At 43.6% G+C, this 68,815-nt stretch overlaps 2 protein-coding genes and 1 long non-coding RNA gene across 3 annotated transcripts; 1 reads left to right on the top strand and 2 right to left on the bottom strand.

Moving 5' to 3' along the window:
• The first annotated feature begins 7 nt into the window (after positions 1 to 7).
• Positions 8 to 956, top strand: LOC147006585 (uncharacterized). The gene is made up of 2 exons (XR_015054737.1): positions 8 to 54; positions 269 to 956. It is a non-coding gene; the product is annotated as an uncharacterized LOC147006585 (long non-coding RNA).
• Positions 957 to 10,181: 9,225 nt separating this feature from the next.
• Positions 10,182 to 33,415, bottom strand: LOC147006584 (uncharacterized). The gene is made up of 9 exons (XM_085868476.1): positions 33,342 to 33,415; positions 33,147 to 33,215; positions 32,120 to 32,163; positions 24,770 to 24,944; positions 23,682 to 23,811; positions 18,999 to 19,134; positions 17,155 to 17,296; positions 15,448 to 15,556; positions 10,182 to 10,621 (listed from the first exon to the last, which is right to left on the bottom strand). The coding sequence occupies exons 2-6, from the start codon at positions 33,209 to 33,211 to the stop codon at positions 19,000 to 19,002; spliced, it is 549 nt and encodes a 182-aa protein (XP_085724602.1). The 5' UTR covers positions 33,212 to 33,215; positions 33,342 to 33,415; the 3' UTR covers positions 10,182 to 10,621; positions 15,448 to 15,556; positions 17,155 to 17,296; position 18,999.
• On the bottom strand, positions 33,409 to 41,337 carry LOC147006583 (kinesin-like protein KIF27). Its single transcript, XM_085868475.1, has 3 exons — positions 41,024 to 41,337; positions 40,512 to 40,766; positions 33,409 to 33,609 (listed from the first exon to the last, which is right to left on the bottom strand). The coding sequence occupies exons 1-3, from the start codon at positions 41,228 to 41,230 to the stop codon at positions 33,415 to 33,417; spliced, it is 657 nt and encodes a 218-aa protein (XP_085724601.1). The 5' UTR covers positions 41,231 to 41,337; the 3' UTR covers positions 33,409 to 33,414.
• Positions 41,338 to 68,815: the final 27,478 nt, after the last annotated feature.

The raw sequence follows: 68,815 nt of genomic DNA, 5'->3' as shown, positions 1-68,815 counted from the left end.
GTTTCTGCAGGAATGACTTGATGGACAATGATACACAGAGTTTTCAAGGTTCCAGTAAGTACCTTCTCTTCCTGCTCACCACTGTGATGCTTTTCATTTTTGATGATGGAAGAAATTTCAAAGGAGGCATATTTAATGCTACAGTATGTTTAACAACAGCAGATGGACTGTGGTAAAATAAGGTAAATTTTGTAAAAGAGAGACAGGGACTGAAGAGTCTAACACTGAAACTTCCAACTGATCCCATTGTTAAAATTTGTATTCCCAGGCAGATCCTTTGCACATGGAACGTTTCCTCTTTGTGTCAATAAATTTTATTTTGGAGGTGATGCTCCAAAAGGGTTGTTGCTGCAAAAGTTGTCATGGCACAGAGCTAAAAGGAGATGTACCTTCATTGTTTGCTTCACTATGTTGGGAAATTAGCATCGTTTTTATATGAGTTGACCTTGTTATCAAATGTGTTAAAGATTGAGAGAGAGTGCGTAACATGGCAGTTTGTGTATGGAAAGTGATGGAAAGATACATTGCAAGACCATCCATCATGTTCTGTCATGTTAGTGATTGCTTTCTTTTCCACACACTACCTCATACTATTTTTTTCTTTTGAGAAAAAGGTTTGAGAAGGATTTTGCAAGTTAGGTCTGAGTGCCTTTGAAAGCTTGCCCACTCTTCACGGACACCGCAGGATGACCGTTTATAGCTGGGCCAAGATTCAACCCGAGAGAAGGCATCTCAGAGTGGAGTGTAAAACCAACAGACTGCACTGCCAGCCTAACCCATATAATATTGTTCCGGAAATGAGAATTTCGATATTTTGTTGTTACATGTTGCTTTCATTCATTTGAATGGTGATGTAATTATTGTTGGTTTGGATTTAAAATTTGGAGCACGCGTAATTTTGGCGAGGGTATTGCATTGGGCTCCATCTGTTACTTACAAAATTGAAGATTTTTCAAGTTTATTGGTCAGTCGATTTTGTTATTCTGTGTCTGTCTGCGTCTGTCTGTCTGTCTGTCTGTTTGTTTGTCGCCGACAGGTCACAATTTTAAACCGATCCTCACGAAACTTCACCACATGATAGAGTTTGTCACAAGAAAGAAGCCAATTGTTTTAGAGGTCAAAAGGTCAACATAGGGCAAAGGTCAACAACTTAGGTGAGATTTCAAAAATCCTCAATTTTCATCCGATCGACTTGAAATTTGAAGGATATATATATATATATATATATATATATATATATATATATATATATATATATATATATATATAAATATATACATATATATATACATACATATATATATATATATATATATATATATATATATATATATATATATATATATATATATATATAAATATATACATATATATATACATACATATATATATATATCAGGTCACTGAATTCAACCACCAATTATTTTGGAGGTCAACATTGGCCAAAAGGTCAACATGTGCCAAATTTCTAAAATTGTCAATTTTCATCTGATTCACTTGAAATTTGAAAAGGAATTTGGTCATTTAATTCAGCCGCCAATTCTTTTTGAGGTCAAATTTGTTTTATGGATTTTGCAAGTGTCATGCTCTGTATGATGTCTTCTTGTTATCGCGCCAAAACGAAGTTTTTGCAAGATATGTTAGTCAGCTTGTGTTTTTTTAATTTAATTTTATTTTTTGTTTGTTTGTTTGTTTGTATGTAATCACGTATAAAAAATTCTGCAGAGCACAGTTATCATTGGAAATTTTTATTACTTCGCATATCAGAGGCCTATAGAGGTCCCTTTCAGCGCACAAAATATTGAAGGTCAAGGTCAAAGGTCAAGGTCACTTTGTCGCAAATCAGGGGAGTCGACGAAACCCTTATTTTTTGAGTAATTTTGATCGGATCGTCTTCAAACTTCATGGGAATATAGTTCATGGTCTGGCGCTCAGCTGATTAATTTTTGGTGGCGATTGGCCTTGACCTTCATGGTTAGCACCTCAGGTCAAACATATTTGACCCCAAGGTCAAATTTTCAAGTTTTAGGAACCATATCGTGTAGTACCTCAAATTGAACACCTTGATGAGTGCTTTGTAGATATGTCAAGCTTGAGACATTATGAAGTCATTTGGTGACGTTATGAGGCAAAAGCATATTTTTCATGGTTACTCTGTTGAACGATTCTCATCGGAATCTCTCGTAGGCTGATATTCCTCAAGGAGTCGCTCCTGGTGGATAGCAGCTCTGTTCACCTCAGTGTGACCTGAAAGAAGTCACACGTGGTCACCTTTTGGCAAGATACGGGTCACCCTGCGGGTGACATTCGTTTATTAGAAATGTTCCCAGTTCGTTTCCGTCCTTTCTTGCATTGGTCCAGCATGGTTCGGATCTGAGTTTTGGCTGGGTTTCTATACCCGATAATCCGTTCATCCTCGCCGGCACGGCTTTGGCAGTTCTGCTCGACTGCACCCGATCCGGAGTTGGTAGTTGGTAGTTGGAACTCTACCGCAGTCAGAAGAGTGACCCAGTTCTAGCAAGATGTGCCGAGGGCGTGGTTCCCCAGTAGTCGACATCGCGTAGTTAATTTCGTAAATTGGTTCCAGACAAAAAGACCCTACGCTACGCGGTTGAGATGTTGGCGTTCCACGGTCGGTTCAGCGACCCCCCAACTCACGGAATTATCCGGAGCGACGGCCTACAATTCCGGAGAGTCCGGTGGGAATAGACGTAACTTTCCCCACATAGTGGTCGTTCTCGCCACCGGTCCCCGGCCCTCAACAATATAATTAAATTGAAATAAAATAAAGATTTTAACGGTCATAGGAAAAAGAAAATTCCAGAAGTTTACCACCGTTGATGCAGCATCTTTTACACCATCTTATTTAACACCAACAACAATTCAGTCTTGCATCTCATGAACGAACTTGGGATAATGTATTACCAATCACAATAGTTGTCTCACGGATGAAAAATTTGTCTTTATAAAGACAATTAGCAAAAGTACCCATCACTTTGCTGACGGATTTTATCGAAAGACAACATGTTGTACATCACAAATACTCTGCTCTATTCACTCTTGCCCGAGGTCATCTTCCATCTGGTTGGAAGTCAGCTGACATCACCATCATCAACCATTCTAACTGCTCATATACGGCATGAGCGAAAATCACTTCGGCTCTGCTGTGAAGTTCACTGTTGGATTCTTTGGTTTGAACCTCCGTTTAAAATGAGCGATATGAAACATTTTTTTTTTTTGTATACCTTGGTCGAGGCTCGTAAGAGAGCTAACACACAACTCACAGCAAGGAGGCATGAGACAAGAGGGGCGGGAGTGGAAGGGACAAAACAGTGGGGAACAGACACATTAGGTGAACTGTGGAAGGGAGAGGGATGGGGATGGGACGGGGAACATGGTGAAGAGAAGATGGACATTACAGGGACTTTCAGGAAGGAAAGCAGGGGAATTGAAGGAAGTGGGCTTTGGTGGATTATCGGGGGTAGAAAAGATCGAGGATTTGGATGGGGGAAGATAAGAGGTGGTGGTGAACAGCTGTTTTGAAAGCCTGGAGGGAAGAATGGTAAAGGATAGAGTGAGGAAGTATATTCCAAAGGCGGGAAAAAAGAGGAATGAAAGAGTGAAGATGAGCAGTGATTCGTGATTTTGGTAGTTTTACCAGAAGGGGGTTGTTGGCGGACCTTGAGCGCCCTGTGGAAATGTGGTGGGGACAAATCGCAGAGAGAGCAGGGGGGCCATGGCTGGAGAGGAGTCGGTAGAAGACAGAAAGACCACCGACCAACCTGCGGTGATTGAGTGAGAGGCCCAAAGACTCAGCTTCATTGCGGGAGATGCCGATGATCTTAAATGCCCTGGTTTCGACAGCGTGAAGCCGAGAAAGGTGGAAGGCAGGAGCACCAGCCCAGAGGGGAGAGCAGTACTCCATCAGGCTACGGACAAAAGCTTTGTAAGTGGTCAGGAGCTCAGGAGGGCCGAGGAAGGACTTTGCACGACGGAGGATTCCCAGTCGGCGACTGGCTTTTGAGGCGAGGTTGGAAATGTGACTTTCCCAGGAAAGGTCATGGCAGATAGTGAGACCCAGAAGCTTGAAAGAAAAGACTTCTTCCAGAGGATTGTTGAGAAAGTGGATGGGGGGGTTTTCTAAACGGTCCTTTCGAAGAGACATTGTGAGAGTGTGAGATTTGTCTGGATTGAAAGACATGTTCCACGTGTTGGACCAGTTTGTGATTTTATCCAGATCTGCAGTGAGCGAAGAAGCTGCTGCTTGCCGGTCTGAGGGATGACAGATGGTACGGCAGAGGGTGGAGTCATCGGCAAAGAGAAATCGAGGATTTTCCAGAGAGTCGGAGAGATCATTGATGAAAACCAGAAAAGAACAGGGCCCAGAACGCTACCTTGAGGAACTCCAGCCTGCACAGGAAGAGGGGATGAAAGAACTCCATTTAGGGCCACACGTTGACTGCGACAGGAGAGGAAGTCTGCGAGCCATGAGTGGAGATGGCCTTGAATACCATGGGAAGAGAGTTTGGTGAGTAGTGCAGGGTGCCAGACTGTGTCAAAAGCACGTGATATGTCCAGGGATACGGCTCGGATTTCCTGTCTGGCATTGAGGACCTCCATCCATTGATGGGAGAGCAGAAGCAGCATATCCAGGGTAGAGTGACCTTGTCTGAAACCAAATTGATGAGTGGAAATCAAGCCATTGGAGAAGAGGAAGGATTTCATGTCTGAAGCGATGATGGATTCCATAACCTTGCTGATGATTGGGAGAAGGCTGATTGGTCTGTAGTTACAGGGATCTGTTTTTGCACCTTTTTTATGCAGGGCAGTGATGTTAGCAGATTTCCAAGCGGATGGCAGATGACCTTGGGCAAATGAGAGGGTGAATAGAACAGAGAGAGGGTGAGCAAGAGCAGAAGAGCAGGCTTTGAGGACACGTGGGCTGATGCCGTCTGGACCGGTTGCAGAAACTGACTCGAGGTTTGAAAGCAAGCTCTTCACCTTGTCAGAAGAAAAGGATACAGAGTCCAGGGACAGTTGGGTGCGACTGGGTAAAGTGGGTAGAGATAGTGATGGGTTTCGGACACAAGATTTAGCTGCAAACACCGAGTTTAGACATTCAGCTTTATCACGTTGTGGTATCAGCAGTGCGGCCATTTTAGGTAAGGGAGGGGATGGAGGGGGAAAATACACCAGAAACAGATTTGATTAAACGCCACCAGGATTTTGAGGAGGGAGAGAGGTTTGAGAGTTCAGACTTGAGATGAGAAAGATGTTGTTTTCTGGCTCTCCTGAGGGTAGATACACACTTGTTCCGAGCTTTGTGGAAAGAACTGAGATTGCCCTCAGTTGGGTTTGCTTTCCATGAGGCAAAGGCAAGTTGTTTCAGGACAACTGCCTCGCTACAAGCTTCAGTAAACCAAGGGCGGGAGGAAGGGTAAGACAACTGAACACGAGAGGGGATAAATCTGTGCATGAGGGAGAGCAAGTTTCTTTGAAAGAATTCCCAGGATGAGTTGATGTTTGAGAAAGTAGTGATAGGAGACCAGTCTGTAAGTTTGATGGCTGCTCGGAGACCCTGCCAGTCGGCTGGAGTGAAATGCCAGATTCGACGGCGGTGAGGTGGTTCTCTGATAACAGCCAGATAGATGTCCACTATAACAAGGACGTGGTCAGAAGAACCAATTGGAGCGAAGGAAGAGCAGCAGATATTGTCAGGGAAATTTGTCAAAATCAGATCCAGAAGAGATGGAGTACCATTGGTTGAGATCTGGGTCGGGAAGTTGACCGATTGAGTCAGTCCCAATGAGTCGCAGAAAGCTTTTGCTGAGGTGCCATGGCAGGTGAGAGAGGTACCCACACCTAGCCAACTGGCGTGATGACAATTGAAGTCACCACATAAGAGGAAGAGAGAGTTTGGATGAGAAGATAGAAGATGGTCCATGTTTTCGGATAGTGAGGTGTAGATGGAGTCATCAATGTTCGGTGGATGGTGCAGTACACATATAAACATGAGGTGGGAGTGGAGGGAAGCCGAAGCCAGAGGTATTCCTGGGGGTGTGGGGGAGTGAGAGCAGTGCATGGAGAGTGAGGAAAGGGGTGGGGAGAGGGCTCACCTCACCAAACGTCGCTCTACACTCCGGGGGGGATGTTGGGAGAAAGGAGGATGGGGGAGAGAGGAGGGGAAGTGGTGAAGCGGAGGGGGGTTGGGAGGAGGTAAGCATGAGTGTAGGGGTTCTCAACTTGTGTTTGGAAGTGGGACTTGTGGAGAAGGGGGTGGTGGGGTAGTGCAGGATTGAAGGAAATGGGGGACTTAATAAGAGTAGGTTAATACAACATGTGGTAACTGCCAGGAGATGTCTATGGGGGTGGAGGGGGTAAGAGTGAAGGGATGTGGAGGGAAGGTAGCATAATCGGAAGGGAAGGGAAGGGAAGGCAGCACATTGGGAGGGAAGGCAGCGTGAGGTGAAGGAAATGGAAGGCGGCGTGAGGGGCACGGAAGGGAAGGAAATGTGAAGGGAGGGGATTGGAAAGGCGATAAAACGTGCTGAAACAGGAACATTTTCTTTTTAATTGCTGGGTTCCACATAAAACCAGGTGGGAGCATTTAAAACTCATGCTATCTATCTGGCAAAGGCCTGCCTGAATGCATGCTTGCTCACACATGCAGCGAACTTTGCACCCCTTCCGTCGGTTCCCTCTCAATCCGATTCGTACATGCTACCCTTTGGGGAAGCAGTTTTAAATTGAAAACTAAACCATCAGTCGTTAATAGAGGGGAGGATGGGGAGCAGCAGGAAAGAGGGAGAGAGAGGGATAGGGGTGGGAGAGAGAGGGATAGGGGTGGGATGATGTGACTATATGTCTATTACACATATCGTCACACCGTGTGACTATACAGTAAACTTTTCGTCCACTACCTGCGGGAAACGCAGGTGTTCTTGTAGGCCATGGGCCAGATATGGCCACAGTGCACACCTCCCAGCAAACCTATGTTTTTCTGAACCCCCTGGGTATACTGAACACAAATATGAATGTTAACATTGAAAATTTTGGGATGCACTACCTGTTTTGACCTTTTGAATAGGGGTACCCTAAAATTATACTTTTATCGATTTGCATCGAATTCAATTTACGGATGGAATCAAAATGGCATGCAGAAGGCCCAAATCATATCCAATATACATGTGTGATGCATCAAATTGAAGATAATTGCATTCTGATCACACTGAACAACAAAAATTTTTTACTGGAGATGTGTAAAGTGATTTCGACTAATTTGGGTACGCTGATTTCAAAAATCATAACTGTTTTGCTGTATCACGTCAGGATTTTCAGTAACAGAAATATTCCCATTGCCTAGAAGTCAGGATTTCAATGAAATTTACAAAAATTCATTTATTCATTTATTTCATCATGAATGCTTCAAAATTATAGAAATTACAGAAAAACTCCACTAGAATGTAATTAAAAATGCTTTAGGCATTTGGCTTTGCGTTTGTGCTGCTCTGTGTCAGTTTCACGATGCAGGAACCAGCAGAAATCGCCCATCATGTTCGGGTTGTGCCGCCCTTGGTAACGCGTCTCCATGAGTGAAATCTCTTGGTGGAATCGCTCGCCGTGCTCGTCCGAGACTGCTCCCAAGTTCTCAGGGAAGAAGTTCAGGTGCTGGTGTAGGAAATGGATTTTCAGGGACATCCTGGAGCCAAGTTTCCTGAAGGACTCCAGCAGCTGCTGCACTATTTCTTCATAGTTGTCCGCGCGCTCGTTCCCCAAGAAGTTGTCCGTCACAGCTTTGAAGCTCCTCCACGCTGCCAGCTCTTTGTGGTTTAGAGTTGTCGGAAAAGTTTCGTCCTTCATAATCTGTCGGATTTGCGGTCCAACAAAGACACCAGCCTTGATCTTGGCCTCCGACAAGGTGTTGCCAAACTTTTCCTTGAGGTATAAAAACCCACGCCCATTCAGATCCATTGCCCATACAAAACTTTTCATCAAGCCGAGCTTTATGTGGAGTGGTGGAAGGAAAACCTTGGCTGGGTCGACAAGGGCGACATGCTTCACGTTGTGTCGACCAGGTACATGCTCTTTTCGCTCTTCCCAATCTTTCTTCGTCCAGTGATTCTTGTCGTCTCTGCTATCCCAGAGACAAAGGAAGCACATGTATTTCGTGTAGCCTGACTGCAGCCCTAACAACAGCGCCACCACTTTCAAGTCTCCGCAGATGTGCCAGTTGAAGTCATTGTACTTGATGGAATCAAGCAGCTGCCGCATAGTCTCTCATGTCTCTGTGACGTGCTCTGAACAAGGATATCTTGGTGTTAGGTTCAAGTAGATTCCACTGCTGCAGCCTTGATCCAAGCAGCTCTGCCTTCGCCTTTGACAGCGAGAGATCTCTTACAAGATCATTTAAGTCTCCCTGGTTCAGAAGGTGTGATTCTTGAGTGTCGGGTTCAAAGGTTCATCATCACCATCCTCTTCACCACTGCTTACAGCTATGTTCTGATCAGCTGGAGGTGTTGGAACGGGGTTCTCGTCATCATGAGGCACAGGTTTACGAGCAGAGACGCAGTCAGCGTACTTGATGTGACCTTTATTCTTCTTGTTGAAGCCGGCGATGCTTGTGCAGCAGAAATAACAATCATCATGATGATTCTGCGGCTCACGCCATATCATGGGCACCGCAAATGGCATGCTCGCGCGCTTGCCCACCAACCACTGAGTCAAGGTTGTGTGACAGCTTGTGCAGCAGATGTGTGGTGCCCAGCTCTGTTCTTGGTCCCCCACCTTACACCCGAAGTAGTGAAAGTAGGCGGCCTTCATTTTCACTGCTGTAGATATACTTCGCTGTTGATCTTTTTTGGTATACCGACCACAGACATAACAGAAGTTGTCAGGATGATTGGTACAGGAACGCCTACTCATCTTTATCTGAAAGAAAGAAATATAACACAAGTTAACAACAATTGTACGAAATAGACATGTTAAAGACATATGTAAATTTCATTGAAATCCTGACTTCTAGGCAATGGGAATATTTCTGTTCCTGAAAATCCTGACGTGATACAGCAAAACGGTTATGATTTTTGAAATCAGCGTACCCAAATTAGTCTTAATCACTTTACACATCTCCAGTAAAAAATTTATTTTGAAATTTGTTGTTCAGTGTAATATTTTTGACAAAAGTGTCAATTTCACTATTTTATTGAATCAAGTATGGACAAAGAAGGTCCACAATTGTCCAGAATATTGAGCCCCAGCCACATTTCCTCGGGAAAATACTGCACCGAGAAGTTGCCATCAGGGCTCAAAATGGCACTTTTTAGCTCAACATGACGTTTGACCTCTCCGTATGAAATAACTGGCAGGATTTTAGAGTTAAACTTTTTACACGAGGTCAGGCATGTTATCAGTTATACGAATCCGTCAAATTGAGACATGGCAGCGAAATCCATTCTGAGTGTCTCAGGTTGTGGAATTTGGCGCCAACAAAGAGAGCATGTGGTGAGAAAGGGCTCATTTCACGGGAATCCAAACATCACACGATCTCCAAACACCGTCGCTCATGGACACTCACAATGTAGCTCCTTTACCGTTATCAATAATAAAAACCGAGGTTCAGTAACCGGTTTACCGCAATCCAAAGGGTTTAATAATCAAAATAATATTCCTAATCGTGCAAGAGCGACGTTCATCTCCAAGCACTTGAAGGCAATAATGTTAAATTAAATAAACCTGAAGTAAAGTAGTAAAACCTCGTTCGTTTTCACCACCAACTGTGTACCTCAAAAATAACGATTTCCTGCTTGGGGATGTCACGAGCATTCGACCACGACCACGACATGACCACGCCGACACGACCACGCCACGACACGACCACGCCCACGCCCCTGCCACGACACGACTACGCCGACACGACCACGCCCCCGAACACTCCCACTCCTGAATCGTGTGGGTGAAGTGAGAATGTGCACCCCATCTCGATCCCCCTCCTGAAAGAGGCTGAAAAGGGGGATGTCACCTCAAATTGAGGTGATTTATTTAATAACTCAGCCTCGTGAGCTTGCTAAAGCCTGAAGCATCGGCCCAGTGTCAGGTGTGCACATATCTTCTTTATTCTCGTTTTACTCGGCGTGCGTTACAAATGACGAGCAGCGAATTTCAACTTCCTGCACCTTGTTTATTGTTATTTTTAAAATGATTCCATACACCGCCATTGAGATTCGGTAGCAAGCCACCGTCTACATTTCCGAAAGAAGAGACGTAATGACTCTTGAATGGGAAATATTTTTGGAGATTTTTTTATCCTGAAAAAATAGAATGCAGTGAACACACAGTCGTGTGAAAAGATTGGCCTTGAAAACCCTTCTTAAATCGTGTTTTTTATGGGGAAAGACATCACACAAACAAATACACACACATTGTGTTTTTTTTTCTGAGATGACCAACTCACTTCTTCTTCCTCTTTTTTCCTTTCTTCTTCCGATGGAGCACTCGGCTGCAAGTAACACGATCGTTGACTGAGAGTGCGGCTGTGCCACTGATGAAATGCTCTCTGCTGGTTCGACCAGTAATTAATCATTCGTTCACGGCACCAGGATGACAGTTTGCCATGTTTGTAGATCTTGAAGAATCAGAATGAAAAGTTGAGTAATAGTAAAAGGATGAAATGCACGTTTAAATTAAATATTGTTACGAACCGCACGTGGTCTGGAAATTGATTGAACAAACATTTATTTAACTTCAGCAAACACTGAAAGCGACACTCACTGACACAGCACGAGCAGCATCCAAGTCACTGCAACAAACGTCAATGAACAAGCCTGCAAACCAACGTCTCCCTCCTCTTCTTCTTCTCTCTTTCCTTTCGACTCATTAATAATTATTCATGCAGCATTTCAGTATGATGAGTATATTGTTGCGGATTCGCGCTCGCCGGCGTGCAGACGTGACCCTCTCGGACTAACGCCGGGATCTAGTCACGGGTGGACCTTTCGGTCTCACCGCGATCGAGCCAATCGGCCCCCGCGTGGGATAGGGTTGCTCGCCAAATTCGACCTCCCTAAGTACCCACACGGAGGGGAGACCGGGCGATCGCACCTCGCCGCAAGTCGACTTCGGACACGGGCCACTTTAAGCGACCCGTTCCGTACTATCGGGATAACCGAGCGGTGTTATTCGTCGGCCTCGACGGTTTGATTAATTATCGGGCGTTTCAGCCCACGACCAACCCTTTACGTGAAGCAAGATGGAGATTCAATAAAAGAAAAGACGAAGCGAAGCGGGAAAACAGTTCAACATAAAGCACATTTATTCGCGATGAACGGAAAGCACACATATACATTTCCACCAAAAGCACATGTAAAAGAAGGAGACACACAATGCAATATCACACAAAAAGCAAATGTAAAAGAGAAGACACAATGCAGATATATCCGACTACCGGGCACACGGCAACACTTATACAATTTTACTTCACAGACGGCGCCGACAACACACACACTCAAAGCAAAGTAAAAGAAACCACCCTCAGGATGAGGCGGGCCTGGGGCCGAGACCGGGTCGGGCCTACCTGTCTGATGATGAGACGCGAAGTGGCGATGGTGCCTCAACTCCGCGGGCCTCGCGGACAGTGTCTGGTAGGGGGTGGGAAAAGGGGCCCCCTTTGTCGCACTATCTCAATGCGCGGGACACAGGAGGGGGATGCTGATGCTCGGGGGAAGGAGGATTTCACTCTGTCTCGGGTCCCGCGACGAGCGTCTCCACCTCGACCAGGTCGCGCCGTCGGCCTCCCGCCTTCAGCTCCCGGCACCGACGCGAGCACCCCCTCGTCCGTCTTCGCCGCCGCCACCTCTCCACAGCTCCGCCGACAACTCGTTCCAACGCACAGCTCGTTCCAACGCGCAACTTCCTTCCAGCTCCACCGACGACTCTCTTGAACCCCGAACTCCTTTTACTGACGAACGCAGCCGGTTTTATAAGCCCCGTGGCTTTGCTCTTTGACCCCCTGCCTTCGACCTTTCACCTCTCTAACTGGCTCCTCATTGGACCGAGGAAAAGTGGGCGTGAACGCTTTTTGATCCATGAATTTGCATATAGCGTCCTCACTCCAACGCCCTGGAGGCGAGGCCAAATCGCCCACGCTCTCCGATAGGACGGAACAAAAGTGGGCGTGAGTCGTTTTTGATCCGTTTTTCTGCAGGAAGTCTGTGATGTTTTTGTACACGCTGTTCGGTGCGCGCCCTGCACGAGTCTAGTATCGGTGCCCACAAGCGGCGCAGGAACGGTGGCGATGCGACGGTTGCGAGGTGTGACGGTAAAGGTCGTGGCTGTTGTGGTGAAGCGGCGTTGTGGTTGGTGGTTGTTGTGTGATGACTGTTGAGACGTGGTTGGTGGTGGTAGAAATGGTGGCTGGTCCAAAATAAAGATAGGAAAAGAAAAACGGCTATCCTGAAGAGTCGCAGCCCGAGTGAATGACATGTATTCCCACTAGACAACGGGTTTGGGCCTAACTACACATATACTTACGGAGATATCTCACCTAAGGGACCTGAATGGTGGTGTGCGAATTTCGTCAACCACAACAATATGTTTCACAGGTGTATGTCTGCAGGTGTGTAACTGATCATTTCATTGGTTGGAGTATCGTTTTGAATCTGACGGTGGCCATCTTCTTCTTCAAGCTTGGAATTTAGCATGCAGCCACAGCCACAACATCAAACCTGACCAATGCATCCCTGAACCGTAAAGTGTGATCCCCTGCCCGAAGGTCTTTATTTTAATAAAATTCGGACAATAAGGCGTTTTCTCTCACAATCACTGAACTCTGAAATTTATTGTGTGGCACTTGCTCAATATCGATCTATCTATAATTGTGATAATGAAAGGCAGAAATAATTAATATACAGTATATTGTGGTTTCTCACCACCCCAGCATGTGAGCGACCGCTTTTAACGAATCGCAGCCGCACGCCCACCGGACGTGGTAAACCGAGTCGCAGCTTTCGGATCAACGCCGAAATCCAGCTACGGATGTGTTTTTAATCACACCGTAAATCGGCCAACTATTCTGTCCACGCACGACAGGATCCGATCGCCGAATTGTCGATTTACATAAGTATGCGCGGAGACAGAAATGCCGGGGATTTACACCTCAACGGGACCTGCTTGGAAACGAGCCGCTTAAGCAGCTCGCTCCATTTGCGATTTGCCGAGCGGTGTATTATCGTGAGGCCCCGTTGGACCCGGTTATCTTATCAGCTATTTAAAAGCCAGCTCGTGTCCCGAACGCAATACGGCGGCTCAAGTGAGGGAAAGGACGCAACGAACAGGTCAACATTCACACAAGGACATTTATTTGTACACACGTAAGCAGTCATACACGCATGCAATCATGTAGTCAATAGAGCAATGCAGGAACGAGCAAGACAAAGAACTACAACCGTTCTATTATTATGTACACAATCACTTAACAGTTCATTACTTGACAGACAAGGCGCCACGACATTCATACAAAGTAAAACCCCAGGAAAGGAAAGGGGCAGAACTGGACCTCATGGGCCTTTAATAGTTCACGGAGATGTGGAGACCACAAGGGCTCCGAGAGGCCGTGCTGGTTACCTGCCACCCTCGTGGTGACTCGCTTGGGCGACCCACGACGTTTTGTCGACACGGCAGTTGGCGCCGTGCGACTTGGTTGGCCCAGGCCCCGACGTGCGGCCTGGTGGTTCGGGCCTAGCCGACGACACCTCAGAGGAACGAAGGGGCCTTTGCTCTTTCGAGTTGATGCTCTTTCTAAGAGCCCGCTCGTTCCTCCACATCTGCTCGGATTGTCCCGAGGCCCGATCACCTCGGACCGTTCTGTCGCTGGTTGGCGACCTCTCTCCGGCTTTCTCAAAACGACCCGTAGTTCTGCGTGGCACGGCATGCTGGCTGTGCCCCGAGCTCCGACTGCCCTCCGCTGGACTCGAATCCTGGCTCCAAGCTCCAGACTTCCACTCTCTGCAGCTCCGCGACAGACTGCCTGCTTGGCGTTCAGCGTGCCTTTATATGGGGTCCGTGAGTGAGTTTGATCTCTCACCTCTCACTGGCTCCGCCCCTTTTGCAATTCTGATCCGATCTCGTCGCGAAACGCGGAGAGAGCGGATGTGGTAGAAATCATCAGCCACGTGGACGTTGCAGGAATCATCAGCCATGGAAAGCTTATGTTGTGGAAATCATCAGCCCCCGCATCTGTCGGCGGATATTCCGCTCATCCGTGGGATTTGCCGTGGCTGGCGAAAAGATTGCGGCATAACGGAGATGAAGGTGAGGCGATGTTGTGGTTGCTTTGTGGTGGGGATGGCGTGGTTGAGAGGTGGTTGTTGTTGTTGAAGTAGCAGTTGTGGTTGTTGAAGTAGTGGTTGTGGTTGTTGAAGTAGTGGTTGTTCCAAAACAAAGATAGCAAAAGAATAATGGCTCAACTGATTTGTAGAACCACCTTCCAAACGCCATTCTTTCCCACTCTTTCCTCCAGGGCGTAAAGCATGCAGTGCACTGACGTCTCATATCATTCATCATCCTGACTCATGATCGTTATAACTCCCATTAACCCTTCCGAACCCAACCTCCTTTTTTGTTGGTTTCAGCGTTTCCTCCCCGCCTCACTTTCATATTTTTGCCTTCATTCATTCCTTTGCTGATTGCAAGCAAGAGTGGTCCCGTTACCCCACAGTTCAAGCTTGTTAAAGCTTACTCTTCCTTCAATCATCTTTTAAATAATGGAATTTCAGCAAAACAGCTAAATCGAAGAAAAAAAAAGATGTTTCTTTGATTAAATTCCTGACACAAAGCTGGGTGCCACGAGGAATCGAACCTCGTCCCAAAGCCTGGAAGTGCCACCACCAGCACCTTTTAGCTTTTGAGGAAAAGCAAAACCCAGAAAGATCGAAGAGATCTTCGATCTTTCTGGGGGAAAAAAAAAACCATTTGAACAACTGATTGCAGATTTGGGACTCAAGTCGACGTTTGCACACGAGTCGGGAATATCCACTTGTTGAGACAAATCCCATTGCCAAAAATATTAATTTGCAGGAGAAATAAGAGATCATGATGTTACATATGCCAACAATTTGGACAAGCGGTTAAATTAATAGTCATAGATGGTTGGGATTTTCATTGAAAAAAACTTCCTTGTTTGTTTTTTAGTGCAATTAGATTTTCTTGGGGTCATCACAAAAAGAGATGATAGCCAGCCAATCAAGAGGAAGAAGCCTGACTGGCTGGTTATATGATAGGAAATATAGAACAAAATCCTGTGTAACTTTGAACTAGTTGTCCATTTGCTTCGCATTGTGAAAGAAGATGTGATTACAACATTTTGTAGAGAAAAGTCAAAATGCACTCATGACACTAAAACGTGATTCAAAAGCACTCATCATAATCACCACATGACATATATGTGATACTTACCAGAACATGCTCACCAAGCTGTGTGATACCAAAGATCTCTGCATACTCACAAGATCTCAACAAAAGTTATGTGTAAACAAGTCCTGCACATGAGCAGTGGAACAATGCCCTGCAAAGGAAATCATGAAGAAATGGCAGCCATTAAAAGGGTAAACAAACATATTAAAATGAAATATGACTTTTGTGTTCCAATTTCAAATGTTAAGCAATGCTGGACTTCAGCAATTGTTGTTCCACCAATGTTTTTATGTTTTTTTTTAAACTGCGACGATATTGTAATCTGTCTCTCCATCTATCTCATCCGAAATGGTGACGTGAAAAATCACCAAATTTGATATTTATGATCACCACTTGGCAAGAAGGAGTGAGAGCAGTATCATTTTGTCCCTGCCCCGAGGCCCTGTGGTGGCGTCAAACACCAAATGTGGCAATTACGGGCACTTAAAAAAAAAAAACTTTCAATGAAACTTGGTGCAGCATGTCCAATCAACATTGGGGGATGCATGAAATAAGCAACGATTTTTTGATTTGACCCCCGGTTCATTTCAGGGGTCAAATCATAGGTCAAAACAGGTTTTTTTCAATCCCAAAATTTGATATTGGTCATTTCTGGGGGAAAATTTTGCATTCTTTCAACTTTGCTTTGATGGGAAGCAAAGGGATTTGTGATGGCATGCCATTGCCTTCGCTCTCATTTCTTTTTTTACTCATTAACCCGCATGCGCAAAGCAAAAAGCGGGGATAAGGAATTGGACATGCATTCACCGAAGTTGTTCAAACTTACCACACAGATAATGAATGATGGCGGACACAAACATGTCATTTCTTGATCCAAGATGGCCGGCTGGCGGCCATTTTAGTTGTGCAAAAAAACCCCCCGATGTTGAACACGTCTTCAACCATTTCTCGAACAAGCATTTACCAATGTTTTTCAAATTTGGCACACAGATAATGAATGATGGCTTTCTTAAGCACGTCATTTGTTTTTCACAATGAGATCCAAGATGGCCGACTGGTGGCCATTTTGTTACTTAAATGTGTCCCCAATCATTTCTCACACATGCATGGTCCGATTTTGTTCAAACTTGGCACAAGCACAGGACATGGCATACACATGCCCCTTACTTTATTTTGCGATCTGATCAAAGATGACCAACTGGCAGACTGGCGGCCATTTTAGTTGTCCGTAAATATGGGCTAGTCCTTTAACTCCATGCAACAAAATGACAAACAATGGGGGCTATGACATTTTATGTCTTTTTCCCTGTTTTTTAATACACCCGTGAAGACCATTACCCCGTTTGACTTGCAACTCCCATCATCAAGCTCTGGTGCAGCCGTGGACTCCGTTCCACAATTCCATGAGTCTCAAAACGCATGTTAAAAAAGACCAGAGAAATAATTTCCTTCCGAAGTGCATTCAGAAAACCTTGTGAGAGGCTTGATATTCAGATTTGTCTGTTCTGTTGAAAGCTTGACATTTACCTGTATTCATTATTTACTCGACATTATTCCAAACATTTATTTATGCTTTACATCTTTTCTCCCTCTCCTTCATACCTTGTCAGGTGCATTGATTTGGATAAAGAACATGAATTAGGAACACTTTTAACCAAACAATATGCATTCATTCGTGTGTGTTTGGGAAATTTCAAAGTCACAAGACCTTATGTGGTATAAGGAGAGCAAGTATCAAATAGTTTGAACCTCATATTGGCCTGAAGAACGTGCCAAATATCCAAGGGCTGACTCTAACATCGTTCTTCTTCTCCCTTCCACAGCATCTCGTACATCTTCTTCAATGCTCTACCTTTGTTTTCGGTGATCTTCAGAAACATGATCCATTTCCCTGAAGGAGAGAAAACACTTGGGAAGATGTACATTGATTATATTTAATCTTTCAGACAAGGCGAGATGAGACGAGTCTCAAACCAGTGGTTTGAACTTGAAAACAATTTCCATCATTCGAGAGAGACCTCCCCACACAAGAAACATCTACCCTTGTAATTATCCCACACTTCCATGAGATCTGCCCACGGTAATTATCCTACACAAGAGCTGTGATATTTCCATCCTGAATTACAACACTGCGTGTCAACAACTAACGGAACAGGAAGATTATCACTTCCTGCTCAGAAAATCAACTTCCGGCGTCACACAGAAAACGATTCAGCACAAAAAACATCGTTCTTCCGCATTAACCCCGCCCACAATTCACCCGGCAATCCCCGCCCACATCACACCCAACAATAAGTGTGACAGAAGACACAGGACAGAATAGCCAATTATATAACAGCGCGATGTCGCAGCGCTGTAAAAATTGCAAGGTGATGCAAATTAGTTTACTCTGTAACGGCCCCTCTCATCCTGAGATTTCCTCCTTAATGAACCACCACTCGAGTCTGTGTCTTCCCTCCGTCTACTGAGATTAAAATCCAGTGGAATCTCAAGTTGGATTCTCAAGTTCAGCACATGATTTCACGCTCCTCTGCCTCTCGATGCCTCCACGTGACCATGTCTTGGGACACAGTCATCACTCCCAGCAGTGATAAAATGGCAATTCTCGTTAACCTCCGCCATCGAAGATCGGAGGTTACTGTTTTCACCCCTTTCTGTTTGTTTGTTTGTGAACAGTATTACGGAAAAACTCCTCGACGGATTTCGACGAAACTTGGTGGGGGGATTAGGTATGGTCCAAGGATCATGCCATTAGATTTGGACTTGGTTCAAAGTCCAATATGGCCGCTATGGCAGCCATTTTGAAAAAATATTTGAATTTTTGTTTTTGCATTTCTACATGTTTTAAGTGATTTCCAACCAAAAAAAAAATACATTTGTTCGAGAAAAAAAAAAAAAATTTGCAACTTTTTAAAAAAAAAAATTCGATTATATTTGAAAAATATTTGAATTTTTTTTTGGCATTTCTACATGCGCGTCGATCTAGTTTAGTTTATTCAATCGTGGTTCAGTAGAGTCTGATCCGTTTTGACCTACAATGAATAGGATATCAGGTTCACTTGAGTGACCAAGCAGTATTGGCGGAGGAGATTTTGCATTCTACCGCGTGCTCCCCCTCTAGTTTTGTCTGTTATTGTTTCACACACCACCACACAAAACAAGTCCTGACGAGGGTCTGCAATCTCCGATTGCTCTTTCTTATTTTGAAGATCTGGACAAACTGTAATATAAGCAAAGGTAAAAAAAAACTCCATTGAGGAGGAAATAGCATGACGGATGGATGGACAGACAGAGCTGATTACAATATCCCCTGGTTTTTGTTCAAAAAGCGTGGGGATAATAAACGTAACAATGTAGATGGCAATGCGAAAACAAAAGACATGACACTCCTTCTCCTCCCTCCCACCCCTCCCTTCATCCCTACTCTAATTATAATTACCAATTCATATCTCGAGGTGATCACACACTTGTTGCCTGAAGAACATCAGAAACTATTTACCAAGTATTATGCATCCAATAACACATGCGAACAAAACTTCAGTGTAGTGAGAACGAATCAGGTGAAATTAAAGTTAATATCGAAGAGTTTGAACCTCATGTTAGCCTGAAGAGCGCGTCAAATATCCAACGACTGACTGGAGCATCGTTCTTCTTCTCTCTCTTCCGCAGTACTTTGTACATCTTTTCAATCCTCTTTCTGTGTTGTTGGTGATCTTCAAAAACATGATCCTGTTTCCCAAGGAGAGAAAAATAGTAACAGAACACTTTGTATGATATACAGATTTTGCATAATTTTAATGTTGGTATTGGAGGAGCTTGTGCAAATAATCACAATTCAGAACGAAGAGACTTGGACACAAATGATAAATTGTTGCCCCGACCAGCAGTGCAGATCATGTCGGTTCCCTTCAAGGAATTACAATTGAGGTAGGTTCTCTCATTGCTCCAAAGGACCAAAAACTAATTACACTGACAGTATTATGCCACATACGAGGGTCCTACCATCACACATCAAGGAACTTCTTATCTGGCAAGCCCAGAAACGCAACACAACACACACAAACCAAATGTCTCTGCACCATTCAGGTCAAGTCAGGTATGGGAGCATGTGCCAGAACAGCGAGTCGCTGCGTCCACTTTCCGCCGGTACTCCAGGGGCCTCCGTCTGGCCTTCCCCCAGGCAGATGCCAGGCCCATCCCCATCTCCTTGAGATGCTGGTAAACCTGCTGCAACCATGAGGAACGTGGTCGGCCCATTGGCCGCCTCCTCTCATGAGACTCCCTCGCTGAGAGAATCTGGTGAGCAGGATCAGTGTCAGGAAAACGAGCCACATGTCCATACAGCCGCGACTGACACTCACGGACCATGCATGTAATAAATCTCATCCGAGTCTCTCTCAGCAACCGCTCGTTGGACACAAAATCTGACCAGCGATAGCCAAGGATTCTCCGAAGAGACCTGGTACCAAAGGAATTAAGTCTCCGTCTCAGATCCTTGGTCAGAGTCCAAGTCTCGCATCCATAGCGCAAGACTGGAAGCACCAAGGACCTGAAGACTCAGATTCGTCCTCCTGCACAGGTACCGGCAGCGCCACACCCCATGATCCAGTGAATCCATGACTCCCCAGGCCCGACCCAGACGTCTATTGACCTCTGACTCACAGCCAGCAGAGACATGAATATCACTGCCAAGGTAAGTGAATCTCTCCACGACCTCAACATCCTCACCACAAACAGACACAGACAGGACAGCAGCATCCAAGATGTCATTGAAAGCCTGGATCTTAGTTTTGACCCAAGAAAGCTGTAATCCCAGCGGCTCCGACTCCTCATTCAGCACCTCGAGGGCCCCCAAAAGGATATCTAAAGTCTCCGCAAAGATGACTGCATCATCTGCGAAATCAAGGTCCAACATCTTGACATTCCCAAACGATGCACCGCAGCTTGATCTTTCCGACATCCTCCCTAAAATCCAGTCCATACAAGTGCTGAAAAGTGTGGGGGCCAGTATACACCCTTGACGAACTCCAGGAGCAACTGGAAATAAGTCAGAGATGGTACCACCACACTTCACAGCACTCTCAGCACCAGAGTAGAGTTCAGACATCAGATCGATCAGTTTTGGTGGCATCCCACGAAGACCAAGAATCCTCCAGAGGGCATCCCGATTCACTGAATCGAACGCTTTACAGAGATCAACATCGGCTGCAAGCAGTCCCTGCCATAAAACTCTCGTCTGCGTTCGGTGAGGACACGAAGAGCAAGGATACGGTCAATCGTTGACCTCTTTGGTGTAAAGCCTGACTGCTCTGGACGCTGGTGCTCAAGCAGGTGGTCGCGAACCCCATCAAGAATTATCCGAGCAAAGACCTTGCCCGGCACTGAGAGCAGCGTCACCCCTCGGTAGTTGTTGCAGTCTTGGCGATCACCCTTCCCATTCCAGAGAGGGACAACAAGGCCCCTCTTCCAATCAGTTGGGATGATGCCTGTGTTCCAGGCAGAGCACAAAACTGCATGCAATGACACGAGTGCAGCATTTCCACCAGCCTTGAGAAGTTCAGCATGGATGCCACAGATCCCTGGAACTTTACCCTGTTTCAACCGGTTCACCGCAGCCCGTATTTCCACATGCGAAGGTGGACCACAATTGATTGGAGGGTCAGCAACAGGGATTGTAACACCATTGACGTCCAACTCGACAATTGGGGGATCAGCCTGGTACAACCGCTCAAAGTAACCGGCCCAGCGGGCCTTCACTTCAGACTCCTCTGTTAAGAGCCTACCACTCGATGCTCTAACTGCAGTGCTCCGAGGGATGGGCTTGGATGAACGCAATGCGCGAATTCCCCTGTAAGCGGGACGAGAATCACCTGTCCACAGGTGATGCTCTACCCCTCACAGATTTCTCGCACATAGGCCTCCTTGTCCACCCTTAGTGCACATACAGTTTTACGCCTCAGCTCCCTGAACAGCTCATCTCTGCCATTCAGCCTGGCCCTGCGACTCTGGTCACTGGTATCTAATATCCCTTGAGATACAAAATTCTTCTTTGCCCTGCGGTGAGTTCCAAGACATCCACCGGCAACATCAAGGACTGTGGTCTTGAAGGTAATCCTGAACTCTTCAGGAACCCCCAAAGCACCCAGACACCCCAAATGTCCACTCAGCCTGTTCGCAAACTCCTCAGCTACTCTCTCATCCTTGAGCTTGCCAACATCCAGCCTCGGCTGGGATGGTACCATTCTCCAGGATTTAAGGTGCAGCTTTAGAGTTGCTACAACAAGCCAGTGGCCAGTATTGAGGAACTGAGCACTCCGGTAGACCCTGCAGTTCTGGATCATCCTCCAGTGACCGTCAACGAGGACATGGTCAATCTGCTTTGCCACACCGCCAGCGTTGGAATACCAAGTCCAGCGATGAGCTTGTGGGCGCTGAAACCATGAACCGGCCACCCGAAGTCCATGACTTCTTGCAAAGTCAAGGAACTTAGTGCTATTCTGATTCATAGTTCCTGACCCATGGGGACCAACACACGTCTCATAACCATCCCTATCAGTTCCAGTCGATGCATTGAAATCCCCCAAGACTGGAAGTGTATCTTGTCTCGGGCACTGATCAACCACAGACTGGAGCGTGGCGTAGAATGTGTCCTTCAGGGTGAGGTCACGCGCCTCAGTCGGAGCATAGACAGAGACCAGGGAAATGACACCGAAGGAGTGACGAATCCTTAGTCTCATAATACGCTCGTTGACCGGTGTTACCTCAATTATCATGGGAGTCAGCTTATTGGACACAGCTCCAGCAACCCCTTGGGCATTGCAACCATCAGAGCAACCAGTAAAATAGTAGATTTAACCACCCACAATGATCTGACCACTATCCGGTCTTCGGACCTCAGAGAGTGCTGCAATACCAATGTCCAAACACTGGAGCTGAGATGATAGCAGAGACAGGTGATCGTCCTCTCTTTGGGAAAGAACATTCCAGACACCCACCTGAAGGGACCGCCTCAGGTTAACCCAAGGAGACCCCCGTCTGGCGGACGACACCTCAGCACCATCCCGGCACACACCAACGCAATCTGACCCAGGAAGGTTACCCCATGCTTTTCATCCTATCATCAAAGAACGGGGGTCCCGAAGGCTTTGCCCCAATCCCGTTATCCGGTGAGCTCTCCTGCGAAGGGCAGCAGCACAGGAGGTACTCCCATGGAGTGGGTTTCAGTTTTCTTTGCGTTTTGCGGAATTAAGTGTTTTACAGTGGCCGGAGTGCAAATCCTGCCACCAACCTCCTTCAGAGAAGTACCCAACTGCAGGAGGATATGCACAGACACAGTTGGGAACAAGCTTTGGATGGCTGTTGGCTCACAAGGAGCTCCTCCGGCCTTTGACATGTTTTGCTTTTAATCCTGCTGGGTGTCCTTACATGCACCCTGCTCACCAGGAAGCCGGGTGGGGAAGCCGGTTTAGTCGCCGTAAACCCAACCATGAAACAGGTTAGTACAGGTTTACATGATATCTGTAGCAAGTCACAGATCTGATTTGGCCTGACCTGACAATAATCTGACAGAACATACGACAATCGAGAATGTCAAAGATCATTTGGACCATCTTTCTTGCATCACACACCACAAATCCAGAGTTCCATACCAGACTGGCACTGTGAATGACGACGACACATCTTGACACAAAGTGATGTGTTCAATGAGATGCAGATGTCACAAGGAAATTGAAGTTTGAAAAGCAATAAAAGTGAGGAAAGAATATATAGTGAGGACAACATTGAGTGCGAAGACCGGGTGAAGCGTTTTGTCTTTGTTTTGGATCGACGAGAGTGAGTAAAGGAAACGATGGAAAGAAAGTGGTTGGGGGTTGTCGTGGAGAGAATAGTGTGGGATGAGTAGTTGGTTGTCAGAAGCGATATGATTTCAGAAGCAACCATCAGCAGAGTAACTACCTACCTGTGTTTTATCCCATACTTTCTCCACTTTTCAAACCTCCATTCTCATTTGTCTCTTTGATAAGGAATTTCCAACTTCTGAAAGTCTTAGAGTGAAGAACATTCTGGACAATTACTCCAAACATATATTACTTGCTTCATATCTGTTCTCATTCCACTTCAAACTTCTCGAAATGCAATTGTTTTGCATAAAAAATGTGAAAAAAGCAATATTTTTTGCCAAGCATTCTGCTTACAATCATGTGTTTCTCAAATGTCAGTGCTGTGAGAACAAATGGGGTCAAATGAAGGGTGGTATCAAAGAGTCTGAACCTTACCTCGGCATGAAAGGCACTGCAGATATAAATCGACAAACTGGAATGGCATTCTGCTTCTCTTTTTGGCAGCATGTCATACATTTTCTTTATTGCACATTCTTTGTTGTCACTGAGTTCCAGAGACACGATCCTGTTTCATCCAAGGAGAAGGATAGTAACAACAATTGGGAAGGCGCACATAACTTAAATTTAATATCTGAGGCTAGTGGAGGAGACTGTACAAGTATCACTTCCATCAGAAGGACAAAGGGACAAACAAACAACACGGGCTTTGATTCTGTAGTCACAGCAGAGTTAAATGCGCCGACAAGAACGAAATGGTTTCCTCAGCAGGAAATGGTATTTTGGAGTGAAAAGTTTTTGAGAAATAAGCTTTGTGAAAAAGAAGAGGAAGACATGATGAAGAAGTAGAAGAAGAAGAATGCTTCGGTTATTCTTGAAGGAGTAGTCAGGAGAGAGCAATATTAAAATGCATTTTAAGCGTTTTAAAAATGTTACGAAGAGCTTTTAAAGGAAGAAACATTTCACTAAATTAAGATTCAGCATGGGGATGTTGAAAAGAAAAGGGATGGAGAATGAAGGAAGAACCAGGCATGGCAGATTGAGTTTGTGTTTGGGTTTTTTTTTGGAGTGAAGAAGAGCTTTTGTTCTTTGTAGTTTTTGGAGTGAGAATGGGGGAAAGATCAAACTGAGGGATCAGGAATGATAATACTTGGGAGAAAGGGATGAAAATGAAGCATTGGTGGGGGGGAATCGAAGCAGAAACAGAAGCAACATGCTCATAATCCAAGCCCCAGGTGAGTAGGCCCTACTTTAACAAGGACACAAATTGAACAATTCAATGCAACTTCATTTGGTTTGATATGGAAAATTGGACAATAACATGACCAGAAACGTTTAAAAGGAAATAAACAGTGTAATACGATGAATCTGGTCTGGGAAACTGCTTTAATGAGATGTCAGGATGAGTTCTCGAACCAGCATCACACATTAAGGCACCCGGAACCCATTATGGCATAATCAATGATCTCACATCCACAAAGTCCTGTTGTGATTTCAATGACAGGCTAATTATCTGTAAAACACACCTGTGATTCTTGTATTTTTTTTTCTTCTTGGTCTTTTGTTCTAAAATCTTGGAAATATGTCCCAGGATGGAACTCTTTCCACAACACTCGTTTCCTTCGTAAACAAGAACATTTTGGCTGGTGGATGTCTTTTTGAACTCCTTGAAGCTCTTTTTCAACATTTTCCACTCAGTCCCTGTGGAACATTGACACAATATATACATTAAGAATTGTCATGTTCATTAGATGTAAAAAAAAAAATTTTTAAATGGTGAAGATTATAAGGTGTGTGCAAAATTCGGAATGTGGAGGATGAAAATTGAAAATATCGACACCATCAATTCTTCACGTGCAGGGAAACTCATCTGATGGCACCCTACAGGCTCTCTCTCTCTCTCTCTCTCTCTCTCTCTCTCTCTCTCTCTCTCTCTCTCTCTCTCTCTCTCTCTCTCTCTCTCTCTCTCTCTGCAAAGCTTGGAACCATTGTATGGCTGTCATACCAAGAGCCAGGACCCAACATCAGGCAATCATGCTCATCTGTGATCCAAATTCTCCAGCCTCTCACGATCCACAAAAGGCTGGTAAGAGCCAGTCAGTGTCTGGTCCACATTCTAAGTTCATTCCCTCCTTTCCTTCTTCCTAAAGGAAGGAGTCCTGCTGGGCATTGCTCAATAACTATACGAGGTCCATCTGAAAAGTAATGGGACTGACTTCACAGAAATTTTATTCCAAAAAATATATTGAAATCACAGCTTGTCCCTTCAAAATAGTTTCCCTCCAGTCTCACACACTTGTCCATCCTCTTCTTCCATGCTTCGATACACCCCCGGAGGATTCTTCTGGAATCCTCCGGAGCTCCCTCGTCACGGCCCTTTTAATGACCTCCACATCAGCAAATTGGGTCACCTTCATCACCCCCTTGAGTTTGGGGAATAGGAAAAAATCACAAGGGGCAAAGTCTGGCAAATGGGGGGTTTGCTCCAGAATTGGCACGTTCCTCTCCACCAGAAACTCTTGGATGCTCAAGGCACTGTGAGCAGGGGCGTTGTCATGGTGGAGCACCCATGCGTTGTTTCCCACAGATCCCTCCTCTTGTCCCGGACTGATCTCATGAGGTGCCGGAGGTTCTCCTTGCACACGTATTGATTCATTGTTTGACCCTGTAGTAGAAACTTAAAGTGGACGATGCCCTTGAAATCAAAAAAAGCGATGAGCATGACCTTGACCTTCAACTTCGACATCCTTGCTTTCTTTGATCTTGGTGATGCCGGACTTTTCCACTGATGACTTTGCCGTTTGGTCTCGGGATCATATTTTAATATCCACGATTCATCGCCAGTAATGACTCTCCCGAGCAGGTCGAGATCGTCCTCAAGGCGCTCGATAATGTCTTGACAGACAGTAACTCTGCTGTTTCTGGTCCTCGGACAACAGCTTGGGGACCATCTTTCCGCACACCTTGCGCATTTCGAGATTTTCAGTGATGATGCTCCAGACAGTGTCTTTGTTGATGGAAAGTTCCTCAGCAATCATCCGCACTAGAAGTCGACGATCTGCACGCACCATCTGCTTCACACGCTCGATGATGTCCGCCGTTCTGCTCGTTGAAGGTCTTCCAGACCGTGGATCGTCTTCAACCTCCTTCCGTCTCTCTTTGAACCTCGTGTGCCATTCAAATGCCATGTACGTGACATCATTTCTTCCCCGTAGACTTGCTGCAGCATTGTAAAGGATTCGGAAGGTGTTTTGCCAAGCTTGGCAAGAAATTTCAGATTGGCTCTCTGCTTTCAACTCATAGCGCGACAACTCAGACGAGACAACGTGTAAAGCATGACTTGTACAAAATCACACGAGTGCAGTCAACCATCACCAATCATATATATTGCTGGAATGTTGCGAAAGACTGTGACGCAACTCGTTCATTCAAGTTGTGTAAGTGGAGCACACAGCAGGCTCAGTCCCGTTACTCTTAAGACGGACCTCTTATCTTCAATTAAAAGGCCAAAGTCCAAAATCCGTCCCTTCCTGTTCCCACCCATTCCTGATTATTCCTTTCAGCATGTGTACTTCTGCCCTGCCATTGTGGAGTGGTTTCCCAGCCAGCTCAAATTCCTTCTACAAATGGTCCTGATGGTATTAGTGCTTCATTCCTCGGGAAATGTGGTCCAGTCCTATCCAACACTCTTCTCTTTCACAGAGAGGCACATTCCTCTCACATAGGAATGTGGAGAGGCACATTCCTACCCACTGACAGAAGGTCAGTGGATTCTCAATTTAATGCAAGGTTACATCTGGCCTTGCTTTTACTGTACTGCCCTGTTCTACTTTTGTCCAACCCAAACCACCCAAGGTCTCATGCATTCCTTGAGAAACTCTCATCTTTTCAAGGTCACCTCACAACATTTCAATGCTTTTGAGTGAAGCCAGAATTCAAGAAGTAATCCCAGCAAAGTGACCTCATCACATTTAGAATCTTGTGTGCTCCTTCCTCTACCTCATGATATTGGAGCCTCTTTTGCCCCAATATACTTGGCACACACAGGAGACATACTCTCACATGTGAACCTTTCTTTCCTTTCCTCTGATATCTCCTTTGTACGATTGCACACTTTTCATGCCAGCATTCAAGTCATGCTCATGTCTTGTCAGGATATCCTCTCAAATGCTTTGACATGTCCTTGTTTGCCACTCCAGTTGTATCATTGACCAATATGGATCATTGTTTCCAACTATTTCATGGCCAGTTGCTATGTCACGTGCTGGCTGTACCTTTGGCCTTATATTCGCTTTTACTGTGATTATCAACCTCGATCATGTTTCTCTTCTGTTATCCTATATTATAAAAATGTAAAATAAATTCTATCACAAGACCATAACAAGAAAAAGAGGAATCAGATTTCAGACCCTCGCAGGATTTGTTTTGTGTGGTGTATTTTGTGTGGCGTTTGTGTGCTGGTGTGTTCCATAATTAGTAAGAGACAAAATGTTTACTGCCACTTTAGAACTGCTGGCAGTGATGACCAGGTACCAAGACGTCCCACTTTGACACAACCACGCTTTCATTGGATACCTTACCCTGACCCATGACGTTTATTATTTTTATTATTAAATTGAATTATGAATGCGATTAAAATTAAATTCAAATCAAATGGAAGAGCAAATAGGTACAGTCCTGCATTGGAGTCATCAGAAGGAACCCAAACAAGCAAAAAGCAAAAATGAAGTCATCAGGAGGAACCTGGATAGGATTCACATTTCAGCTGCCACTCTTCTCCCCTCAAACCTATTCAGGCACAACCAAGTGAGCCTTATTCAAAAAATCAAAATACAATTAAAAAGAACCCAGATCAGAAAAATTAAATAATTATGGCTGCCAGAACATGTGTCCGATCAAGTTGAAATTTAAACCTTTATTCCCCATGATGACGAGATCATAATTTTGAAGTTTCATATCGATTGTTTAAGCAGTTCCAGAGAAAACATTATTTCATATTTTTCTTCAATCCAATGTGGCTGCCAAACCATGTGACCTATCAATTATTCCTCAACAAACTTGTACACACAAGGCTTGGGGAATATTTGTGTGGTTTCCTCTCAATCTGTTCAGCTGTTCTGAAGAAGATTTTTATAGGTTTTAAGGTAAATCCAATATGGCTGCCAAACCATCTGACCTGTGATGTCATATGTGTAAACCTTTTGTTCCTCATGGATCGGCGGTTACACTTGAAAAGTTTTGCCCCGATCTGTTCAGCCACTTCAGAGAAGAAGATTTTTGAGGGTATTTATTAAAAAACTAGAGGGGGGGCACTCGGGAGAGTGCAAAACCTCCGCCGCCAATACTGCTGGGTCACTCACGTGAACCTTATATCTTATTCATTAAATATGATGTCAACAGTGCTGAGAGTTATAGTTCTTTTCTCCATTTTTTTTTGGGGGGGGGGGGTTGGAAATCACTCAAAACATGTAAAAATGGAAAAAAAATCGAAATTTTGTTGAAAAAGAAGTTGCAAAAAACATTTTTCTCCAACAATTTTTGGGGGGGGGTTGGAAATCACTGAAAACATGTAGAAATGCAAAAAAAATTTCTCTAACAATTTTTTTTGGGGGGGGGTAACAATTTTTTTGGGGGGGGGTTGGAAATCACTGAAAACATGAAGAAATGCAAAAAAATTCTCTTTTTTTTGGGGGGGGGGGGGGTTGGAAATCACTTAAAACATGTAGAAATGCAAAAAAAAATTCTCTAACAATTTTATTTTGGGGGGGTAACAATTTTTTTTTGGGGGGGGGTGGAAATCACTTAAAACATGTAGAAATGCAAAAAAAAAAATTTTTTTCTCCAACAATTTTTTTTTTGGAGGTGGGGGGGGGGGACCAAGTCCAAAATTTAATGGCATGATCCTTGGACCATACCTAACCCCCCCCCACCAAGTTTCGTCAAAATCCGTTGAGGAGTTTTTCCGTAATACTGTTCACAAACAAACAAACAAACAGAAAGGGGTGAAAACAGTAACCTCCATCCATCTTCGAAGATGGCGGAGGTTAACAATGTGGTTGCCAAATCACGTGACTGATGCCGTCATCAAATTTTTTTTCTGTGGACCATTTTATCCCTGGATGACCCTCAAAAATTCTCATGTTGATCAGATGTGGTGTTCTACATATGCAATTATGACATCATAATGAAGGCACCGCTGACGTCATAAAAATCACATTCCGCATGAGGAGTACTTGCCGTGTGCCAAGTTTCAATTTTTTTCTTTGGTGCAGTTTCAGAGATAGAGGTCCAAAGTTTTTCTATTTTTCAACATGCCTGCCATGCCACATGACCTCTGACATCATAATTCTCCAAACAACATTCTACATGAGTCGTCGTACCGATGTTGACAATTTCGTCTCAATCCGACAAGTGGTTGCGGAGAAAAACATGAAAGTTGTGTATGGATAAACAAACAAACAGACAAATAAACCAATGTCACCTGCAGGGTGACCCGTATCTTGCCAAAAGGTGACCATGTGTGACTTCTTTAAGGTCACACTGAGGTGAACTGAGCTGCTATCCACCAGGAGCGACTCCTTGAGGAATATCTGCCTACGAGAGATTCCGATGAGAATCGTTCTACAGAGTAACCATGAAAAATATGCTTTTGCCTCATAACGTCACCAAATGACGTCATAATGTCTCAAGCTTGACATATCTAGAAAGCACTCATCAAGGTGTTCAATTTGAGGTACTACACGATATGGTTCCTAAAACTTGAAAATTTGACCTTGGAGTCAAATATGTTTGACCTTAGGTGCTAACCATGAAGGTCAAGGCCAATCGCCACCAAAAATTAATCAGCTGAGCGCCAGACCATGAACTATATTCCCATGAAGTTTGAAGACGATCCGATCAAAATTACTCAAAAAATAAGGGTTTCGTCGACTTACCTGATTTGCGACAAAGTGACCTTGACCTTTGACCTTGACCTTCAATATTTTGTGCACTGAAAGGGACTTCTATAGGCCTCTGATATGCGAAGTAATAAAAATTTCCAATGATAACTGTGCTCTGCAGAATTTTTTATACGTGATTACATACAAACAAACAAACAAACAAAAAAATAAAATTAAATTAAAAAACACAAGCTGACTAACATATCTTGCAAAAACTTCGTTTTGGCAAGATAACAAGAAGACATCACACAAAGCATGACACTTGCAAAATCCATAAAACAAATTTGACCTCAAAAAGAATTGGCGGCTGAATTAAATGACCAAATTCCTTTTCAAATTTCAAGTGAATCAGATGAAAATTGACAATTTTAGAAATTTGGCACATGTTGACCTTTTGGCCAATGTTGACCTCCAAAATAATTGGTGGTTGAATTCAGTGACCTGATATATATATATACATATATATATATACATATATATATATATATATATACATATATAGATATATATATATATATATATATATATATATATATACACATATATATATATATATATATATATATATATATATATATATATATATATATATATATATATATATATATATATATATATATATATATATATATATATATATATATATATATATATATATATATATATATATATATATATATATATATATATATATATATATATATATATATATATATATATATATATATATATACACATATATATATATATATATATATATATATATATATATATATATATATATATATATATATATATATATATATATATATATATGAAAATTATGGATTTTTGAAATCTCACCGAAGTTGTTGACCTTTGCCCTATGTTGACCTTTTGACCTCTAAAACAATTGGCTTCTTTCTTGTGACAAACTCTATCATGTGGTGAAGTTTCGTGAAGATCGGTTTAAAATTGTGACCTGTCGGCGACAAACAAACAGACAGACAGACGCAGACAGACACAGAATAACAAAATCGACTGACCAATAAACTTGAAAAATCTTCAATTTTGTCAGTAACAGATGGAGCCCAATGCAATACCCTCGCCAAAATTACGCGTGCTCTAAATTTTAAATCCAAACCAACAATAATTACATCACCATTCAAATGAATGAAAGCAACATGTAACAACAAAATATCGAAATTCTCATTTCCGGAACAATATTATATGGTTTAGGCTGGCAGTGCAGTCTGTTGGTTTTACACTCCACTCTGAGCTGCCTTCTCTCGGGTTGAATCTTGGCCCAGCTATAAACGGTCATCCTGCGGTGTCCGTGAAGAGTGGGCAAGCTTTCAAAGGCACTCAGACCTAACTTGCAAAATCCTTCTCAAACCTTTTTCTCAAAAGAAAAAAATAGTATGAGGTAGTGTGTGGAAAAGAAAGCAATCACTAACATGACGGAACATGATGGATGGTCTTGCAATGTATCTTTCCATCACTTTCCATACACAAACTGCCATGTTACGCACTCTCTCTCAATCTTTAACACATTTGATAACAAGGTCAACTCATATAAAAACGATGCTAATTTCCCAACATAGTGAAGCAAACAATGAAGGTACATCTCCTTTTAGCTCTGTGCCATGACAACTTTTGCAGCAACAACCCTTTTGGAGCATCACCTCCAAAATAAAATTTATTGACACAAAGAGGAAACGTTCCATGTGCAAAGGATCTGCCTGGGAATACAAATTTTAACAATGGGATCAGTTGGAAGTTTCAGTGTTCGACTCTTCAGTCCCTGTCTCTCTTTTACAAAATTTACCTTATTTTACCACAGTCCATCTGCTGTTGTTAAACATACTGTAGCATTAAATATGCCTCCTTTGAAATTTCTTCCATCATCAAAAATGAAAAGCATCACAGTGGTGAGCAGGAAGAGAAGGTACTTACTGGAACCTTGAAAACTCTGTGTATCATTGTCCATCAAGTCATTCCTGCAGAAACATTAATAGGCATGAACTTGTATTTTCTCGAAATTATTTTCTCCAAACTAACTCGTTTACATATATTTCACATAACAGAAATGTTTCATTTTACAAAACCAACCTGGGCATTGTGTAGCCTGCTTCGCTTTTCCATAAGCCCGTAAACTCAAGATACCCTCTTTCCTTTAACTGAATGGATCAATGTGTAACCATCATCCATCCCAACTTTGTTCGTCATCTGTGGTAATTTCAACTGTTGCCATAACAGCTGGGTGGATGTAAGCTGTACAAAAACATACCAGAGAATTGCAGCAAAGGCCTTCTGTGACTCTGTGGGTCTGACTCCATCTGCAAACCTTCCAACCTGAATTTCTGCAACTCGTCTCCCTCCCTCCTGGAATGAATAATGATGATGTTTCCATCCAAAATCTCCTGTTCCTTTTCTGCCCTTTTTGGCTCTTCTGAAAGCCCATATATCTGGTTATTGGAAGGGAGCAACCTCAATGATGCAGAATATGGATATTTAAAGAGACCAATTGGCAGGGAATGCAATCTGCTCTCGAATAAAAGGGTTGGGCTACCATCGCCATATATCACCTGATATTGATTCCGCCTGGCAGTACTTTCACAAAAGCCTGCTTTCTCTATATAACGGTTTATCCCAACCAGCCTGCCGCTATCCTATCCTGTCGATCCTCTTTGAACTTGTACTATGCATTGTTGTGGTTTAAATCTTTGCAAACCAAGATTATTGCTTTGTTACACAAGTCGTATCTCACCAACTGTCACTGGTTCCCCTTCAGAGGTAAAGTCCCATTTGGCATTTCATTTTTCTCGGACATTTTTGCTCCCTTACAATGATGACATGACAAATAATAAAATGAAAAGAAAAATGTGATCGACACGTGATTGTTAACTTTCCTTCAAGACATTTTTTTTGTTTGTGTGTGTGTAATGTCACAACATCACGACAGTTCTTTGTTATTACGTACTTGGTCTGAGGATTTACAGGAGCGTCTTTTGTTTTTGGTTTCCCTTTGAACAGTCTTTTCCACATTTTGCTGAGTTGAAAAGAAGAAGAAAACAGCAGTTTGTTGAATATGATGAGGAAGATTTATCCAGAATAGTCAAAACCAAGATAAATGGAACAACTTTAGTTTAAAGAGAAGAAGAGAAAACATTATTACCTGAACCATTTAGAAAAGGAAGCTTTTTTAGTTTTAGTATTTGTTGTGAAGGGGCTCACTTCTGGGTTCTGTTCTAAAAAGTAACTTTCTTCATTTTCATCTGTGATTCTGGAGGGACCACATCCACCTTTTTAGCCGTGTCTCGCGTAGCGAACGCTGGCTCGAAGAGAGTTCCGCGTTGTTCTTCTTCTTCTTCTTCTTGTTGACTGGTGGAATGACGCAGCTCTTGGACACATTTGTCCTTGTTCTTCGAATGTGTATCACTTTGCTGAAAAAGAAAATAAATCGACAATATACTGCAAATGTGTGAAACATGTGATCTTTTTCAATGTCTTTCCTTTCAACAAATGTTCCACAACACAACCTCTGTTCACATGAACTAAAAGAAAAAAATGAACAAAGGTTCCAAAGAGAAAAAGAGTAAAAGCCAAAAAAAATTAAAACAAGCATTTACACATGGTTAACCTCACCTGCAGTGGTAAAGGAATTTGAATTTATTGTAATTATTTAAAATACATTGCAAGTTTGACATTTGTTGGCACACATTTGATTTCTAAAAAGAGACGAGTTAAAAGTTGCTGAACATGGGATGCATGGCCAACTGCTACAACACTGATGAATGAGTGGAAGAAGGTATGGTCAGAAAAGAGAAACCTGGATTAACTATGACCGATTTGGATTTGCACATCAACCAAGTGAGAAAAAGCAGCTATCATCACAAAAGCGAGCAAACCTCATTTGCTGAAATTATATTAAGAAGCGGTACCTTCTGGGTGACCTAAAAAGCTGAAATTTTTTGTGCCGATGGACATCGAAGCTGATACACCGGAAAAAATAACAGAATCGGCGAACAACATCCATAAATGAATAAATAAATAAATAAATAAATAAATAATCGAATGCAGTTGAGCGACCTGAGACAATGGGGAAGCATGGTTCGTATGCTTGCACAATGTGTAAGCACACCCCATTCTCAGCTCATTCTAACCACTAGCTCACTGATATTAAAGTTTGGTACTTTCCGGGTGACATAGAAAGCAAAAATTTCACAAGTCAACGGACATCGAAGCCGATACAGCCAGAAAAATCACAGAACCATTGGAAAGTGTCCGCAAATGATAATAAAAATAAATGAAAAAAATGATTCAAAGAAGTAAATGCAGGTGAGCGACCCGAGAGAATTGGGGAAGCAAGGTAATTTTGCATGCTGACAGACATCGAAGCCGATAAACGAGAAAGAAATTCCAGAACCATCGGAAAGCGTCTGTAAAAGAAAATATAAATATATGAAAAAAAAAATGATAATAAATAAATGAAAAAAAATGCATGTGAATGAACCCAGAAAATGGGGAAACAGTCCTTTGTTGCTTATAATGTGCAAGCGCACCCCGATATTATTTATATAAATAAATATATATTTATATATCTATACAAATACATATATATATATATATATATATATATATATATATATATATATATTTATATCTTCTTCTTTCAGCTGCTCCCGTTCGGGGTCGCCACAGCGGCACAGTGGTTAGGGCAGTGGCTTGGGATCCAAAAGGTCTTGAGTTCAAGCCCCGTTGGGCCACTGAATTAACACACCAGGGGCTTGACTCAGCCTGTCATCCTTCCGAGGTCGGCGAAATGAGTACCAGTGTCCTGGGCCCGGTGCATACCCCAGTTAAAATAGGTGTACAAGATCCCTGTGTCGCAAAAGGCGACCAGGGTTGCGTCAGCAAGGGCATCCGGTGTAAAACATGTGCCAAATCACAATGCGGATCATATGGATGATCCGCTGTGGCGACCCCGAACGGGAGCAGCCGGAAGAAGAAGAAGAAGAAGAAGAAGAAGAAGAAGAAGAAGAAGAAGAAGAAGAAGAAGAAGAAGAAGAAGAAGAAGAAGAAGAAGAAGAAGAAGAAGAAGAAGAAGAAGAAGAAGAAGAAGAAGAAGAAGAAGATATAAATATTGTTGTGTTTCTCCGCCACTCAGGCGTGCGGGCGACCGCTTTTAGCTAAATCACGGCCGCACGCGCCCACCGGACGTGGCAAACCTAGTCGCAGCTTTCAGATCAACGCCGAAATCCAGCTACGGGTGTGTTCTTAATCACACCGCAAATCAGCAAACTATTCTGTCCGCGCGCGACAGGGTAAAATCGCCGAATTGTCGATTTGCCGAAGTATGCGCGCAGACAGAAATGCCGGGAATTTACACCTCGACGGAGCCTGCACACAAACGAGCCGTTCTTAAGCATCTCGCTCCGTTTGCGATTTGCCGAGCGGTGTATTATCGCGAGGCCCCGTCGGACTTGATTATCTTATCAGCTATTTAAAAGCCAGCTAATAACCCAAATGTAATACAGCAGCTCAATCGAGGGAAAGTTCGCAACGAACAGGTCAACATTCACACAAGGCATTTATTTGTTACACATGAATGCAATCAAACATGAATGCAATCATGCACGTATGCAATCATGCAGGAATAAAGCAAGACGAAGAACTACAACGGTTCTATTTATTATGTGCACTTATTACAATTCTACTTAAGGAGATGGTGCCACGACATTCATACAAAGAAAAACCCCAGGAAAGGAAAGGGCAAGAACTGGACCTTGTGGGCCTTTAATAGTTCACGGAGGTGTGAAGACCGCAGGAGCTCCGAGAGGCCGCGCTGGTTACCTGCCACCTTCGTGGTGACTCGCTGGTTGACCCTCGACGTTTCCTCGACACGGCCGTTGGCGCTGCTCGACTTGGTTGGCCCAAGCCCCGCTGTGCGGCCTAGTGGTTCGGGCCGAGCCGACGACGCCTCCGAGGAACGAACGGGCCTTTGCTCTTTCGAGAGTTGATGCTCTTTTAAGAGCCCGTCCGTTCCTCAGCGTTGGCGATCTCTCTCCGGCTTTACCCACCGACTCGCAGTTCTGCGCGGCACGGCAGGATGGCTGCGCTCCAAGCTCCGACTGCCCTCCGCTGGACTCGAACCCTGGCTCCAAGCTCCAGACTTCCACTCTCTGCAGCTCCTCGACAGACTCCGAACCCCGACAGACTGCTTGCTTGGCGTTCAGCGTGCCTTTATATGGGGTCCGTGAGTGAGGTCTGATCTTTCACCTCTCACCCTTCACCACTCGCTGGCTCCGCCCCTTTTTGATCTTTGATCCGGTTTCGACGCAAAGCTCGGAGAGAGCGGACGTGGTAGAAATCATCAGCTCCCGCGTCTGTCGGCGGAGATGGCGCTCGTCCGTGGGATTCGCCGTGGGTGGCAAAAAGATGGTGGCGTTTGTGGAGATGAAGGTGAGGCGATGTTGTGGTTGCTCTGTGGTGGGATGGTGTGGTTGTTGAGGCGGTTGTGGTTGGCGCTGTGGTGGTTGTGTTTGTTGAAGTAGTGGTTGTTCCAAAATAAAGATAGGAAAAGAATAATGCGTGACTCAAAGATCACAGCCCGGTTACACGAAAAATTCCCTTTAGACCTCAGTGGGGAAATCTGATCTGAACACACTCTTATCGACATAACTTATCTCTGCGAAGCCTGAATGGTGTTCTGTGAATTTCCACAACCATAACAAAACATATATATATATATATATACAAAATATATATATGAACAAATACCACCCATCGCTTCACTGACAGGAATACCAAAAGGAGAGGGTGGAGAAGAAAATATGGGAGGGAGGGGTAGAGATAGAGAGACAGAGACAGAGAGAGGGGGTGGGGGAAAGAGAAGAGAGAGAGGAGGTGGGGGAAAGAGAAGAGAGGGAGTGAGAGAGAGAGTGAGAGAGTGAGAGAGTGAGAGAGTGAGAGAGTGAGAGAGTGAGAGAGTGAGAGAGTGAGAGAGTGAGAGAGTGAGAGAGTGAGAGAGTGAGAGAGTGAGAGAGTGAGAGAGTGAGAGAGAGAGAGAGAGAGAGAGAGAGAGAGAGAGAGAGAGAGAGAGAGGGAAAGAGAAGGGGGAGAGTGAGCAGTTTGAGGGGAAAAGAGAGAGGAGGGAGAGTGAGGTGGGGTGGGGGGAGGGAAGGCAGTGTCAGGTGAGAGGAAGGGAAGGCAGGTGTGCGGTGGAGCGTTAATTACGATTCATATATTGTCATCAAAATGATTCTGCATAGAATAACAGTGAAAATGGAAACAAAGTAATGCTTCAAATCCATTTTTTACCAGTCACACTATAAATACCGCTTGGAGATATACACAGCCCGGACAGGTCCAAAGACAAACACTGTCCGGCCATAATCACCACCCGACCATGTCCGGAGACAGAGATGTGCAGGAGGGTGCTGCACTGCATTGGGAGCGGGCAGAACGAGGATGGGACAGAGAGAGAAATGGGTGGGGGCAGGGGGGTTAGCAGAGGGAAAAGGTTATGCTCTATGAACAACACGCGCATGCACACGCACACACACGCACACACACACACACGCACACACACACACACGCACACACACACACACACACACGGACACGCACATGCACACACGTGCTTGGCCGATATCAGCAATTTTTCGGGCAAAAGCAGATTGGGGTCAGTGTGATTACCAAATACAGTACACACTGTATACAACCCAAAAACCTTGAGTAGCTTTCACTGTTGTTTTTGGGGGAATTTTAATTACAAAATAAAAAACAATGTTGCATTTATGCAGGCATTTCAAGGAGTTGGACATCAACATTAATCTTTATAAACATCTGCGTGGGACAGGTGGAAAAAATTGGCTCGGTAATTTGGAAAACACACGAATACGGCAAACGGCTCAGAAATCGGATGTTATCAAATACATTTTGGTTTGAAACTCACAAAGAGAAACCATACAGCTTTTGTGAAGCAGCCCTGATAACTAGTAGCTTTAGAAACAGTTGCGAGGACAAAGGAAAACCTGATGAAACCTCCATAACATACAGGATTAAACTTTGCCACCACAGCACCCGTAATAGGCATGGCATACCCACACACCTGTGGAGAGTCCCTCCAGATCCAAATCTACCCATATGTACTATGCCAGTGTGTGCTGCGTTGCTATCATGACCTTGTATATTAACAGTTGACTGTACATCCCGATCAGGACACAAAATGTACTGCGATCAAATGCCCGGTGCTCGTCAAGTGGCTTAAGCACTCCAATGGAACGCTCGGCTTAGCAAGCAATTACCATCGATAAACCAATGCACCCGGAAACGCCCGAGTAATATCCGAATTGGACTAATGAACACTTTTTAGCCGTGTGAGCTGCTGCGACGTTCGATTCTGCAGCTTAACTTTTGTAGTTCAGCTTAGTTTAAGAGATTATCGAGGTTATGTCATGTGTGGAAATGAAATAAAGCCTCAAACGCTGGTGACTCCAGGCGTTTAAAAGCAATGCAATGTCTCCAGTGATTCGTCAGTATCGATAATGAGTGAGGAGAGTGAAAAACAAAGGGAGGAAAATCTTTAAGAAATTGTTACAGCCTGCTACAAGTCAAGGCTTGGATGAGCAGGCCAAAAAACATGGCGGCTTCAGATCCCATCAAGGAAAACCAGGATAAGCCTTCAAAACCCCATGGAGAGCAAGGTAGCCAAGGATGTGACTGACAAAGGATGTAATTAAATAACACCATTAATTATATTCAAAGGGGGTGTTTTAATTAACCCAAACGCCCAATTTTCACTCTTGCATTTCCTTAGAGTTCTCTGAGGATGCCTGCAAAGATTCGGACTGGTAGGTTTCATAGTTTTGGAGTTATGGAGGAGACACACACACGTATTAGGAAAGATATCAATATGAAGACGTATCTGAAAGATGAGGATTATGAGGTCTGGAAGATGAACAAAATGAGGATGAACAGTTTAAGGATTTTAAAATCCTTAATGGAGTTTGAATTTGGTTGTGAATGCTTGTTTTAGTGGTATAACGCATACGAGCCTTTCCACAGTAATGGGTAACCATTGTGTTACATACATAGTCCACATAAAGTTTGTCCAGTTTATCTTGCAAATGAGGGGAAATAAAAGACTGACCCCTCCACTACTGGAATCCAACAGTAAGAGGATAATCTAACCCAGCACAATTTATTGATGGGGTGTTCTGTCTTCATTAACAGAAATGTAACAAATGTTACATTGACATTCAAGTTGTTGGCATTACCACCTTAGTTATTTTTTTCTAATCAACTGAATATTAATTTTAGGTTGTGGTCAAGAAATGCTATCCTTCCTTATGTGTGTGTGTACACATATATATATATATATATATATATATATATATATATATATATATATATATATATATATATATATATATATATATATATATATATATATATATATATATATATATACATATATACATATAGCGTAGGCTCTCGAAAAGCATAGGCTCTCATAGTGATGATAATTATTTAACGACCTCTGACTGGCTCAAAGCCTTCTGTAGCCAGATTTTTGTACAGCTTTTATGGAGATATGCACTTACCACTAATGCTATCCTTTGTTACACATTTGTCATTTGGGTTAAGTTATGTTATCATAAAAATAACAAGACCGTATTTTTAAAGGTTGTACAACTTGAGAATTTTGTTTCTTCATGACGAATTGACCAAGAGCATAACGTTTGTTACTCTGTTTTCAACCCCCCAGCATTCAAATTAAAGTATATTTTTGGCAAATTCAGCGTGTGGGATATCATAAGTAAAGTCATTTTACACATATAATCTAAAACAGTCTCAATCAAAAATGTATGTGCTCATATAAAACTCTTGGTAAATCCATTTAGTTTTCAATATAACACTTAAGACAAAGATTTATTCCCATCACAGTGAATAAAATTTTATCTGCACGCTTTAATTTTAGGACAATAGCGGTTTTGCTATTAATAGGATATATCTACATTTATATATACTTAAAAACATGTCAGTGGTATAATATGGATACTTTAGGAATTCTATGATAGCTCCTGAAGATAAGACCCTTAAGTGGAGCATATTACTGTGGAACAGCCCATATATTCTTGCTCTCTCACACTATTCACTAAAATAATTTACTCACAACGTATCAAGTGGACAACACTTGGCATGAACAATTCGATATTTCAGTGAGAATGTCAACTACACCTTTCAATGATCACCTCACATGAAAGAAAAATCACACAGCGTTTCTCAATTACAGAGTTAAAGGTCTGTTGGAACATTTGTGTACATAATAGTGCTTTACCTCATGATGAATCTGCAGTATTGAGGTGTGTTGTAATTCTTTGTCAACACTTTTTATGCTGCAATCAAAAACGGATTTCTTCATCCGGAGAATCCAGATATCGTTGCACTCTATTTGCTCTGGTTTCAGGTTGTCGCTGTTTGTCAGATCGACGAACAGGTCAAACGCCTCATGTGTGCTCCTCTCAAGGTGTTTAAATTTTCGCTGCATGTTCAACATCCTCTCCTCCAAATTTGCAAAATCATTCTGCAACGGCTTCTCCCACAACACAAACACACATCCATCCTTGCTTTTCACACAAACAATTCTCAATTTACAGAGAAAATGAGGTCAAATGCAAAATATAGTCAAAATCTAATCACTGCACTTTACACAAAGAACAACACATCACAAAGTTCCTCAAGCTCAGATCAATACACGTTGCTGTCAGTCACATCATACCGAAAGAGGACACATGCCCGAATGCATCGGACCCACACAAACAGTCAGTGAAATCAAACCAAAAAACAAACCTCAGTTGGTGAGCTTCTCTGTGGAGAAGACACATGCTGACTTTTCTGCAGATCTGGTTGAAGAGCCTCTTTCTCGTGTTGTAGTTCCTGCTTATCGCCGTGATTCACAATCGGCTTATTTTTGATGTCCCTTGCCAGCTTTGCGTATTTCAACGATATCAATGTATCTTTGCAATCTTCCAAGGCAGTGCTGATACACACCATCATTACTGTCCTGGCATTCCCTTCCAAAGAATCTTTCAAAATCCTCGTCAATTTGGAATGTCGAAAAGGGATGTGGGAATTGCTTTTTTTGTTTTGTTTTTGGGCTGTGAGAGAACTGATGACGTTTGCAAGTATTGTCAAGAGTGTCATAAATTTACCCTGTTGTGTTAAGTTAAATTTTTTATTTTGTTGTTATTTTGATACAATTTTGATTCTACCCTTGCAAATCCACCCCAAACTCACCTCCTTCAAATTCGCTGCTTTCCTTCCTGAAAGTCCCTGTGGTGTCCATCTTGTTTACCTGTGTACCCCGCCCCATCCCTCTCCCTTCCACAGATCTCATGTGTCTGTTCCACACTTTTTCCTTCCCTCTCCCGCCCCTCTTGTCTCCTGCTCCCCTTGTTGTGCGTTCTGTGTGTTGGGTCTCATACGTGCCTCGGCAGTGTCTCCCAAAAAAACAAAAAACCCGGACCAATGGACAATTTATTATTTTGGAATACATGAGATAACAGTTTCGTATTTTCACAGCTCTGCATATCAGTCATTTTAATTACTATGATAATGCATTTTTGGTTTCTAAAGTCTAATTGTTCTCCCACAGATGTTGCCGAAAATCATCTGGGGATGATTCCACGAGCAATTGAAGGGATTTTCCATTTGTTGGAAAATAGAAATATTACAGAGTACAGCTTGACTGTCTGTTATATAGAAATCTACAATGAAGAGCTGCGAGATCTCTTAGACAGAGATGAAAAGACAATAGTTCTCCGAGATGATATCTATGGGAATACAAGTGAGAGAGTAAACCAAGCTTTACATGTCAATTTTGCTCGAATTGCACAGAACTGTTATTTGAAAACACTGTTGTCTTCTATACGACGAACAATCACGGATATATTGGTAAGTCTACCTCGTGCCTTTGATAAAACTTAACAAATGTGTTTCTTTTTTATCTTCCTTCAGTTGTATGTGGAGTCAAAGAATGTGCAGTGAAGACCCAGATAGATCTTCTCCACCTTCTTAAAACAGTGTTTTAAACAGTGTTTTAAACAGTGTTTAAACAGTGTTTTCTTAAATTAGTGCCAAGAGGCAGATTGTTAATAAATTGTTGAGGAAGCGGTCCAGCAGATCTCATGTGATGTTCACCCTCTTCCTTCGCCAGCAGAAAATGCACAGAGAAAACACAGAGGGCACAAATCTGAACGATCAAGTAATAAAATCAAAGTTTAATTTTATTGATCTGGCTGGACATGAAAGAATATGCAAATCAGAAAAGCCAAAGGAATTCAAGGAGGGGATCAATATTAACAGAAGCTTGACAATACTTGCAAACGTCATCAGTTCTCTCACAGCCCAAAAACAAAACAAAAAAAGCAATTCCCACATCCCTTTTCGACATTCCAAATTGACGAGGATTTTGAAAGATTCTTTGGAAGGGAATGCCAGGACAGTAATGATGGTGTGTATCAGCCCTGCCTTGGAAGATTGCAAAGATACATTGATATCGTTGAAATACGCAAAGCTGGCAAGGGACATCAAAAATAAACCAATTGTGAATCACGTCGATAAGCAGGAACTACAACACGAGAAAGAGGCTCTTCAACCAGATCTGCAGAAAAGTCAGCATGTGTCTTCTCCACAGAGAAGCTCACCAACTGAGGTTTGTTTTTTGGTTTGATATCACTGACTGTTTGTGTGGGTCCGATGCATTCGGGCATGTGTCCTCTTTCGGTATGATGTGACTGACAGCAACGTGTATTGATCTGAGCTTGAGGAACTTTGTGATGTGTTGTTCTTTGTGTAAAGTGCAGTGATTAGATTTTGACTATATTTTCCATTTGACCTCATTTTCTCTGTAAATTGAGAATTGTTTGTGTGAAAAGCAAGGATGGGTGTGTGTTTGTGTTGTGGGAGAAGCCGTTGCAGAATGATTTTGCAAATTTGGAGGAGAGGATGTTGAACATGCAGCGAAAATTTAAACACCTTGAGAGGAGCACACATGAGGCGTTTGACCTGTTCGTCGATCTGAAAAACAGCGACAACCTGAAACCAGAGCAAATAGAGTGCATCGATATCTGGATTCTCCGGATGAAGAAATCCGTTTTTGATTGCAGCATAAAAAGTGTTGACAAAGAATTACAACACACCTCAATACTGCAGATTCATCATGAGGTAAAGCACTATTATGTACACAAATGTTCCAACAGACCTTTAACTCTGTAATTGAGAAACGCTGTGTGATTTTTCTTTCATGTGAGGTGATCATTGAAAGGTGTAGTTGACATTCTCACTGAAATATCGAATTGTTCATGCCAAGTGTTGTCCACTTGATACGTTGTGAGTAAATTATTTTAGTGAATAGTGTGAGAGAGCAAGAATATATGGGCTGTTCCACAGTAATATGCTACATTTAAGGGTCTTATCTTCAGGAGCTATCATAGAATTCCTAAAGTATCCATATTATACCACTGACATGTTTTTAGGTATATATAAATGTAGATATATCCTATTAATAGCAAAACTGCTATTGTCCTAAAATTAAAGCGTGCAGATAAAATATTATTCACTGTGATGGGAATAAATCTTTGTCTTAAGTGTTATATTGAAAACTAAATGGATTTACCAAGAGTTTTATATGAGCACATACATTTTTGATTGAGACTGTTTCAGATTATATGTGTAAAATGACTTTACTTATGATATCCCACACCCTGAATTTGCCAAAAATATACTTTAATGTGAATGCTGGGGAGTTGAAAACAGAGTAACAAACGTTATGCTATTGGTCAATTCGTCATGAAGAAACAAAATGCTCAAGTTGTACAACCTTTAAAAATACGGTCTTGTTATTTTTATGATAACATAACTTAACCTAAATGACAAATGTGTAACAAAGGATAGCGTTAGTGGTAAGTGCATATCTCCATAAAAGCTGTACAAACATCTGGCTCCAGAAGGCTTTGAGCCAGTCAGAGGTCGTTAAATCATCATCACTATGAGAGCCTACGCTTTGAGAGCCTACGCTATATATATATATATATATATATATATATATATATATATATATATATATATATATATATATATATATATATATATATATATATATGTACACACACACATAAGGAAGGATAGCATTTCTTGACCACAACCTAAAATTAATATTCAGTTGATTAGAAAAAAATAACTAAGGTGGTAATGCCAACAAGTTGAATGTCAATGTAACATTTGTTACATTTCTGTTAATGAAGACAGAACACCCCATCAATAAATTGTGCTGGGTTAGATTATCCTCTTACTGTTGGATTCCAGTAGTGGAGGGGTCAGTCTTTTATTTCCCCTCATTTGCAAGATAAACTGGACACACTTTATGTGGACTATGTACGTAACACAATGGTTACCCATTACTGTGGAAAGGCTCGTATGCGTTATACCACTAAAACAAGCATTCACAACCAAATTCAAACTCCATTAAGGATTTTAAAATCCTTAAACTGTTCATCCTCATTTTGTTCATCTTCCAGACCTCATAATCCTCATCTTTCAGATATTTCTTCATCTTGATATCTTTCCTAATACGTGTGTGTGTCTCCTCCATAACTCCAAAACTATGAAACCTACCAGTCCGAATCTTTGCAGGCATCCTCAGAGAACTCTAAGGAAATGCAAGAGTGAAAATTGGGCGTTTGGGTTAATTAAAACACCCCTTTGAATATAATTAATGGTGTTATTTAATTACATCCTTTGTCAGCCACATCCTTGGCTCCCTTGCTCTCCATGGGGTTTTGAAGGCTTATCCTGGTTTTCCTTGATGGGGTCTGAAGCCGCCATGTGTTTTGGCCTGCTCATCCAAGCCTTGACTTGAAGCAGGCTGTAACAATTTCTTAAAGATTTTCCTCCCTTTGTTTTTCACTCTCCTCACTCATTATCGATACTGACGAATCACTGGAGACATTGCATTGCTTTTAAACGCCTGGAGTCACCAGCGTTTGAGGCTTTATTTTATTTCCACACATGCCATAACCTCGATAATCTCTTAAACTAAGCTGAATTACAAAAGTTAAGCTGCAGAATCGAACGTAGCAGCAGCTCACACGGCTAAAAAGTGTTCATTAGTCCAATTCGGATATTACTGGGGCGTTTCCGGGTGCATTGGTTTATCGATGGTAATTGCTTGCTAAGCCGAGCGTTCCATTGGAGTGCTTTAGCCACTTGACGAGCACCGGGCATTTGATCGCGGTACATTTTGTGTCCTGATCGGGATGTGCAGTCAACTGTTACTATACAAGGTCATGATAGCAACGCAGCACACACTGGCATAGTACATATGGGTAGATTTGGATCTGGAGGGACTCTCCACAGGTGTGTGGATATGCCATGCCTATTACGGGTGCTGTGGTGGCAAAGTTTAATCCTGTATGTTATGGAGGTTTCATCAGGTTTTCCTTTGTCCTCGCAACTGTTTCTAAAGCTACTAGTTATCGGGGCTGCTTCACAAAAGCTGTATGGTTTCTCTTTGTGAGTTTCAAACCAAAATGTATTTGATAACATCCCATTTCTGAGCCGTTTGCCGTATTCGTGTGTTTTCCAAATTACCGAGCCAATTTTTTTTTTCCACCCGTCCCACGCAGATGTTTATAAAGATTAATGTTGATGTCCAACTCCTTGAAATGCCTGCATAAATGCAACATTGTTTTTTTTATTTTGTAATTAAAATTCCCCCAAAAACAACAGTGAAAGCTACTCAAGGTTTTTGGGTTGTATACAGTGTGTACTGTATTTGGTAATCACACTGACCCCAATCTGCTTATGCCCGAAAAATTGCTGATATCGGCCAAGCACGTGTGTGTGTGTGTGTGTGTGTGTGTGTGTGTGTGTGTGTGTGTGTGTGTGTGTGTGTGTGTGTGTGTGTGTGTGTGTGTGTGTGTGTGTGTGTGTGCGCGTGTTGTTCATAGAGCATAACCTTTTCCCTCTGCTAACCCCCCTGCCCCCACCCATTTCTCTCTCTGTCCCATCCTCGTTCTGCCCACTCCCAATGCAGTGCAGCACCCTCCTGCACATCTCTGTCATATATGGGATGAAGATCTGTTGTGCATACTCTTCAAAGGTCTTTGATGCAGCCGGCTTCAGCATCTGGACGATGGCTGCTCCATCAAGCACAATACAGGTCGTGACAGGAGTCTCTGTCTTTGTGTCGGAGACTTCTTCCAAGCATGTGAGGATATCACTCTTGGTACCAGTGCAGAGGCTTCCACCATCAGACAATGCAGGAGGACGTGCCTGATTCTCGTGACAAAAGAACTCCTCAAGGTTTCCATCCCTCATCTGGCAGCCAATGTACAGGCGTGCGAAGAGTTCACGGTCATTCTTGATGGAGGCGAGCTGTTGCTGACCTATGCTCTGGCTTCTTGGAGTGGAAGTGCTGAACACCTTCAGCTTGTTACGAGGAATGGGTGCGTCCACTGCCTTTGTTCTGTCCAACAGACACTCTCTGGTGAAAGCCTCGAACTGCTCTTGGCCAATCCTCTTGGCATTCATCACGGTCTCCACAGCAGCAGGATCTGCGATCTCCTTTGTGTCCAGTTTGACTACATCCTGACTCTCCTCCTCGAATGGGTTGCCCATCTCCTCAATGACACCGACGAGAGAGCGAACATCTTTCACAAATGAGGCCTGTACACTTGGCGTCTGATCATGATGATGTGTGTCTGCTGTTTGCCATCTCCAGTGTTGGTTCCCATCCTGGAATTCTTCGATCACCTTGGAAACTTCTGGTCCTGCAACCATCCAGCGACGTAGGGCACTAGGGTTGTCAGTGAGCCCAACTGCTCCACCGTCTCCTTTGATGCAGGCATTATTCTGCTCATGTGCCTGGTCAATCGGGATTGAAGAGAACACCCTCTGTGTTTTCTGAACGGTGAAGTGGCTTTCCCTGAATTTCCTGGCTACATCTGGGTGTTTGATGGTGAGTTTGGCCATGTCCTTCAGGTGCACTGGTATCCACCTAGCATAGTGGGTGTGATCTAGTGCATGGAACCAGGGGACCAGCTCTGTCAGAGCATCGAGGTACATCATTAACGATCCCTGCCTGAGAGAACGCACATACACTAGAACCAACAGTTCTAGTTCCAGCACGGTTGCCCAGTAGTGAAACTGGGGGATGTCTTCTCCTCTCTGGCAACACCAGTCTTCAAACTCCGGAAGGTCCTCTGCATCCCTGGTTTCTCCCAGACAGTAGTGGTTGTAGGCATGGTGTTGCAGGATGTACAGTGCTGCTGCAGTCACTTGATGTGAATTTATATTTTAGACTGCCAGTATATATGAGCTTGTCTGAGTTGTTACGAGTGATTTAGTATAGTTTTTTTATATTCACAGAACTAAGACATTCTTTTCAAAGTATTGTGTTGAATCCAATATTTGCCTCGATAATTTCCAAATAAAATTATATAACAGACTGTGATAGATAATATTAAGTTGAAAATGGTACCATTGGATTCCTTGCCCCTAAAAACATACATTATATACCAGAATCAATTCAATAGCTGCATTACGTCCAGAGATAATAGCAAATGTCGATTTCAAGTGGCAGCCATTTTGAAATCCAATATGACGGACATAAAGAGAGAATTTCAAGTGGCCCAATATCTGAAAATGTTCGCAACATATTAATGTACATTTGTGCCAAATTTGGTGCTTATATCACAAAATACACAATTCTTTTGAACATTTGGGCTAAGCCGCCCCACGAAAGCATGTTATAAAAACCATGTTCTGCGAACCTCAGATTATGTGATTCCATCTTGGTCACATTATAAGAAGGAATGAGCTGCTTTCGAGAAGGCCCACCAAAGAACAATCAAAATGTTTTCAGGACAGGTTTGAATTATGACGAGAAATTATAAGAAGAAAATGAAAGGAGGCTGTTACATTAAGATAAAATATCATGAAAACCAAATATTGTACGGTGGAGTGAAAACTGCCATTATGGTAACCACCCACTCTATTACAGCTTTACAGTCTGCACTCTGGACTCACCTTCCTTCTCAGCGAGCCATCGCTTTAGTGTCTCAGTGCTCACATATCCATGTACGTACTCATCCAGCGCATCAGGGTGAGAAGCACAGCACTCGTACAGCACTTGAGGATGAGAGTGAAGATATGTCTTCATCTTTTCATCTGTGAGAAAAACAAAAATTAAATATTTTCATTAAAGTCATTTGTTCATTCGATATTGAAAAGTCATTTATTGAAGACATTCGATCCAAAAGGTCTCACGCCATCGCTCCTTAAGGATCGTCAAACTAACCCACCGATCTATTTCCATCATCAGCCACTGTACAGGGGTTGTCTTTTAAACTTGTCAAACTCATCATCAGCCATGACCTTACCTGGGCTGACCACATGGCAAAGCCGACGTCCAAAACCAGCCACAAACTGGGAATCCTACTCGTCTTTCTTTGGAAAATCGGAGATACACAGTACTATACACAAAGCCTTTATCCATAGCTCGATGGAGTACTGCTCTTCACCACTCACCATGAGCTGGTGCACCAGCATTCTGTGGAATCTGTAGCTCTCAAAAGTATTGGTATCTCCTGTGATGAGGCAGTTCGCATTGCAGGCAGTTCGGTAATCTCTCCATTTTATACCACTCTTTCTCCGACATTGCTCCCTCTGCTCTCTCAATCCTCCAACTCTCTTCAGCGAGTCCAGCATGCATGTGTTCGAACAGTAACCCCATCCTGGTTAAACTACCAAATTCCAGGCTGACTGTACACCTCAACTCTTTTGTTCCTCAATTCTCACATCAATGAGACTGCCATTCAGAGGTCTCTTTTCCCAATTTTTACTCCACGGCATTGAGCAAGCAGTGTACCACCACTTGGTGTCATTTCCCATCCTGACCATGATCTTTATTACCCCCATTAACCCATCTTAACCCAACCGTCTTGCTTACTCATTTCAATGCTTCCTCCTCTCCTCTATCTTTCCTTCTTTCTTGTTCATCCATTCCCAAATTGTTGTTCCCAATTGTTGCCCTGCTACCCCACTGTCAGTTCAGCCATGCCGTTCTATTAACATAGCTCTTGAAGAACGAGAGTTAATGGAACACCTTACCCTGTGCAGTCTTGAGATAAATATAATAATAACAATAATAATAATATAATGAGAGGAAAAATATAAAACAACAAGAACATGGGCAGGGTCTAAGAGCGGAAAATTTTATTTATCATAATGATGTAAGATGCGACAATAATTTGGCCAAGTTCAGCGAAACGGAAGGGTTTTGAAAGTTCTAAAAAGCCGATTTGTGTTGTACAGTGTTCAAGTATATTGTTACGGATCTGGAAACCATATGCATTCAAGCATACAGATGTCCCAAGAGTCAGTTATTCCGTTAAGTACATGTGAGACAGGTCCCTTTCTTTTTTCTAGTGGGAGAATCAAAGGTGTGCGTTGCGATGTCCTTTTCGGTAGGTTATTACATCCAACGAACCATCCAACAAACCATCTAAGACCATCCAACAAACAAACCGACAACACCACTGAACAAGCGCTTCACTCGCCTAACCGGCGACTCGCTGTCCGAGGCAGAATTTCTGGCAGTTCCTTCTCGGCTTCCACAAACTTTGTAACTTCTTTTGACGAGTATGGGCATGCGTGGAGTGGGGGCGGGGTTTTCACGGCATGGCCGAAATTCCGACCAGAAAGGGCAGACCCATGGGATCCCCGTCCAATCAGGGCAGACAGTGACGTCTGTTCCACCGAGCCCCCACCCCATTCGGGGAGGTCCATAAAAGTTACGACGCCATCCTCAGCGGAGAGTTCTGAGGGGGTTCGGTCGTTGGTTCTGAGTAAGTCTCTTGGAGAAGGAACGAGAGTTATTTTAGTGGAGCAAGTTGGTTGGTGTGCGCTCTACATTTTGCTGGCGTTCGTGGAGTTTTCCTGGGTCCCGTCCGCGACCCTAATCTCCGCCCTGGGACTCCGCCTGCCCAGCTCGGTTTCCTCCACGAGCACGAGCCCCACGCGTGTGACTGTGGGCCGAGCCGCACGACCAATAGCAGGTGCCGCACCGTGGAGCACTCCCTCCCTTCAACGTGCAGGTACCCACATGAACTGCGACCCACAGCTCGTCTCTCCCTTTCTGGCTGCGGGGATCTTTCAATAAATCGTCTGAGTGTGCGTCTGAGTGTGTGGGCCCGTCTTGTAAGTAGAACTGTCAAGTGTTTTCCATCATTGTAAATTCTTGCTTGCATATCCGCGATAAGTCTTGCCCTGTGTGGTTTTTTTTTGTAAATAAATTACCATTATTATCTTGCCAAAACGAAGTTTTTGCAAGATATGTTAGTCAGCTTGTATGTTTTTTTATTTTTATTTTTTGTTTGTTTGTCTGTAATCACGTATAAAAAATTCTGCAGAGCACAGTTATCATTGCAAATTTTTGTAACTTCGCATATCAGAGGCCTATAGAGGTCCCTTTCAGCGCACAAAATTTTGAAGGTCAAGGTCAAAGGTCAAGGTCACTTTGTCGCAAATCAGGGGAGTCGACGAAACCCTTATTTTTTGAGTAATTTTGATCGGATCGTCTTCAAACTTCATGGGAATATAGTTCATGGTCTGGCGCTCAGCTGATTGATTTTTGGTGGCGATTGGCCTTGACCTTCATGGTTAGTGCCAAAGGTCAAACATATTTGACCCCAAGCTCAAATTTTCAAGTTTTAGGAATCATATCGAGTAGTACCTCAAATTGAACACCTCTGAGTGCTTTCTAGATACGTCAAGCTTGAGACATTATGACGTCATTTGGTGACGTTATGAGGCAAACGCATATTTTTCATGGTTGCTCTGTAGAACGATTCTCATCGGAATCTCTTGTCGGCAGATTTTCCTCAAGGAGTCGCTCCTGGTGGATAGCAGCTCTGTTCACCTCAGTGTGACCTTAAAGAAGTCACACGTGGTCACCTTTTGGCAAGATACGGGTCACCCTGTGGGTGACATTGGTTTATTAGAAATGTTCCCAGTTCGTTTCCGTCCTTTCTTGCATTGCTCCAGCATGGTTCGGATCTGAGTTTTAGCTGGGTTTCTATACCCGATAATCCGTTCATCCTCGCCGGCACGGCTTTGGCAGTTCTGCTCGACTGCACCCGATCCGGAGTTGGTAGTTGGTAGTTGGAACTCTACCGCAGTCAGTAGAGTGACCCAGTTCGAGCAAGATGTGCCGAGGGCGTGGTTCCCCAGTAGTCGACATCGCGTAGTTAATTTGGTAAATTGGTTCCAGACAAAAAGACCCTACACTACACGGTTGAGATGTTGGCGTTCCACGGTCGGTTCAGTGACCCGCCGACCCACGGAATTATCCGGAGCGACGGCCTACAATTCCGGAGAGTCCGGTGGGAATAGACGTAACTTTCCCCACATAGTGGTCGTTCTCGCCACCGGTCCCCGGCCCTCAACAATATAATTAAATTGAAATAAAATAAAGATTTTAACGGTCATAGGAAAAAGAAAATTCCAGAAGTTTACCGCCGTTGATGCAGCATCTTTTACACCATCTTATTTAACACCAACAACAATTCAGTCTTGCATCTCATGAACGAACTTGGGATAATGTATTACCAATCACAATAGTTGTCTCACGGATGAAAAATTTGTCTTTATAAAGACAATTAGCAAAAGTACCCATCACTTTGCTGACGGATTTTATCGAAAGACAACATGTTGTACATCACAAATACTCTGCTCTATTCACTCTTGCCCGAGGTCATCTTCCATCTGGTTGGAAGTCAGCTGACATCACCATCATCAACCATTCTAACTGCTCATATACGGCATGAGCGAAAATCACTTCGGCTCCGCTGTGAAGTTCACTGTTGGATTCTTTGGTTTGAACCTTCGTTTAAAATGAGCGATATGAAACATTTTTTTTTTTGTATACCTTGGTCGAGGCTCGTATGAGAGCTAACACACAACTCACAGCAAGGAGGCATGAGACAAGAGGGGCGGGAGTGGAAGGGACAAAACAGTGGGGAACAGACACATTAGGTGAACTGTGGAAGGGAGAGGGATGGGGATGGGACGGGGAACATGGCAAAGAGAAGATGGACATTACAGGGACTTTCAGGAAGGAAAGCAGGGGAATTGAAGGAAGTGGGCTTTGGTGGATTATCGGGGGTAGAAAAGATCGAGGATTTGGATGGGGGAAGATAAGAGGTGGTGGTGAACAGCTGTTTTGAAAGCCTGGAGGGAAGAATGGGAAAGAATAGAGTGAGGAAGTATATTCCAAAGGCGGGAAAAGAGAGGAATGAAAGAGTGAAGATGAGCAGTGATTCGTGATTTTGGTAGTTTTACCAGAAGGGGGTTGTTGGCGGACCTTGAGCGCCCTGTGGAAATGTGGTGGGGACAAATCGCAGAGAGAGCAGGGGGGGGCAAGGCTGGAGAGGAGTCGGTAGAAGACAGAAAGACCACCGACCAACCTGCGGTGATTGAGTGAGAGGCCCAAAGACTCAGCTTCATTGCGGGAGATGCCGATGATCTTAAATGCCCTGGTTTCGACAGCGTGAAGCCGAGAAAGGTGGGAGGCAGGAGCACCAGCCCAGAGGGGAGAGCAGTACTCCATCAGGCTACGGACAAAAGCTTTGTAAGTGGTCAGGAGCTCAGGAGGGCCGAGGAAGGACTTTGCACGACGGAGGATTCCCAGTCCGCGACTAGCTTTTGAGGCGAGGTTGGAAATGTGACTTTCCCAGGAAAGGTCATGGCAGATAGTGAGACCCAGAAGCTTGAAAGAAAAGACTTCTTCCAGAGGATTGTTGAGAAAGTGGATGGGGGTTTTCTAAACGGTCCTTTCGAAGAGACATTGTGAGAGTGTGAGATTTGTCTGGATTGAAAGACATGTTCCACGTGTTGGACCAGTTTGTGATTTTATCCAGATCTGCAGTGAGCGAAGAAGCTGCTGCTTGCCGGTCTGAGGGATGACAGATGGTACGGCAGAGGGTGGAGTCGTCGGCAAAGAGAAATAGAGGATTTTCCAGAGAGTCGGAGAGATCATTGATGAAAACCAGAAAAAGAACAGGGCCCAGAACGCTACCTTGAGGAACTCCAGCCTGCACAGGAAGAGGGGATGAAAGAACTCCATTTAGGGCCACACGTTGACTGCGACAGGAGAGGAAGTCTGCGAGCCATGAGTGGAGATGGCCTTGAATACCATGGGAAGAGAGTTTGGTGAGTATGGCAGGGTGCCAGACTGTGTCAAAAGCACGTGATATGTCCAGGGATACGGCTTGGATTTCCTGTCTGGCATTGAGGACCTCCATCCATTGATGGGAGAGCAGAAGCAGCATATCCAGGGTAGAGTGACCTTGTCTGAAACCAAATTGATGATTGGAAATCAAGCCATTGGAGAAGAGGAAGGATTTCATGTCTGAAGCGATGATGGATTCCATAACCTTGCTGATGATTGGGAGAAGGCTGATTGGTCTGTAGTTACAGGGATCTGTGTTTGCACCTTTTTTATGCAGGGCAGTGATGTTAGCAGATTTCCAAGCAGATGGCAGATGACCTTGGGCAAATGAGAGGGTGAATAGAACAGAGAGAGAGCAAGAGCAGAAGAGCAGGCTTTGAGGACACGTGGGCTGATGCCGTCTGGACCGGTTGCAGAAACTGACTCGAGGTTTGAAAGCAAGCTCTCCACCTTATCAGGAGAAAAGGATACAGAGTCCAGGGACAGTTGGGTGCGACTGGGTAAAGTGGGTAGAGATAGTGATGGGCTTCGGACACAAGATTTAGCTGCAAACACCGAGTTTAGACATTCAGCTTTATCACGTGTGGAATCAGCAGTGCGGCCATTTGAGGTAAGGGAGGGGATGGAGGGGGAACATACACCAGAAACAGATTTGATTAAACGCCACCAGGATTTTGAGGAGGGAGAGAGGTTTGAGAGTTCAGACTTGAGATGAGAAAGATGTTGTTTTCTGGCTCTCCTGAGGGTAGATACACACTTGTTCCGAGCTTTGTGGAAAGAACTGAGATTGCCCTCAGTTGGGTTTGCTTTCCATGAGGCAAAGGCAAGTTGTTTCAGGACAACTGCCTCGCCACAAGCTTCAGTAAACCAAGGGCGGGAGGAAGGGTAAGACAACTGAACACGAGAGGGGATAAATCTGTGCATGAGGGAGAGCAAGTTTCTTTGAAAGAATTCCCAGGATGAGTTGATGTTTGTGAAAGTAGTGATAGGAGACCAGTCTGTAAGTTTGATGGCTGCTCGGAGACCCTGCCAGTCGGCTGGAGTGAAATGCCAGACTCGACGGCGGTGAGGTGGTTCTCTGATAACAGCCAGATAGATGTCCACTATAACAAGGACGTGGTCAGAAGAACCAATTGGAGCGAAGGAAGAGCAGCAGATATTGTCAGGGAAATTTGTCAAAATCAGATCCAGAAGAGATGGAGTACCATTGGTTGAGATCCGGGTCGGGAAGTTGACCGATTGAGTCAGTCCCAATGAGTCGCAGAAAGCTTTTGCTGAGGTGCCATGGCAGGTGAGAGAGGTACCCACACCTAGCCAACTGGCGTGATGACAATTGAAGTCACCACATAAGAGGAAGAGAGAGTTTGGATGAGAAGATAGAAGATGGTCCATGTTTTCGGATAGTGAGGTGTAGATGGAGTCATCACTGTTCGGTGGATGGTGCAGTACACATATAAACATGAGGTGGGAGTGGAGGGGAAGCCGAAGCCAGAGGTATTCCTGGGGGTGTGGGGGAGTGAGAGCAGTGCATGGAGAGTGAGGAAAGGGGTGGGGAGAGGGCTCACCTCACCAAACGTCGCTCTACACTCCGGGGGGGATGTTGGGAGAAAGGAGGATGGGGGAGAGAGGAGGGGAAGTGGTGAAGGGGAGGAGGTTTGGGAGGAGGTAAGCATGAGTGTAGGGGTTCTCAACTTGTGTTTGGGAGTGGGACTTGTGGAGAAGGGGGTGGTGGGGTAGTGCAGGATTGAAGGAAATGGGGGACTTAATAAGAGTAGGTTAATACAACATGTGGTGACTGCCAGGCGATGTCTATGGGGGTGGAGGGGGTAAGAGTGAAGGGATGTGGAGGGAAGGTAGCATAATCGGAAGGGAAGGGAAGGGAAGGCAGCACATTGGGAGGGAAGGCAGCGTGAGGTGAAGGAAATGGAAGGCGGCGTGAGGGGCACGGAAGGGAAGGAAATGTGAAGGGAGGGGATTGGAAAGGCGATAAAACGTGCTGAAACAGGAACATTTTCTTTTTAACTGCCGGGTTCCACATAAAACCAGGTGGGAGCATTTAAAACTCATGCTATCTATCTGGCAAAGGCCTGCCTGAATGCATGCTTGCTCACACATGCAGCGAACTTTGCACCCCTTCCATCGGTTCCCTCTCAATCCGATTCGTACATGCTACCCTTTGGGGAAGCAGTTTTAAATTGAAAACTAAACCATCAGTCGTTAATAGAGGGGAGGATGGGGAGCAGCAGGAAAGAGGGAGAGAGAGGGATAGGGGTGGGAGAGAGAGGGATAGGGGTGGGAGAGAGAGGGATAGGGGTGGGATGATGTGACTATATGTCTATTACACATATCGTCACACCGTGTGACTATACATTAAACTTTTCGTCCACTACCTGCGAGAAACGCAGGTGTTCTTGTAGGCCATGGGCCAGATATGGCCACAGTGCACACCTCCCAGTAAACCTATGTTTCCATAGCATCTGTCAGATCTGTGTCGATATTTTTGGAGGTTTCACGAGGTGCTCTACAGGGAATCAAAGCAAATCTGATAAAAAAAAACGGACGTTTTTTTTTTTAAAAGCAAAAACATTTGCGCGGACTTCAAACCGATGTACCATGTGCCACGTGCACAGACCAGCCAGCAAAATGGCAGATTTTCTGCAATGTTTATTTCACAGGTGATTAAAATTGGCGATGTCGCCAAGGGTGTTCTGCATTAAGCTGCAACCCTTTTGGGAATAAAATCATTTTGTTTCATTCAGTGCTGTGTGCGTGGTGAAGACGGGCTTTAAAGTTAAAGGTAAAGCTTTATGGTATGCAGCGACAGCCTGGCCAACCGCTCCTTATCAATTATTTCATTGGAGTGCTTGCATGAATGCTTAAGCCACTTGTCAAGCGCCCATTGTCGATAACGGGACCATTCTACGTCATTGAGTGAACCGTTCACTCTCTGCGGACGCTTTGCCGCGCCACATCATTCAGAGCAAGTGGTTCATGCGTCACGTCATCCTGAGCGAGTGGTTCGTGCTCCGTCACCCTGAGCGAGTGGTTCGTGCTCCGTCACCCTGAGCGAGTGGTTCGTGCTCCGTCACCCTGAGCGAGTGGTTCGTGCTCCGTCACCCTGAGCGAGTGGTTCGTGCTCCGTCACCCTGAGCGAGTGGTTCGTGCTCCGTCACCCTGAGCGAGTGGTTCGTGCTCCGTCACCCTGAGCGAGTGGTTCGTGTTCTGTCACCCTGAGCTAGTGGTTCGTGCTCCGTCACCCTGAGGGAGTGGTTCGTGCTCCGTCACCCTGAGCGAGTCCGTCACCCACGATCCTGGCCTGGTTTAGTTTGTCAACATTTACGTTTGATTCCTTTTCATAATAAAACGATTAATATATATATATATTTTTTTAATTTTGGGTGCAAGTGGACCAGGTATCTCAGAGGCGCAGGGGGTGGGGGGTTAGAGTGATAGAGCACCCGGGAGAGGCGGTCAGGTGCAAAGTGACAGTGAGGGCAGTTGTGGGGGGTTTTGGGGGCAGAGAGAGTCCCCCCAGAAGTGGGCATTAAGTGAGGTCGCGTGGAGGGGGGGGGGGGTGGGGGGGGACTCCCAACGGCACAGAACGTATCTGGACAGTGGTTACCTCCAGACATATCTGGACGGTGGTTATCTCCGGATGTACCCGGACGATGGTCATCTCAAGACGTATCCAGACGGTGGTTATCTCCGTGATATGTCTGGACGGTGATTATCTCCGGATAGACTCTCCCCTCACGCTGCCTTCTCTTGCCCTCCCCTCACACTGCCTTCCCTTGCCCTCCCCTCACGCTGCCTTCCCTTGCCCTCCCCTCACGCTGCCTTCCCTTGCCCTCCCCTCACACTGCCTTCCCTTGCCCTTCCCTCACACTGCCTTCCCTTGCCCTCCCCTCATGCAATCTTCCATCCCCCCATTCCTCCTCGCTCCACTCCTCACTCCCCAACCCCTCCCCAATCCCCAACCCCTCCTCACTCCCCAACCCCTCCTCGCGACCCAACCCCTCCTCGCACCCTAACCCCTCCTCGCACCCCAACCCCCCCTCGCACCCCAACCCCTCCTCGCTCCCCTTCTCACTCCACAACCCCTCCTCGCTCCCCTTCTCACTCCACAACCCCTCCTCGCTCCCATTCTCACTTCACAACCCCTCCTCACTCACTCCCCCCCCCCCCCTTGCTTCCCCCTCCTTGCTTGCTCCCCCCTCCTTGCTTGCTCCCCCACCCATCCCTCTCCCTCCCTCCTTTCTCCCTCCCCTTAGTCTTACTCCCCTCCCCACTTAATATTCCCGTCAGCGTAGCGACGGTTTGTATTTGCTTGTTTGTTAATAAATATACCTGGTCTCGGGATTTGATTCTACTAGTTCTGGTTGCCTCGTTTGATGGTTTGAGCCGGTTGTAGTGTAATACAAAAGCCGGTTCAAACCAGTCTCAGACCAGCTCATGGCCAATGGTTGCTCGGCCGGATTAGAAAGGTCGCGAGTGCCTTTTGGCACTTCACATTGTGACTTCCATGGTCCCTCCAAATATTGCAACATGGCAAACAGTCCTGGGAAGTTACTAGGGACTGTGAACTTCGCTGGCAGTAGCGGTCGTTTTGACGCAACCAGTTGGACTCGAACCGAGTAACCGGAACACCCCGTGGCTGGAACAATATAGATTTTAAAAATAGGGGCAATAGCCCTGGGCGCTCACCTGGTAGAATAATGATACCGAGGAGGATGTTAACGTGGGATGGAATCAGCAAAATGTACCAATGAACCAATGTTATAGAAAATACCTATTTTGGTGGTCAACCCCCACTGGCCTCCCATAAATCCCCTTTGATCCCAATTTTTTTAATAGCGCGAACAAATTTTGGTACGTCATGGGTGATGAAGGTTGTGGTCAAGTTTCGTTGAAATTGTGTGTAGTTTCGGAGAAGAAAGAGAATGCATATTTTGGGGGTCAACCCTCCTCCACCACCCTTGCTCTGAATGTTATATTGCCTGGTGTTCTTCCAGCCACCCCCCCCCCCAATACACTCGCTTTGACCCCAATTTTATTTTAAGTCATGAACAATGTTCAGTACCTCACGGGTGATGAAGATTGGGGTCAAGTTTCAATGAAATTGTGGGTGTAGTTTTGGAGAAGAAAAGCAAATAAATATTTTGGGGAGCAACCCCTCCGTGCACCCCCTCCCTCAGACCCCAATTTTTAAAATGTCATGAACAATCTTCAATACATCACAGGTGATGAAAGTCATGGTCAAGTTTCATCAGAATTGTGTGGTTTCTGAGAAGAAAGCAAATACATATTTTTTGGGGCAAACCCCCATAGACCACGATTTTTTTAATGGTGTTCACAAACTTTGGTACACCACGGGTGATGAAGGTTGTGGTGAAGTTTCATCGAAATTATGTCTGTAGTTGCAAAGAAGAAAGCAAATACATATTTTTGGGGGCAACGCCACCCCTGGAAATTCCGTCCGTAGACACTCCCGCAGATTCCGATTTTCTTAATGCTGTGAACAAACTTTGGTACATCACAGATGATGAAGACTGTGGTGAAGTTTCATAGGAATAGCGTGTATAGTTTCTGAAAAGAAAGCAAATACCTCTTTTGGGGGGAAAACCCCATAGACCCCCTCAAAGACCGATTTTTTTTTCACGCCCCGAACAAACTTTGGAACATACAGGGTGATGAAGGTTGTGGTAAAGTTTCATCGAAATCATATGGGAAGTTTCGGAGAAGAAGTTGCAAGTATTTGTGGACGGATGGACGCGCCGTCCCATAAGCTCCCAGGAACTATGTTCCAGATGAGCTAAGAAGAAGATACTGAAAACCCCAATCCTAACAAATTCTGAAATTTTTTGAATGGACCTGTCAAGTCAAGTGTCAAACACCCACAATATACAGAGTGTGCCAAAGAAGGGAAAAAAAAAGAAGAAAAAAAAACAGGACACTGAAATTATTCAATTGTATTAACATTTATAAAGTATAGACATCGGAATTTCTTTAGAATATATGGTTTTGAAAATGTCAGTACAATGCCCCCCCTTTCCATTGTTCTGTTACTCATACCCCTCATAACCTTCACAAGCAAATCTATTGGAATGACATGAATTTCACTTGTAAGGTTTCCCTTCAGTTCATCGAGTGTGTGGCCTGTTCCTGTTCACTCTATTCCTTTAAATATCTCCACAGGAAACAAGTAAAAAAAAAAGACAAAATATCAGAGCTCCCGTTGTTTTAGTAATTTTGCTGTACGGAGTTACAAGGCGAGCCCTTATTTATGTACAACTAAAATGGCCGCCAGTCTACCAGTCGGCAATCGTTGATGATTGAGGAGCACGTGAGGGGAGGTGTGGGTGAGGGGGACACGTGTAGTGAGGGACACGTGTAGTGAGGGGCACGTGTAGGCCTTCATGGACTGTACTTGTGCCAAGTTTGAACAAAATCAGACCATGCATGTCTGAGAAATGGTTGAGGACACATTCAGGTAACAAAATGGCCACCAGTCAGCCATGTTAGATCTGATCTCGAAAAAACACATGACGTGCATATGCAAGCTATCATTCACTATCTGAGTGCCAAGTTTTAACAACATCACTAAATGCATGTCCGAGAAATGGTTGAGGTCGTGTTCAACACCGGGATTTTTTTGCAACAAAAACGGCCGCCAGTCGGCCAGCTTTGATCGCATTGCAAAACAAAATGATGTGTGTGTGTGCGTGTTTGTGTATTTACATATATATATATATATATATATATATATATATATATATATATATATATATATATATATATGTATATACACATACATGCCATCATGTGTTGTCTGTGTGCTAAATGCGAATAAAATTGGTCCATACATATCCGAGATATGGTTGCGGACGCACATACACATGCATGCACAGACACGAAAATTGAGACCAAATCCATAAGCCCCCATTTCGGACTCACTCCAACAGGGGCAAATAAACAGGAGGGTTGAGATCAGGAGATCTCGGAGGCCAATTCACATCTCCACATTTGGAGATTAGCTTTGCAGGAAAATGCTATCGCAACAGTTCAATGCATCGTCTTCTTGAAATCAACGGTCCTGCAAGTTAGGTTCATTAAGCTTTGGAAGAAGAAACACATGTAGCATTTGCTTATTACACTCGGCATTAACAGTGGCTGTGTTTCTGTTTTAATCTTCAAAAAAAAGTAGGGTCCAAAAATGCTGCGAACTGTGATTCCACACCAAACAGTCACACGTACACTACTTAAAGAGAATGTGAATATTGCATGGATTAACGGTCACCCAACGCCTACAGTTTTGCTCAATAACATGACTACTTAAGTGGAAATGTGCTCCATCTGGTTGGTGGTGTGTAACAAATGTGTCATCTTGAGGTTGTCGCTGAAACCCCTATGCAAATTGCAGTCATTTTGCAGCATCTGTTGGTTGAAGTTGTTGGGTCATTTTAATTTTATAGGGATAAAGATGTAGCTCACCTTTCGAAATTCGATGGGTGGATCTTGCGCTGGTGCCCACTTCCTGCGACAAACGACGAATAGACCTCTGGGGACTTGCCTGAATTGCTTGGTGAATTTTGTCAACATTTTGCAGCGTTCTGGCTGTTCGTGGCCTTCCAGTAGATTTTTTAAGTTGTATACTGCCTGTTTCACGGAAGCTTGCCACACATCTGTTTATTACTTTTCTTGATGGTGCATCACGAACTAGGAAGGGCCTTCTGAATTCTCTTTGTGCAGTAATCGTGGAATATCTATGGAAGAAATATTGCTCAGCCACAAATGCAAGTTGTTCATGTGTCCAATTTGCCATTCCCAAGGATTGCTTTTTTCAAAACTGAATCTCCAGTTCATCTCATAAAACCTGAAAAGAAAAGAAAAAAAAACAATAATTGCTTTCCATTATCATCGAATTATTCCACCCTGAAATCTATAACACATTTTTCCCACACCCACAATATAGAAAAGGGCTGCCAGTGATTAATCAGGGGAGGTTACTTTGTGCAGGGGAAAACACCCAGGTAAGCAACAGAGTTGGGCCCCTTGGAGTTGAGCCTGCAAAGATAGCCCTAGATACCCTTTGATGCATGGAATATTTTACTTACGTTCACACATGAACTGGGTCCTCTGGGACCCATATGTCTCCTGTTTCCAAATGTACCCGATATAATAAGAAAATGAAACAAACTATTTGAACAAATGTATTTATAATTCCCAATAATAATAATAAAAAAATTAGCATACATGTCAAAATATCTTTTACAAACCAATTTTATCAGTTTACTCTGTCCTGGTCGTCAAGAATCTTTACTCAGGAATATGGCTGGTGGCATTCGAAAACCTCATTCTTTGTAGAGTGCTGTGCACAAGCTGTCTTCTTGCATCTCTTGCATATTCAGGAAGACTTTCTTCTGGATGTGCATCTGCAGCACCTCTTCCTTGATGATACCTGCATTGGCTCATCCCCATGTCCTTCTGGAGGTCCTGGAATTCTCAGTTCAATGACACAAACTTTCATTGCATTCTGTATTGGCAGGCTCAATCCAACCACATTTTGTGTCCTGTTTTCCATGAATGGCTTGATGATTCCATTCCCAAGTGGATGAGAATCAGTCGTCTTAAGTGCATTATTCCTCCTTTCCGGTCAGGGAACATGTGCAATCCATGCATCCATTGGGGCCATACTCTGTACAGAGCGTTGGTGCTGCCTAAGCAGTATCCTTGGCTATTGGACACAATCCTGGACGGGTCAACACTCCGACACAGGATACCAGCAAGCTGGCACTCATTTTTGCCGAGCACAGGAGGATGACAGGCAGAGTCAATCCCACCTGGTATTAATTCAACAGCCGAGTGGGATATGAACTCAGGATCTTAGGATCCCAAGCCCACCACCATAACCATTAAGCCAACACCAGGTGCATGTGCAAGAACATTACAAATGTGTTTCTGGCATACAAGTTCAACATGTTCATGAAATAGGCCAGTGGCCAGCATTTGGTTTTCTGCTGGACACTGTATGAGTGGCACAGCTGGTCAACAGTACCCACTGCTCCCTTGTTGCGATTATAGTCAAGTATAATCAGGGGATACTGAATCCACCTTGTTTGCCAATTACCAGTTGAATACTTTACCAGTTACTGAATCCACCTTGTCATCATGATGCATCGTGGAAAGGAGGATGCATCATCGTGAAATTACTCTTCTTTGGAACATATGAGACAATAGTTGTGTCCTTGTCAAATCCAAACAACGATTATCCAAGTATATAGTATGCCATCATTTGCTGCTTTTCCTGTATATGGTACGCCATCATAGCGACTGTTGTAATCAGCCAGACGGAAAAGTTTCATACCATATTTATCTGTCTTTGAGGGCAGATATTGCCTGAATGTACAGCGTTCTTGGCACAGGATCAGTTGTTCAGCAATGCATACTTCTTCAGATGGTGTGTAATTGTTCTTGCAGTCTCTCTCCAATTAATTCAGTCCACAATTCTATGAATGGTGCGAATTTATCAAGTGCTCTTCTTTCAACACATGTGTCAGCATGAGCAAAATGAAGGTGGGAATGCATACTTTTGATAGGTTGACAGACCTGGTCACTTTGAAGACAGGTCTTCCAAGTGGACCATCACTCCAAAAATGACAAATGTTTTCAAGATTGCCTTATAAAACCCCAAGTAAAAACAGGAGTCCCAAAATGGCTTTGAGTTCTTGCAGATCAACTGTTTCCACTCTGTACCTGCATTCTGAGTTCGATAGTATGCCACAGCATGTTTATTTGTGAAATTGACAATATTTGATAACATATCATCAGTCAAAATGAATGGAAAACTTGCAATTTGCTTTCAATAGTAATTGTAGGTCCACATTTGAAAGTGATAATGTCACATGCTCGAGTATGTGATGCTGCTGGTGGAGCAGCGTTCCATTTTCTTCCTGATTTTGCAATATATTGTCTTGCTTGAAGAATGTTTGGTTGTCCATTCGGTCCGGATTCATTAAAGGAGCGATTAGTACTTTCATCACTGGGAGAGTCAACTATGTTTTGGTCTTCCCTGGCATTTTGCTGTGTCTCATTGCCATTCCCATCATAATCTGATTCAGATTCCTCTGATGCTTCCAAATGTTGAATTTCTTGATCTTGTTCAGTGTCATCATTATCACTCGTGTCATCTCATTATTGCCACTTTCTGGAAAGAAATTGTAGAAGGAAATACATTTCTCATCCCAAAATCGGAAGAAACCCAACTCCCTCATAAATACCGGTCAATAATATGTCCACCAACAACATACAAACTTCAAACAGGAATCATTACAGAAATGTTGTACCATCACCGAACACAACATGAAAGTTTAGAGGCAGAACAAAAGGAATGTAAGAAAGGTTGTTATGGAACAATTGACCGCCTACAACTGAAAAAGGCCACACTTGAAAATTTAATTGCAAAATGCGAAGAACCAAATTTTCCACCACCTTAAAAAAAGAATTTGTGTACACTGTCGAGGCTCGTATGAGAGGTAACACACAAACGCACAAAAAAGGGAGGAGGTAGGAGAGGGGAGGAAAAAACAGTGGGGAACAGAGACATGAGGGGATCTGTGGAAGGGAGAGGGATGGGGCAGGATACACAGGGTAAACAAGATGGACATGACAGGGACTTTCAGGTCCTTACATGACAGCGACTTTCAAAAAGGAAAGCAGGGAATTTGAAGGAGGTGGGTTTGGGGTGGTTTAGCAGAGGTAGAAAAGATCGTGGATTTGGATGGGGGAAGATAAGAGGTGGTGGTGAACAGCTGTTTTGAAGATCTGGAGGGAAGGACTGGGATTGAAGGGAGTGTTGGAGTTTGTTCCATAGGTGGGGAAAAAGAGGCATGAAAGAGTGAAGGTGAGCAGTGATTCTTGATTTTGGTAATTTTACCAGAAGGGGGTTGCTGGTGGACCTTGAGCGCCCTGTGGAAATATGGGGGTGGACATATCTCAGACAGAGCAGGGGTGGCGAGACCAGAGAGGAGGCAGTATAAGACTAAAAGACCACTGACCTGCCTGCGGTGAGAGAGTGAGAGACCCAACAACTCAGCCTGATCGTGGGAGTTACTAATGTTCCTAAATGCCTTGGTTTTCACAGTGTGAAGCCAAGAAAGGTGAGAGGCAAGAGCACCAGCCCAGAGAGGAGAGCAGTACTCCATCAGACTGCGGACAGAAGCTTTGTATGTGGTCAGGAACTCAGGCGTGCCAAGGAAGGACTTTGCACGACGGAGGATGCCCAAATGACAAAAAATTGACAGAACAGCTAAAACTGCTAAAGCAGTTGTCTGAGGACATTCAAATGGAATTTGGACTCGATAAGTGTGCCAAGTGCACATTTGCAGAAGGTAAACCAACAAAAACAGACAATATAAAAGTTGACCTTGACACAACAATACAGCAGTCAGAAAATGAAGCATCATACAAATACCTCGGAGTAGAATAGGGCCACCAAATATGTCACAACCAAATATGTAAAACAATTGCCAAAGAATACCTACGTAGAACGAAGCTGATCCTGAAAATTTCTCCCCAAGAAACAAAATCAAAGCCATAAACCAATTCGCAATACCAGTGTTCAAATACAGCTCTGGAATAATAAACTGCCCCCAATCAGAAATCAATATTAGACATCAAAACACCTCACCATCCCCAAACCCAAATTGTTCTACAAAAACCAGTGCATCCCAAGAACGTACCTGGAGGGGGAGAGAGAGAGACAGAGACAGAGACAGAGACAGAGACAGAGACAGAGACAGAGAGAGAGAGAGAGAGAGAGAGAGAGAGAGAGAGAGAGAGAGAGAGAGAGAGAGAGAGAGAGAGAGAGAGAGAGAGATGATGGAACTCAACCACATGCACATAGCGACGAGTGTTGGACAAACTGAGTATGTGAAATGCTGAACAGACTATCGGATTAAATGTCAACAAACATGAACATAACAAACCTGAGAATGTATCCTTAACTCACCTTGCAAAGTATTTCCAAAAACAGCTGCGAATAGAAGATGCCACACAGGAAAATGAAATAGCAACGAATACAGCCCCAACAATTGCAACAAAGAGAAAAAAAATAATTTGTATAAAAATAAATGTCAACAAATATACACCAACAACTGGGAGTATCAAACAATGAATTGTCTATCACATGGATGACAACGGCCCCGCCCCAGAGTGTGTCCTCAAAGAGAATGTTAATTTTAACTGTGTGAAAACTCATTGTGAAGGAGGGATGTGCTCATGTCGTAGGTCAGGTTTGTCTTGCAACGATTTTTGTGGGTGCAAGACTTGTGAAAATTATACCACCACTGACCAAGAACAGCGCCTGTGGGATGGTGGGGGTGTCAATGCTGATGACGTAGATAATGAATCTAAAATACCAGTATTTTGTTGCATTCACTTGTCTGACTGCATACTAAATACTATGAATCAATCAAACATAATATACACTATAATTAATTTGTGTCCCAGGGTGACTGTACATTAAATGATCTGTACATTGTACATTGGGCTTGTAGCAAGGTATTATGTACACATTTAGGATACGGGGGACCAAAAAATGAAAGTCATTGTCTGGTTAATTTTTGCATATCATTTGTTAGCCAACATCATGGGGATTCAGGATCTATTTGGGCAGAGCTTAATTCTTCCCTCTTTCTATTGCTCTGACAGGGTCAAAGTTGGTTATCAATTATCTGTATCAAGGAACCACTCATATCATTCTAAAATTGGTCTGATGGCTTAGATATGTATTTTACACTAATTGGAAACCACATATATGGAGAATATTTGGTTTACCTGATATTTGACCTTGAGCAAAGAGGTCAAGGTCATATGAAATTAACAAATTGATCAAATTGGTCAGTGTTCATTCAGGTCATAAATATATATGCACATAAACTTAACCATAGAAATACATGCTGTGATGAACCAAACTAACATCTTGGGATTAAAAGTGCAGATTTCTTTAAAACGTTACGTATTTCCTAATGACCTTTGATGTTCTGTATACTGAACACAAACTGGCCTTTGGTATTGATTTTTATATCATAGGGCCATCTTGGTAAACTTATTATATGGTTATAAAATCAAGCTTATAGCTACCAGTAATTTTGTAGCAGCTTGGTAAATGCAATTTGTTTTGTACTTCCTAACATTTTTGACCCAATCATGGAAGTGAACCGAAAAACTGGTATGTTGTAATGATCCATGTTGAAACTTGCCATTTTAAATCATCACTTTATGCAGAAGTAAATTGCTATTTAAGATGTTCTATCAGATGCATTTCAAATTTCTGGAATATGATTTTGTAAGCTTCACTATGACTGGGGGAAATTTTGTAAAATCTGAGATTTTACACATTTGAAGGTGCCAAGATATGCAGAAGGTCATAAGAAATGTACTGTTTCGAGGAATTGTTCTATTCTTATGTATAATGAAATATATCAAACAAAAAATGCATTTTCAACCATTTTGGACAACATTATTATACAATCATACATGTAACCCATTTCTAAAAAATGAGCTATAAAAATGGAAAAAATAGCCTGTGTTTGGATAAAAAACATGCTTTGTAAGCAACTATATCCATAGGACCCATAGCAAAGTATACATTTTCTGAAAGCACAGACACTTGGGCATGATATAGCATTAAGATTGTTTATCTTATTAAAACTGGGTTCAATTTCTAAGCTTTCTCCTCATTTAGGACCACAGTGTACACAATACCATGCTACAAGCCATTGTGCATCGCAAAGTGTGATGAGTACGATAGAAAATCGAATGTGTTTGACAATTAAATATGATCATGCGATATGCCGTATTAATACTGGCTCAATGTTTAATCGAAGATGAAGTCCTGTTGGATGGGAATACTTCATCAGAACACATGACACAGGCTTCTCACCAAATATGTCACCTTGCTAACAACCTGGCCCCAATAACTTCCAGAACCATTCTTGTTGTTGCTCCTCTGCTGTCGCCTCTGCTAGTCCAGACATCAAACCTTTCCTCGAGTAGTTTTGTCTGCACACGAATGGATCACCGATTTTGGAGGGTTTCTCTCGGATCTTGTTGGAGATATTTGTACTTGTATCACCGATGTTGGAGATCTTGTCACGGTTGTAGAAACCTACAGCTGTGGTGCATAATATTTTTGACAAAAGTGTCAATTTCACTATTTTATTGAATCAAGTATGGACAAAGAAGGTCCACAATTGTCCAGAATATTGAGCCCCAGCCACATTTCCTCGGGAAAATACTGCACCGAGAAGTTGCCATCAGGGCTCAAAATGGCAATTTTTAGCTCAACATGACGTTTGACCTCTCTGTATGAAATAACTGGCAGGATTTTAGAGTTAAACTTTTTACACGAGGTCAGGCATGTTATCAGTTATACGAATCCGTCAAATTGAGAGATGGCAGCGAAATCCATTCTGAGTGTCTCAGGTTGTGGAATTTGGCGCCAACAAATAGAGCATGTGGTGAGAAAGGGCTCATTTCACGGGAATCCAAACATCACACGGTCTCCAAACACCGTCGCTCATGGACACTCACAATGTAGCTCCTTTACCGTTATCAATAATAAAAACCGAGGTTCAGTAACCGGTTTACCGCAATCCAAAGGGTTTAATAATCAAAATAATATTCCTAATCGTGTAAGAGCGACGTTCATCTCCAAGCACTTGAAGGCAATAATGTAAAATTAAATAAACCTGAAGTCAAGTAGTAAAACCTCGTTCGTTTTCACCACCAACTGTGTACCTCAAAAATAACGATTTCCTACTTGGGGATGTCACGAGCATTCGACCACGACCAAGCCACGACACGACCACGCCGACACGACCACGCCGACACAACCACGCCCCCGACCACTCCCACTCCTGAATCGTGTGGGTGAAGTGAGAATGTGCCATCTCGATCCCCCTCCTGAAAGAGGCTGAAAAGGGGGATGTCACCTCAAATTGAGGTGATTTATTTAATAACTCAGCCTCGTGAGCTTGCTAAAGCCTGAAGCATCGGCCCAGTGTCAGGTGTGCACATATCTTCTTTATTCTCGTTTTACTCGGCGTGCGTTACAAATGACGTGCAGCGAATTTCAACTTCCTGCACCTTGTTTATTGTTATTTTTAAAACGATTCCATACACCGCCATTGAGATTCGGTGGCAAGCCACCGTCTACATTTCCGAAAGAAGAGACGTAATGACTCTTGAATGGGAAATATTTTTGGAGATTTTTTTATCCTGAAAAAATAGAATGCAGTGAACACACAGTCGTGTGAAAAGATTGGCCTTGAAAACCCTTCTTAAATCGT

Source organism: Eptatretus burgeri, unplaced genomic scaffold (assembly GCF_056783735.1).
Source record: "Eptatretus burgeri isolate ZD-2024b unplaced genomic scaffold, Ebu_testis_v1 Ebu_testis_scaffold_3163, whole genome shotgun sequence".
Classification (NCBI taxonomy): domain Eukaryota; kingdom Metazoa; phylum Chordata; class Myxini; order Myxiniformes; family Myxinidae; genus Eptatretus; species Eptatretus burgeri.
This window is presented reverse-complemented; position numbering and strand designations above follow the sequence as displayed.

Coding starts and splice junctions, on each gene's coding strand:
- LOC147006583 (XM_085868475.1), bottom strand. CDS start 41,230: ATGATGGTGTGTATCAGCACTGCCTTGGAAGATTGCAAAGATACATTG. Junction 40,767..41,023: donor AGAGAAGCTCACCAACTGAG/GTTTGTTTTTTG, acceptor TTGTGGGAGAAG/CCGTTGCAGAATGATTTTGC. Junction 33,610..40,511: donor TACTGCAGATTCATCATGAG/GTAAAGCACTAT, acceptor TTTCTTTTTCAG/CAAAGTGATACACATTCGAA.
- LOC147006584 (XM_085868476.1), bottom strand. CDS start 33,211: ATGTGGAAAAGACTGTTCAAAGGGAAACCAAAAACAAAAGACGCTCCT. Junction 24,945..32,119: donor ACAGAGTTTTCAAGGTTCCA/GTAAGTACCTTC, acceptor AATGTTCCACAG/GGACTGAGTGGAAAATGTTG. Junction 19,135..23,681: donor GCAGTGCCTTTCATGCCGAG/GTAAGGTTCAGA, acceptor CTTGGGAAACAG/GATCATGTTTTTGAAGATCA.